General features: G+C 43.1%; 2 protein-coding genes across 9 annotated transcripts; one reads left to right on the top strand and one right to left on the bottom strand.

Annotated features, from left to right (window-relative positions):
• The first annotated feature begins 13,435 nt into the window (after positions 1 to 13,435).
• Positions 13,436 to 55,633, top strand: LOC124116678 (sulfide:quinone oxidoreductase, mitochondrial-like). Of its 8 annotated transcripts, none has more exons than XM_048395119.1 (12): positions 13,438 to 13,795; positions 27,516 to 27,686; positions 28,526 to 28,579; positions 36,064 to 36,261; positions 38,820 to 38,923; positions 41,492 to 41,600; positions 41,709 to 41,892; positions 43,987 to 44,054; positions 46,915 to 47,093; positions 49,969 to 51,051; positions 51,087 to 51,436; positions 51,468 to 55,633. In XM_048395119.1, the coding sequence occupies exons 1-10, from the start codon at positions 13,589 to 13,591 to the stop codon at positions 50,027 to 50,029; spliced, it is 1,335 nt and encodes a 444-aa protein (XP_048251076.1). In that variant the 5' UTR covers positions 13,438 to 13,588; the 3' UTR covers positions 50,030 to 51,051; positions 51,087 to 51,436; positions 51,468 to 55,633. The 8 variants fall into 8 exon arrangements, with proteins under 8 accessions (XP_048251081.1, XP_048251076.1, XP_048251077.1 ...); XM_048395120.1 differs by having other exon boundaries at positions 49,969 to 51,116; positions 51,152 to 51,436; XM_048395123.1 differs by having other exon boundaries at positions 49,969 to 51,436; positions 51,468 to 51,518; positions 51,642 to 55,633.
• A 240-nt stretch (positions 55,634 to 55,873) lies between these two features.
• Positions 55,874 to 62,599, bottom strand: LOC125379143. Its single transcript, XM_048395116.1, has 2 exons — positions 61,684 to 62,599; positions 55,874 to 56,061 (listed from the first exon to the last, which is right to left on the bottom strand). Exons 1-2 carry the CDS (start codon positions 62,039 to 62,041, stop codon positions 56,021 to 56,023), a joined length of 399 nt encoding a protein of 132 aa, XP_048251073.1. The 5' UTR covers positions 62,042 to 62,599; the 3' UTR covers positions 55,874 to 56,020.
• Positions 62,600 to 68,996: the final 6,397 nt, after the last annotated feature.

The raw sequence follows: 68,996 nt of genomic DNA, 5'->3' as shown, positions 1-68,996 counted from the left end.
CAGAAAAACAAAACAAAAACTCAAGCGAGTGAGTTTGTTCCAAAACAGATTTCTCACAACATAACCCAGCATCTCTAGTCTATCTATTGTGCTATTGGTATTGTCTATACATCTTGAATAGTTTTCACTCTGAAGATAAGAATCATCACCATAAGCAACAGATAAATGCCCTTCCTCGTGCAGATGACTTACTCCATTAGTAGCTGGCGCATCAGGTGAATCGCCTGTGGTAATCAGGTCACAACTCAACCCTTGACTGCCCTCGCTCAACGTGGTCGTGTCAACCATGCTAAAATTAGCTGCATGATACTCTGCTGCGTCGGCAGAAACTTCAGGCCCATAATAAATTTGATTTTCAATATCAGACACTTAACTAAGTACAAAGGTTAGCCTGTCCCCCTTTGTTTATGCATATCATGCATGAGCTGAAGAATGTCAACATTAAAGTGTTTTGATTTTCCTTAGGTCCACTCTGGGAAACCTTCACTGTCGTACCTTATCCTTAATTCAATGTGTAAGTTGCCCAAGTATCTTATTCAGAGCAGTTTCCTTTGAAACTGGTGTCTCCATTTTAAGTTTTGTTTTCAGGGACATTAACATTTCCTCCCTGACACACGCTTTTGGGTTTTACAAAGACTGTCCAAACAGTTCATGGTTTAATTTGTCCAAAATGATGTCGCCATTAGACTCCGGAGATGGGATAATGGCACTCAGAGAAAAAAGTTAATTCACAAGGGTTAATGTGTGAAAACAACAAAACAGAAAGTTCGGAACAAACTTAAAAATATGTACAAGAAATACACTTTTCACAAAAAGAAACGCATACGTAGTATGTAGTTCAATGAACCTGACTACAGAAAAATTTCGGTATATAAATTGGATATGTGTTACTGGAAAATGTTGGTGGCCTGATATTCGACAAAAGGTGCATCAAAACGCAGCCATTGTCTATTTGCAATGTCTTAAACGGCATTGTTTTCACACTTGTTCAAAAATAGCATGGAGGAAAACAGTAAAATGCACGTGCAAGTGATGGCATTCTTAACTCGTGGTAGTGGCTATAAAAAGGCAAGCATAAGCCAATAATTTGTCATTCAATTGTCAACATTTTTCAAGTTTAAAAATGCCAAGATTCAGCGCTGCCAATCGGAACATTGCCATAGGACGTATCAAAAGAGGGGAATCGTAGTCTGCTGTTGCATGCCACTTCAACGCCCAACACAGCGCCATTTGCAGCCTTTGTGACCAATACACACAGTTCAATTTCACTGCAGAACGTCCAAGAACCGGCCGACCATGAGTTACCACCCCTGCACCAGATCGCTACATTCGACTGTTCCATCTATGTCATGGCAATGTCACAGCTACGAGACTGAATGAGGCATCCCCAGTCTGAGGAGGATATAGGACCAGACTGCCAGGAACCATCTTGGCGAGGCTGGAATACGACCCAGAAGACCAGTTATATTTTGCAACAGATCCATCGACAGCGACGCTTGCATTGGTGCCATACCTTACAGCCTTAGAATTTGGGAAACTGGAGTGTGGTTTAGCAAAGAATCATGATTTCTTCTTCACCGGGGAAATGGAAGACAACATGTTTATCGTCGTCAAAATGAGCGTTTTGCCCAACATTGTGTACATGAATTCGACAATTTTGGTGGCGGTAGTGTCATGGTGTGGGGGGCCATATCCTACACCACGAGATCTGACTTGGTTGTGGTTCAGGGAAATGTGACAGCAAATCGCTACATGAATCAAATTCTTCAACCTCACCTTCTTCCAATCATTGACCACCAGAGGGAGTTGTTTCAACAGGACAACGTTCCACAGCACACAGCTCTTGCTCAACGCCATACCCTGGGCGTCAAGATCTCCAGATCTTAACCCGATCAAACACCTCTGGGATGAACTCAGTCGACGTGTGTGTCAACGTCAGAACACGCCACAGACTCTCCAACAACTGGCCAACGTGTTACATGCCGAATGACGCAGAATTCGTACACTTATCAAGTCAGTGCCAAGGAGATGCAGAGTCGTGATTGCTGCCTGGGGCGGTCACACGAGATAGTGAGTTCAGCGCAACCTTTTGGCCTTATGTGACATGACAATGAACAGTTTTTAATGCCTTTAAACAACTACAACAAGTGACTATCGAGCTCCAAAATTTCATATTTGTATTTATGATATCAAATTAAATGTATCAACTTTATTAGGTACAATAAATTTACTAAGAAATCTAGCTGTGCGTTTCTTTTTTGGAAGAGTGTAGGTGAAAGCAAAATTCACAGTACTTCCAAGTAACACCTAAATATCATACATCTCGTGCATCTGCCGTGAAACTGCTTGACCTCTTTTTCATATCTCTTCCCTTTTGAAGAGTGTCACAAAATTTTCTCTTCGTCTGTTTTGTCTTTGCTCTGGCCAGTCACTTCTGCAAATCTTCTCCTTGAGCGATGATAAGTTAAAGCTTTATCTTGAACTTTCATATCCTGGCCAAGGTCATGCAATATGTTTCCTTTATCGTCTGTTTGGAAACATCCACATAAAATCGGACAGTATGACGTCTGAAAATCATGCCACGAGTAGGTAGTCCAGGTGACAGTGAAGATCTCTTTGAAGGCTTTGATTGGAGGCATTCACATCTTAGGTGTAATGTATTCTGGCTTGGAACCCGTCTTTATCGACAGTTGTCGAACTTCTTCAATAGAGAGGAGACTAGAGTTGTACGTTTTGAGACATATTAGCCCCCTTATTCCCTCAAAGAAGATATCTTCATGGATTCGTCCATTCGCTCTACCCTACTCTCTTTCAAACTGCCCCAGGGTTTGTTGTTATCTCTTGACATGAAGGATTTCAGAACAGTAGTATGTGAAAAGACACAAAATGATATCATCCCCGCTGATGCACAGTGCCACAGCAACTTTTGGGAAATTTGCCTTTGCCAAACCTCTGCTCAAGCAGTGTGCTCAGTTCAGTCACTCTGTACATGTCATACTTCTGATTGGGTACTTGAAGTATAAGGTAGACATGGTTTTCGAATCCTTCACCATTTAATCCAGGCCACAGGCGACTAACTGATAATAAATGTTATCACAAGGGCATCAATACAGCACAGACTACCCAGGTGATAGATCTTGTAAAAATTTCTAGTAAGCAGTATGCTTGACCCATTTCTACCGCCCCATTTCTCTGGTATCTGGCAATTGATTCTTCTTCTCTATACACTGCCTCGATAGATACAGCATAGACTGGATAATTGCACACTGTGGTTCTCCTACAAGTACAGATACTGATATTGAGCTCACTGTCGACATCAACTGTGATATTTGTCAGACTTAGATGTTCTAAATACTGAGCTAGATACATGCTGACAGCCTTTTTGCCTTCTTGTGGATGCAACTGCCTGACTCTTGGTGGTTCTCTTTTCTCTTGTGGAAACCTTTAGAGTATCAGATATGTATTATACCTCTCTTCACAGATAACCGTAATGACGTTTAATGGAAACAGGTGCCACATCTTTGCAAAAACAGCACACTGTTTTCTATTGTACACCCGAAGGAAGGAATCATATGTAGCAATATATGTAAGCTTTGCATGCAGCAAGTCTTCCCATTTTGGGCTTCTTGAAAAGCAGTCAGGATTCAGAAAAGTCGCAAATAACATTTGAATGAGCAATGCTACATCCAAGAACAACTCTCTTGTCCAGAGAAAGCTTTTAAAATGTAAGAATCATAGCATGGCCTAGTCGTCTAAGGCTCCGCGATTCGCTGTGCAGAGTTGCGTCCCTTGGGCACGCCAGAAACCTATGATTGTGGGTTCGAATCCCGGTTCGCCCCGATAATGTTTCTAGGTTTGTCAGCACCATACCTGTGCTCGTGGGTTTCACCGAAGTGGTAAACGTCTTAGACCTGCATCACTTCGGGCTTTCCTCCCACATTAAGCTGACACGCCGCATATAACTGGAATACTGTTAAAAGCGGCGTAAAACCCAAATCACTCGCTCCTTAAATGAGGGACCACATGCTAATAATTTTAACAGAGTCAAAAGCCTTTGCAAAATCTACAAATAAAGCATATAACTTTTACTGATAGATATCTCTGTGTTATCGAATGGAGGATAAAAGCATTTAGATTGTATTAAACAGCCCAATATTTAAATCAATATAATGAGAAGGGTTATGCTTCTATAATTATGAACATCGCTGGTTGCACCACGTTTGTGAAGAGGAACAAGAATACCAACTGTCCAAAAAGAATATTGAAAATAGGTTCTAAATATGATATTAAAAGATAACTGTGTAATGTTTAAAAAACTCTACTACCACATTATTAGTTCCAGATGCCTCATTATCTTTAAGGTGAGAGATGCTGTCAATAATTTATATATCTTTTTTCTTACAGATATCAGTGTACTGATTTCTTACTCTATTATAGGGTCTATTAGAATCCTTGATTCGCATGCGCTAAGGCGATAATAACTTCCCGAACACGCTCCAGCTCCAGTCCCTTGCAACAATTGCCTTTTTGTACCCATTAGACTAGTCACAGATATGGGTGTTAATTCAAGCATTGCTATCGTTCACCGAGATTTCTAAATGTCATCTTCTAAACTTGAATATTTATCTTGTTTTACAAATACTGTTTTAACTAATGTACCGAAATACGGATCTATAATGTCAAATGTGTTTCAACATTGCCCAAACCGTCTATCATAGGCTATCTCGCCGTCGCGCATGTATTATTTATGGAAATGTATATCTGGTGCCTTAGAGGTTTGGTGAATTTTACACGTCCATATTTTAAACAGATATTTTTAACTTTCATGAGAAGAAAGCTATTGTTTCATACTCTATATACTGTCTCTGGCTGTGTACATTTGTATATGCTTTAACCTGTTTATATCATAGCTGTACCTAAGGTTAGACATAAATGAACTACCTGGACTGCCAAAACTACAGCTTAAAACAACAAAAATGGCCCAGTACACACATTTAATCCCATGCCACTTCTACTCAATGAATTTAATTATTTTCTCATCCTAACCTTGTTTTGTTTTAACTAAGTAATACATACACATACACTCTTTTCTGTTCCAACTTCTAAATGCCTGTCATAGACTTATCCTGTTTGATCAGATGTCACTGTTATTTAATGGGTGAGTTTCCGCTGCTTCTCTTCTTATCCTTTCTCTTCAGCTGTTCGTGTAAAAGTTCACTGATACAAAATACCCTTTACCGGTTTTTGTACAATCTGCAACCGCCTCACATCACACAGTGTGAATGAATAAAGGCTGAATGTACAGTAGCAAGGTATTCAATTAATTATGTTGTTATTTGTGCACTTTGCAAACATCTGTCCTCACAAAAGGAAACAGAAAATGAATGATCAACGTGTTCATCATCATCACGTTAAGTGAGGACAAACATGGGAAATATATTACAGGTTTTTTTAAAGTTGGGATTTAACCATCATGTCCACGTGAAAACAATACATTCTTCATAATTCGTGTCCTCACATGGGCTTTCCCCCCACAGTGAATATATAAATAATTAATTTTAGTGTTTAATATAAATTTGGACAAACTATAATACTATGAATATTAGTATTTGGCATTTGTGAAGGTAACTATAATGTCAGCAGCTGGAACTTGTCACAGATAAAAACACGGATTCTAGCCAAGTCTGGTCGTCTTTGACATAGCATGCATGAACTGGTTGAGGAAGAAAGGATAAAAAAGACATCTAAATGGTGTTCAAAAGTACTCACTGCTACCTTCCTCTTATAATATCTGTTAGCTTCGGTGTCCCCAAGCACCAATACACAGTATGGACACTGGCAGTTGTAAAAGTAACAAACACAACTAAATGAGATCCTGGCTACATGGTCACATCTGATGATTTTTAAGATCACAAATCATATCAGTCAGTCAACACCACAGTCTATATTCATTTCGAATATCCTGTTAGAACTGTGGTATATGTAAGTAAAATACATTCTGAAAAGATATCCAGAGTCCCCCACCATGTTTCCTCCTACTAATTCTTACCAAAAAAAACAAAAGTTGAAAATATAAAGTCACACCATTTTCGTCCTGGGACACCTATTTGCCCATTAACTCGAACATATTTTAATTTTGGTTATTAATTTATCATGTTCACAGTGAATTATTGATCTGTTGTGAGAAATGTTTATTACCATTAGCCTAAAAGCGAAACTACAGACACATGCATTTCTCTGATTGTAATAGTGCCTCCTACAACATCCTTGACTACATTCTTCACCACACTATTTACAACATATTTAGCAGGGTAAATTTCACCTTTACCATGGGAATTATTTGCAATGAATTTGATCAAGAAAACTCAATGTTGGACTAAACTTCAGTGGTTTATGATTGTGCATCTTTCATGATCATGATGGTAAGAAGGATTTTCTTAATAAAGTTGGCACTGGTCTCTGTGAATAGCTATCTCAATACTGTTGTGCAGTTTCCTTTCTTCCAGTGATTGATGTTGGTATGGAGAATTTTGGTTTCCTGCCAGCAAATATGGTAGTTAGGATGGTCGAAATAATGCATGTTTTGTACATTAATCCAACCTTTCGTAAATATATGAACATGTATATATACTAGTATTAACACAATATGAATAATCTAATGTAGAGACCCTGAAAAGTCGATGTAAAGAATAAAGTGGTTGTTATTCATACACAAGTGTGACGTATTCATCATCTGTCATGTGTCGTTTCGACTATAGACGTTGGAACCGGAGAGTTGTCTGGGGAGAGAACTGAACACATTTCCTTTGAAGTTTCTAATAGACTCCAGAGCCCTTATTTATTTACTTCATATCAGATGCAGCGATGCTAACAAATTCATTAATATACCCTTAAGCCTGAAAAGAGAATCAGAAAAGATGATAAACTGTTCACATGCATTCTGTCGAATGTTTACTAAAGCCTTGGCCACAACAGTGAAGTTATAACTATTGCCTGGTATTCTATAGATATTTATTTTGACCCAACGACAGTGGCACTTGCTACTTTGCCTCGTGCCTTGGATCCATCCATAAGAATTGAACACTAAGTATATATCATTTATCTCCTATTGATGAACTTGCTGATTTGTGTCATACTTCATCAAACGTTCAGTAAAAGGTCTACTTCTGGTCTGATTAACGGCAAGGGGGTGTAGACAAACGCCAGCTTCTAGATATGCAGCTTTTATATGATATTTGATGTGGCAAAACGTAAAATAATGGTTGAAAATTAATCCAAAGAACTTGGCTTCTGTTACAACCTTATTGATAAGGCCATCTAAAAATATGTCTGGTCATTTATGGGGTTTATAATTTCGACAGATATTTATAAAATTGGTCTTGGCCCTATATTTTATCAAGTCACAACTGTAATGGTCTTTCAATAGTATACATATTGTTATCACGATTAGCCTGGGATTTGGTATGGAGATCAGATATTACCTACAGCTGCAAAACCAGATATCGTTTTAATCTAAAACTACGAGCCTGATTTTTATAAAGTAGAAGGCAATGCAACAATGGAATTTTTTGCGCAGGTAACTTCTTTTTTTCCTCAAAAGTTTGAAGCATAATGTATCTTTTTCAAGAATTTTCGGGGACAGTTTTTTTTCACAAGCTGCATCATTTTACTGTCGTAAACATCGATAAAACATGCTGGTTATACATACAACAGACTTTTTAATGATGGGCTCTAAACGAACCAAATGGTCAATGGCAATTCTATTTTTGCGGAAACCACATTGCAATATTAATGATTAGATCATTAGATTCTTAAAAACAAATTTATTGATCATTGACCATGCCTTCCATGGATTTACAAACGCAGCTAGTTAACGGGTCGAAAGACCACGTTTCGGTACAGGAGCAATACTGGCATTATGCCATGAAGGAGGAAAGGGTAATGTTCTCTAAACATTTAGAAGCGTTTCGAGACATGGATTGTTCATCCATTAATCTATCAAACTAAAAGTAGGTTGAGCCTTGGTACTGTTGATTTTTTTTCATATTTAAATAATGAACTGTAGGATGATGGTGAAAGTATTTCTCTCCCTTCTTCCTAAACCTATTAGCATGTTTGCAGTTGTCATAAACTATGTGTTGGTTGGGAGAGGACTTAATCAGCTGCAACATTCAGTCTGTCAGAGAACAAGTGAATAGGGTAAGAGACATTGATAAAAATGTCAGATTTGAATTTGTCAGAACCAAAGTGTTTCCATAGAGGGTTATGCCAATCTAGATAACCCATGACAATACGGGGACTAGGAAGAAGGTCAAGCACACCCTGAAGAACAGACTGAAACAGAAGGATTCGCATAATCTCATGACAAGGAAATTATCCTTATTTCTCAGGTATATTTCTTGTAAAATTAAAAACGCGTGTAGGGATAACATAAGTTCTTTATTACAATTAAGAGCGACGTTTCGGTGTACGTTCTAACACCGTTGTCAAGCAAGTGATATACAGAATATGGCTGAACAGTAAACTAGTATATACAGGTAGGAGGCAATGTTTATACAGTAGAGTAGATATCAGATGTATTTATACTGGAGTGGAGTAGCCTGTTATGTACACACAAGGGTAGTGATGACAATCATCGGTGATGTCAGTGACATAAACAAAGAATGAAGCCAGTAATAAAAACAACAGGATTACGGCTGATTGGGGTCTTTGATGAGTTGGTGGTGCGCCGGGGGTATGTAATAGCCTTGGTCACGGTTGATATATGTTGTTTATATTACTGATCATTGATAGTTTTTCTACGCCCTCTGCAATTCCATTGTATTAAATTAACAGAGCTGCTCTTAGGGGTTCAACTGACGATCGTGAGCGTGTGGAAGCGCCATTCACATGCACTGTGTGTGAAGGCGTGATTTTCATGTCAAGTGGCTCCAAAGCAGGAGCAGAAACTACAGATGAAAATGTTTGACTGGTCGTAGGTTTTGAACTAACTTCTTTGCTTCGAAGTATGAGATATTATTTATGAATTTGATTTTTAAGGATTTTGGTTTCATGTTTAAAGATTGGACAAGATCTAGATAATGCCAAATGATCACCACTGCAGTCGACGCACTTGATGTCATTAGTGCATTCGGAGCTCTCATGAACCCCACCGTAGCGAGAGCATATATAGTTATGCCAGTGGAAGACCTCGCATCATGTCCAAAGTTGTGGAATTCTTATATCACTGGAGTGGATTTGGTACATATAGTTAACTCTGATGTTTAAGTAACCGCCTTTATTGGATTTGGAAAAGTCTTGTCATTCCAAAAGTAATAACGTATGTGATTGTTTTCATAATGTTTCACTTTTTCCTGGTAAAACGCGTTACAGAGGATATTATGGCCGCCACAAAGTGGAAGGGGGATATAGGAATGGGTTCCGTCGGTCACATTTCGTTTTCGGAGCAGATCTTGAAAACCGTACCATATTTCTTCACCAAACTTGGCACATAGATAGGTCAAGTGGTGAACTGGTGCCTTTCGATAGTTTGGGATTTAAAAAAAATAATATTTTTCGCGTTTCCATGGCACCGACTTTGGCCTAGACTGAAAATGGTGGTAGTCCTCGTTTCCGGAGCAGATCTTGAAAACCGTACCATATTTCTTCACCAATCTCGCAGTATTGAATACATTTACTTTCTTGTTGGAAAGTTCTGCATCGCTTGTGTGTATGTTCCCCCAAAAGTGTCATGGACACGGTTGACGCATTCACTCACTAACTTCATGCAGAAACACAACTCATTACAAATACAACAATGTAATTGATCTTAAACCTACTCTACTGTATAAATACTGCCTCCTATCCTGTATATATTCTTGTCAACCATACTTTGTATCCACACTACAAACCAACCTCAATCTAAATAAGGTTCCTTCTCTAGATAAAATACTAAACCCTCAAAATAAACTAGAAAACTTCAAGGCCCTAGGCGTATTCCTAATCAAAACAGGCCTAATCAAGCTCATCTAAAAACTAATTAATCTACCAATCCAAAATCCAATAAACATACATACACCCACCTCACCCGGCTCCCTTAGTTCCCTCCTCCACCCACCTCGGTATTTATTCCAAATTTTAAAATTTCAAAAAATCGATATAAGCAACCCCTAAAAGCCCCCTCTTGTGTTGCACACACCACTTTCACCCTTCTCGGAATACACTAAATGGTCTGGCCAGGCCCGTGTGCGAAATACGCTGCAGTCGGAAAGCGCACGTTAAATCTTCTATATCAGTCAGTCAGTCACTTTGTACTTCACTTGCTTGATAACGGTGTTAGAACCTACACCGAAACCATCGCTCCTAATTGTAATAAAGAAGATGTTCGTCCATACTCATCCTTACTCATTACAAATACAGTTACATATTCTAAACTGCAGATAGCAAAACAACACCAGTAATAACTTTTTTTAGTGCTGCAATTAGGTCATTTACAAAAAGGTCCAGTGAACTCAGTTCACAGGAGCTAAAGCATTGCACACAACCGCACATGTCATATTGGCGGGAAATGCTTGTTACTTCTTGGTCTTTCAACTCAGCTTCATTTTTTTCTTCCCTTAATTGTTAATTGTTTTCGATGAACCAGAGGCCATGGTATGATAATAATTTTGGGCAACCCTGCTCCCCACCTACTATCGAGTGTCAACAAGGACGATGTTGCAGTGGAAGCAAGACTGCAACACCAGAGCTAAAAGGATGTTATACTCCTGAAATAGAAAGATGAATACCTAAGACATCTAAAAGAAGAAATGTTAGATTGGTTCGGCCCATGACATTTTTCTTAATAAAACCAAGAATCCAGAGGTCAATATCACCAGATGAGCCACTGTCGTCTGACACAGGACTCAAGCGGCAAAATGATTAATTTCAAAACTAGAAGTCCATGCACAGAGCACAGCGTGACCAGCTGATTGATAGAATCAGGCCCATTCTAAAGTGATGATGTGTTGGGATAAAAGGGATACTGTCCCTGGCTCCAGTGCCTTCAACCACCAGACTCCCGTTCTCCATCGACACAGGGGCGCAACCCACGGCAAACGGGTTGCCAAATGTGGTCGCCTCTCTACCCATTAGAACAAAGTTAACTGTTCACCACAAACATCTTATGCAAAAACGTCTGACTCCAGAACGTAACACCAAAACAGATTCTATAGTGTGCAGGTGTCTCATGTCTCATTCCTGATTTTGACACTTTGAGGAAGGTCGATTATCTCTATTTATCTTGGCCATTATTTCTATCAATCTTATTGATTCTGCTTTTCATACTTGTGATTTGCTTGATTTCAATCATTGTTTCTGTATAAACTAGTGATGCGGGGTCTGCATCTCGCGGAGCGTCTACGGGCTATTGGATACTGGAAACTGGCAGAAGTCAGCGTGCAGAGGTCAATACGTTCACAGTTTTACAGTCTTTGATTAGCAGACTATGGAACGGGTAGCAACCAACCCAACATGTTGACGAAAGACACTGTTCAGGGCGCCCGATGTCAACGACATGAGTACAGGATCAATTGATCTTAAAAATAGCTTTACGAAACGAGCTCAAATGAGTCAAGTTGCTGCAAACTTTCATCAGGCTACGGGTCAGACTATTAGGAATCGTCTACATGCATCTCATGCTCGACAGCCACGTGTTGTGCCACCCCTTACAAATCGTGATATTGCCAACAGACGTCAGTGGTGTACTCAACGTTGAAATTTTGGTCATTGCCACCGGTCCCGTGTCATGTTTTCAGATTCACTTCCTTGAGAGGCGTGATCGTGTCTGGCGACGTCAAAATGAACTTAGTCAATGACCTCATAACAGATTTGGCGGTGGATCGGTTATGGTGTGGGGTGGCATCACTATGACTGAGCGAACCCCACTCCATACTGTGCAAGGACTGGTCACTCTACAGTACTATCCGGACAACATACTGCCACCCATTGTTGTCCGGTTTGCGTGGCGAGTTGGTCGACGTTTTGTCTTTCCGGACCACTACGCCTGTCCTCACCGTGCACGAATCTTCAATGGTCACCTCCAGCAGCACAACATCGAAAGAATGCCATGGCAAGCAATGAGTCCTGACCTTTCCGCCAGTGAACATATCTGGGACATGACAGTGAGCCGTGTGCGTCAACGTCATAAGCCGCTGACCACGTTGGCTGAACTTGGCTAAGCACTGCAAAAGGAGTGGAACAGACTCCCTCAAATCGCCATTGGAGATTCCTACACAGTATGCCTCGTTGAGAGAATGAATGTTTAACTGATCGTGACGGTATTACGCACTACTTCAGCCACATTTGGAAATCAGGAAAATCAGACTCGTTGACTTGGTTGATTGCGTGTGATCGTACCCCTAAGGCGTGGTTGTTGCTCGCAATATCGATCACTGGATTGTCTGGTCCAGACTCGATTATTTACAGGCCGCTGTCATTAATCTGGAATATATTACCCACGTTATAGGGGCGGTCGGGTAGCCTAGTGGTTAAAGCGTTGGCTCGTCACGCCGAAGACCCACGTTCGATTCCCGACATGGGTACAATGTGTGAAGCCCATTTCTGGTGTCCCCCGCCGTGATATTGCTGGAATATTGCTAAAAGCGGCGTAAAACCATACTCACTCACTCACTCACCCACGTTATCCAACAAACAAACATCATCGTCAGGTAACATATATATGGAGATCATGCACTCGGTAAGTATAGGTCGTATCCCTTCACATCATTATCTGAATCACATTTCCCCCTGTCGTGTATTGATAGATTATTGCTAAAAGCAGCGTAAAACCATACTGATTCACTTCAACTATGCATAGTGTCTCGATTACGATTATATGTATGCAAGTGCTTTTGTTATGCGAGTGTCTTATAATTAATTATAATTAATTGTCTTATAATTAATTCATTTCTTACCTGTTCTGTCCTTACCAATATTGCTGATGATGAGATGTAAAACAAATTTCCTTGGGGTTAATAAGGGATTATCGTATTTTAATTTAAACTTTATTTTAAAGATAACCACCGAAATTCTTAAACTTCCGAAACTATAGCTTCCCTTGACACGTTTTACGACCAATGGCTGTACGTGTTTTGATTCAAGTAGCATGCTTACATTAAATATTCGATGTTACTATCCAGAATTTAGGTACTATATTGACCTTAATGGGGTTGCGTCATTCCAACGAATGTGAGAGAAGCAGATGGCGAAATCTACGCCTGGTTGTGTGTCCTGTTCTCACCGAGTTCACGAAGGGCACAGGTTTTGAAACGCACATGTAAATACACAGCTTCCGTATTCCACGAATATATTTGTAAACAAGCCGCGGACGTGATCGCATCGACCAACTGATACTGCGCGTACCTGACTCGTACCCTACTAACTTCCTGATTGGACGAAATGTGACTACTCGTCCAATCGGGAGCGACTTAACTACAGGTGGGGTATCCGCGTGTCTCCCACGTTTCATTCAGGGTAACCTTCAATGCAGATAAGTAGTTTGGAAACCTAAACTAAGTTGACACTGGAATCTGAAGTTGTTGGACTCATATAGTCACCTGGCCGTAACGGAATGTCTACTGTTGTACCGTTGACACGTCTTACCTCGGCCGCTATACGACAGAGCAGCGGCCGTGGATTCAGCACTTCTAGGACTTCTCACAGCAAAAAACATTATCAGCTGTTGGTTGTTGGAGGCGGGTCAGGTGGGTGCGCTACCGCCGCCAAGTTTGCCAGAAAACTGGGAAAAGGACATGTCGCAGTCGTTGATCCCAGCGAGGTAAGTCTAGCTTACAGCTTGCGAGTCGAGGGAAGGATGTTTGCGGAAAACCCTTGTAGCGGTGGCCTGTATACATTTGACTGTCGAGTCTGGACCATCCGCACCATGCACTCATAACCACCGTTCATAGTATGAGTGCCACGGGTAAAGATCCATGCAATCGGCGCACTTTGATCAACGCTAAGTCTCTAAAATATATAATCTTGATAAGAACAAACAACTACATGTAAACTGAAAAGAAGGCCTGTGGAAAATCTTGAAATTCTTCGTTATATTACAGTCAGGGCTGGGCAGAAGGGAAACTAACATGGTTTAGGGAGGAGAGAGTCTATCGGGGCACAATGACATTCATTTGCGAGTACTTAGAATGTGAACGAACTGCTCAACAATGACAGGTCATGCACGCTAAATATAGAATCAGCTATTGTCAATGGTATATGTGATGCATAGGAGCTCGTAGCTGTACGGGAGAAACATATACCGTATTCGACGTAATAAGCGCCCAGGGCGCTCTCAAAATTAGAAATAGGGGGCTCTTATTAGAATGTTATTTTGTTGAAAAAAACAGAGTTGAAAGATAAATTTCATGGTTTATGCTGACAGCCTGAAATGTTTATGTACGACAAATATATTTTTCCAGAATTAAATGCCAATAATTATGGGTGCATATAACACACGAGTGCGTATTATACGCGAATAAATAAGTACATTGATCAGTCGGAAGGGGAGCTAATTGGGATTGTTCACTAGCCAATATCTTAGCAAATGTCGACGTGGGCGCTTAATAGAGTGGGGCGCTTATTACGTCGAATACGGTAATCAAAATGTGCTATCAAAGTTGATATTGTCATTGTATTACAGCTATGCAAGGCTCTGTGGGCCATGATGGATGCACTCACTTGCTCATATTAATAACTGCTCAATTATACAGACCCAATCACTTGATTACACAGACCAAATCACTTGATTATACAGAGACCCAATCACTTGATTATACAGACTCAATCACTTGATTATACAGACCCAATCACTTGATTATACCAACCCAATCACTTTATTACACAGACCAAATCACTTGATTATACAGAGACCCAAGCACTTGATTATACAGAGACCCAAGCACTTGATTATCAGACTCAATCACTTGATTACACAGACTCAATCACTTGATTATACAGAGACCCAATCACTTGATTATACAGAGACCCAATCACTTGATTAAACAGACCCAATCACTTGATTAAACAGACTCAATCACTTGATTATACAGACCCAAGCACTTGATTATACAGACTCAATCACTTGATTATACAGACCCAATCACTTGATTATACCAACCCAATCACTTGATTACACAGACCAAATCACTTGATTATACAAAGACCCAATCACTTGATTATACAGACTCAATCACTTGATTATACAGAAACTCAATCACTTGATTATACAGCCTCAATCACTTGATTATACAGACTCAATCACTTGATTATACAGAGACCCAATCACTTGATTATACAGAGACTCAATCACTTGATTAAACAGACCCAATCACTTGATTATACAGACCCAATCACTTGATTATACAGACTCAATCACTTGATTATACAGAGACTCAATCACTTGATTAAACAGACCCAATCACTTGATTATACAGACTCAATCACTTGATTACACAGACTCAATCACTTGATTACACAGACTCAATCACTTGATTATACAGACTCAATCACTTTATTATACCAACCCAATCACTTGATTACACAGACCAAATCACGTTATTATACAGAGACCCCATCACTTGATTATACAGACTCAATCACTTGATTATACAGAAACCCAATCACTTGATTATACAGACTCAATCACTTGATTATACAGACCCAATCACTTGATTATACAGAGACTCAATCACTTGATCAAACACACCCAATCACTTGATTATACACACCCAATCACTTGATTATACAGAGACCCAATCACTTGATTATACAGACCCAATCACTTGATTATACAGACCCAATCACTTGATTATACAGAGACTCAATCACTTGATTAAACAGACCCAATCACTTGATTATACAGACCCAATCACTTGATTATACAGAATCAATCACTTGATTATACAGACTCAATCACTTGATTATACAGACTCAATCACTTGATTATACAGACTCAATCACTTGATTATACAGAGACCCAATCACTTGATTATACCAACCCAATCACTTGATTATACAGACTCAATCACTTGATTATACAGACTCAATCACTTGATTAAACAGACCCATCACTTGATTATACAGACCCAATCACTTGATTATACAGACTCAATCACTTGATTATACAGACCCAATCACTTGATTCTACAGACTCAATCACTTGATTCTACAGACTCAATCACTTGATTAAACAGACCCAATCACTTGATTATACAGACTCAATCACTTGATTATACAGACTCAATCACTTGATTATACAGACTCAATCACTTGATTATACCAACTCAATCACTTGATTATACAGACTCAATCACTTGATTATACAGACTCAATCACTTGATTATACCAACTCAATCACTTGATTATACAGACTCAATCACTTGATTATACAGACCCAATCACTTGATTATACAGACTCAATCACTTGATTATACAGACTCAATCACTTGATTATACCAACTCAATCACTTGATTATACCGACCCTCCCATCAGATAGTTTCGACCTACTTGTGTGATTATAACAGACCCTCCCATCAGATTGTTTAGACCTACTTGTGTGATTATATAGACCCACTCATCAGATTGTTTAGACCTACTTGTGTGATTATAACAGACCCACTCATCAGATTGTTTAGACCTACTTGTGTGATTATATAGACTCACTCATCAGATTGTTTAGACCTACTTGTGTGATTATATAGTCCCACTCATCAGATTGTTTAGACCTACTTGTGTGATTATATAGACTCACTCATCAGATTGTTTAGACCTACTTGTGTGATTATATAGACTCACTCATCAGATTGTTTAGACCTACTTGTGTGATTATATAGACTCACTCATCAGATTGTTTAGACCTACTTGTGTGATTATATAGACCCACTCATCAGATTGTTTAGATCTACTTGTGTGATTATAATAGACTCACTCATCAGATTGTTTACACCTACTTGTGTGATTATACAGACCCACTCATCAGATTGTTTAGACCTACTTGTGTGATTATATAGACTCACTCATCAGATTGTTTAGACCTACTTGTGTGATTATATAGACTCACTCATCAGATTGTTTAGACCTACTTGTGTGATTATATAGACTCACTCATCAGATTGTTTAGACCTACTTGTGTGATTATATAGACTCACTCATCAGATTGTTTAGACCTACTTGTGTGATTATATAGACCCACTCATCAGATTGTTTAGACCTACTTGTGTGATTATAACAGACCCACTCATCAGATTGTTTAGACCTACTTGTGTGATTATATAGACCCACTCATCAGATTGTTTAGATCTACTTGTGTGATTATATAGACCCACTCATCAGATTGTTTACACCTACTTGTGTGATTATATAGTCCCACTCATCAGATTGTTTACACCTACTTGTGTGATTATATAGTCCCACTCATCAGATTGTTTACACCTACTTGTGTGATTATATAGACCCACTCATCAGATTGTTTAGACCTACTTGTGTGATTATATAGACTCACTCATCAGATTGTTTAGACCTACTTGTGTAATTATATAGACTCACTCATCAGATTGTTTAGACCTACTTGTGTGATTATATAGACTCACTCATCAGATTGTTTAGACCTACTTGTGTGATTATATAGACCCACTCATCAGATTGTTTAGATCTACTTGTGTGATTATAATAGACTCACTCATCAGATTGTTTACACCTACTTGTGTGATTATACAGACCCACTCATCAGATTGTTTAGACCTACTTGTGTGATTATATAGACTCACTCATCAGATTGTTTAGACCTACTTGTGTGATTATATAGACTCACTCATCAGATTGTTTAGACCTACTTGTGTGATTATATAGACTCACTCATCAGATTGTTTAGACCTACTTGTGTGATTATATAGACTCACTCATCAGATTGTTTAGACCTACTTGTGTGATTATATAGACCCACTCATCAGATTGTTTAGACCTACTTGTGTGATTATAACAGACCCACTCATCAGATTGTTTAGACCTACTTGTGTGATTATATAGACCCACTCATCAGATTGTTTAGATCTACTTGTGTGATTATATAGACCCACTCATCAGATTGTTTACACCTACTTGTGTGATTATATAGTCCCACTCATCAGATTGTTTACACCTACTTGTGTGATTATATAGTCCCACTCATCAGATTGTTTACACCTACTTGTGTGATTATATAGACCCACTCATCAGATTGTTTACACCTACTTGTGTGATTATATAGTCCCACTCATCAGATTGTTTACACCTACTTGTGTGATTATATAGACCCACTCATCAGATTGTTTACACCTACTTGTGTGATTATATAGACCCACTCATCAGATTGTTTACACCTACTTGTGTGATGATATAAGGGTAACGCTATTTCTCAGGGCATTATCATTTGCAGAAGCCTGAGGTCTTCCATTAACAGCCCGACGAAGGAGGGCAGTTGAAAAGACCGAGGGCTTCTGCAAATGATAATGCCCTGAAAAATAGCGTTACTGTTATTATTGCTAAAATGGATGGAATTTGTTATCAAATAAAAAGAAACAACAGATCGGTTTTGAAACATTTACTGCAATCAACACGAATGCCACTGACCCACTTTTACAATATGGAAACGTCATAGAACAAACGAGATGACGTCACTATTCAATGTGGTCAGGTGATGTCACCTATCCCTATCAACGGGTGTGATAATGGCCCGTCGTCAAGCAAGCTACAGTGGCCCGCTGATTTCTGATAACATGTGGGCGGTTTAATGATAATTCTATCCATCTTAGCTATAATAATGTTTAAAGTCCCATTGGCTGGATTTCAGCCATATCTTGACTAGATTATTTATAAAGTAATATGATATAAAAACCTGTGGACTACGGGCAGTACAATGACTAGAGTATCACAGATTTGATTTACTGCTATTATTACAAGTCGTAGAGCAATACAAATGTAAAACTATTAGTTGACAGTACAATGTAAAACTGGGCTCTGTAGATCGCTAGCAAGCATTGCAAAGGTAGATCACCATACTAGGGGCAGTTCGAACTTATGATACATCTTCTAGCTGCACGGCTCACCATCAGGATTTACACCATCCCTTCAGCTGTTGGTGATTGTAGGAATTCCAGCCGACAAATAAAAGACCAACTCGCATGATTATATAGACCGTCATGTCTGATTATATAGACCTACTTGTCTGATTATGTAGACCTACTTGTCTGATTATGTAGACCTACTTGTCTGATTATGTAGACCTACTTCTTGTCTGATCATGTAGACTTACTTCTTGTCTGATTATGTAGACCCACTTGTCTGATTATATAGACCTACTTGTCTGATTATGTAGACCTACTTCTTGTCTGATCATGTAGACCTACTTCTTGTCTGATTATGTAGACCTACTTGTCTGATTATGTAGACCTACTTGTCTGATCACGTAGACCTACTTTTTGTCTGATTATATAGACCTACTTGTCTGATTATATAGACCTACTTGTCTGATTATGTAGACCTACTCCTTGTCTGATCATGTAGACCTACTTGTCTGATTAGGTAGACCTACTTCTTGTCTGATTATGTAGACCTACTTGTGTGATTATGTAGACCTACTTCTTGTCTGATCATGTTGACCTACTTCTTGTCTGATCATGTTGACCTACTTCTTGTCTGATTATGTAGACCTACTTCTTGTCTGATCATGTTGACCTACTTGTCTGATAATGTAGACCTACTTCTTGTCTGATTATGTAGACCTACTTGTCTGATTGTATAGACCTACTTGTCTGATTATGTAGACCTACTCCTTGTCTGATTATGTAGACCTACTTCTTGTCTGATCATGTAGACGTACTTCTTGTCTGATCATGTTGACCTACTTGTCTGATTATGTAGACCTACTTGTCTGATAATGTAGACCTACTTCTTGTCTGATTATGTAGACCTACTTCTTGTCTGATTATGTAGACCTACTTGTCTGATTATATAGACCTACTTGTCTGATTATGTAGACCTACTTGTCTGATTATGTAGACCTACTTGTCTGATCACGTAGACCTACTTTTTGTCTGATTATGTAGACCTACTTGTCTGATTATATAGACCTACTTGTCTGATTATGTAGACCTACTCCTTGTCTGATCATGTAGACCTACTTGTCTGATTAGGTAGACCTACTTCTTGTCTGATTATGTAGACCTACTTGTGTGATCATGTAGACCTACTTCTTGTCTGATCATGTAGACCTACTTCTTGTCTGATCATGTAGACCTACTTCTTGTCTGATTATGTAGACCTACTTCTTGTCTGATTATGTAGACCTACTTCTTGTCTGATCATGTTGACCTACTTGTCTGATTATGTAGACCTACTTCTTGTCTGATCATGTAGACCTACTTGTCTGATAATGTAGACCTTCTTCTTGTCTGATTATGTAGACCTACTTGTCTGATTATATAGACCTACTTGTCTGATTATATAGACCTACTTGTCTGATTATATAGACCTACTTGTCTGATTATGTAGACCTACTTCTTGTCTGATCATGTAGACCTACTTCTTGTCTGATCATGTAGACCTACTTGTCTGATTATATGGACCTACTTCTTGTCTGATTATGTTGACCTACTTGTCTGACTATATAGACCTACTTGTCTGATTATATAGACCTACTTCTTGTCTGATCATGTAGACCTACTTCTTGTCTGATCATGTAGACCTACTTGTCTGATTATATGGACCTACTTCTTGTCTGATTATGTAGACCTGCTTGTCTGATTTTATAAACCTCCAGTGACGTCATGCTATTGTTCTCCAGTCATGTTAAATCTCATTAACAGGGATGTTGTAATATACCTAGGATTTTATTCGATTTTCCAGGCATATTTGCTATATGATATGTTATAATATCCTGGGGATTTTCTTAATACAATTTCTCTTTACATTGTAACATATGAATGTTTCTTGCTAAAAATTAATTTTGCATTTGAACACAATATGATGAAAAAAAAATTAAATGACAAATGTTTATACTTTATATTCCTGAGGATCGAACATGCAACCTTCGTATCTGTAGCCCAGTGAGTGTACCACTAAGCGAGAGGGAGGGAGGGAATCTGTTGGGGGAAGGGTGTTGGGAAGGAAGGAGAGTTTTGGGAGGGAGGGTGTTAGAAGGGTGTTGGGAGGAAGGGATGGTGTTGGGAAGGAAGGAGAGTGTTGGGAGGGAGGCTGTTAGGAGGGTGGGAGGGTGTTAGAAGGGTGGGAGGGTGTTGGGAAGGAAGGAGAGTGTTGGGAGGGAGGGTGTTAGGAGGGTGGGAGGGTGTTGGGAAGGAAGGAGAGTGTTGGGAGGGAGGCTGTTAGGAGGGTGGGAGGGTGTTGGGGGGTAGGGAGGGTGTTAGGAGGGTTGGAGGGTGTTGGGAAGGAGGAAGAGCGTTGGGAGGGTGTTAGGAAGGAGGGAAGGTGTCGGGAAGGAAGGAGGGTGTTAGGAGGGTGGGAGGGTGTTGGGAAGGAAGGAGAGTGTTGGGAGGGAGGGTGTTAGGAGGGAGGGAGGGTGTTAGAAGGGTGGGAGGGTGTTGGGAAGGAAGGAGAGTGTTGGGAGGGAGGCTGTTAGAAGGGTGGGAGGGTGTTGGGTGGGAGGGAGGGTGTTGGGAAGGAAGGAGAGTGTTGGGAGGGAGGGTGTTAGGAGGGAGGGAGGGTGTTAGAAGGGTGGGAGGGTGTTGGGAAGGAAGGAGAGTGTTGGGAGGGAGGCTGTTAGGAGGGTGTTGGGAGGGAGGCTGTTAGGAGGGTGGGAGGGAGGGAGGGTGTTGGGAAGGAAGGAGAGTGTTGGGAGGGAGGCTGTTAGGAGGGTGGGAGGGAGGGAGGGTGTTGGGAAGGAAGGAGAGTGTTGGGAGGGAGGGTGTTAGGAGGTTGGGAGAGTGTTGGGAGGGAGGGAGGGTGTTGGGAAGGAAGGAGAGTGTGGAAGGGAGGGAGGGTGTTGGGAAGGAAGGAGAGTGTTGGGAGGGAGGCTGTTAGGAGGTTGGGAAGGGTGTTGGGAGGGTGGGAGTGTGTTGGGAAGGAAGGAGAGGGTTGGGAGGGAGGGTGGGAGGGTGTTGGGAGGGAGGGAGGGTGTTGGGAAGGAAGGAGAGTGTTGGGAGAGAGGGTGAGAGGGTGGTGGGAGGGAGGGAGGGTGTTGGGAAGGAGGGAGGGTGTTGGGAAGGAAGGAGAGTGTTGGGAGGGAGGCTGTTAGGAGGGTGGGAGAGTGTTGGGAATGAGGGTTTTAGGAGGGTGGGAGGGTGTTGGGAAGGAAGGGGAGTGTTGGGAGGGAGGCTGTTAGGAGGGTGTTGGGAGGTAGGGAGGGTGTTAGAAGGGTTGGAGGGTGTTGGGAAGGAGGAAGAGTGTTGGGAGGGTGTTAGAAGGGTGGGAGGGTGTTGGGAAGGAAGGAGAGTGTTGGGAGGGAGGCTGTTAGGAGGGTGGGAGGGTGTTGGGAAGGAGGAAGAGTGTTGGGAGGGTGTTAGAAGGGGTGGGAGGTAGGGAGGGTGTTAGGAGGGTTGGAGGGTGTTGGGAAGGAGGAAGAGTGTTGGGAGGGTGTTAGAAGGGTGGGAGGGTGTTGGGAAGGAAGGAGAGTGTTGGGAGGGAGGCTGTTAGGAGGGTGGGAGGGTGTTGGGAAGGAGGAAGAGTGTTGGGAGGGTGTTAGAAGGGATGGGAGGGTGTTGGGAGGTAGGGAGGGTGTTGGGAGGGTTGGAGGGTGTTGGGAAGGAGGAAGAGTGTTGGGAGGGTGTTAGAAGGGTGGGAGGGTGTTGGGAAGGAAGGAGAGTGTTGGGAGGGAGGCTGTTAGGAGGGTGGGAGGGTGTTGGGAGGGAGGGAGGCTGTTGGGAAGGAAGGAGAGTGTTGGGAGGGAGGGTGTTAGGAGGGTGGGAGGTTGTTTGGAGGTAGGAAGGGTGTTGGCAAGGAGGGAGAGTGTTGGGAGGGAGGGAGGGAGAGGGAGGGTGTTGGGAGGGAGGGAGAGTGTTGGGAGGGAGGGTGTTGGGAAGGAGGGAGGGTGTTAAGAGGGTGGGAGGGAGGAAGCGGTTGGGAGGGAGGGTGTTAGGAGGGTGGGAGGGAGGAAGGGTGTTGGGAGGGAGGGTTTTAGGAGGGTGGGAGAGTGTTGGGAAGAAAGGAGAGTGTTGGGAGGGAGGGTGTTAGGAGGGTGGGAGGGAGGGAGGGTGTTGGAAAGGAAGGAGAGTGTTGGGAGGGAGGGTGTTAGGAGGGTTGGTGGGTTTTGGGAGGGAGGGAGGGTGTTGGAAAGGAAGGAGAGTGTTGGGAGGGAGGGTGTTAGGAGGGTGGGTGGGTTTTGGGAGGTAGGGAGGGTGTTAGGAGGGTGGGAGGGTGTTGGCAAGGAGGGAGAGTGTTGGGAGGGAGGGAGGGTGTTGGGAGGGAGTGAGAGTGTTGGGAGGGAGACAATCAAGTGATTGATATTATGAGGATTGATCCGCGCAATTGGGATCGATGACATGGTTCAACCAAGTCAGCAAGCCTGACCACCCGATCCCGTTAGTCGCCTTTTATGACAAGCATAGGGAGGGTGTTGGGAGGGAGGGTTGGAGGTTGTTTGGAGGAAGGGAGAGTGTTGGGAGGGAGCGTGTTGGGAGGGAGTGTGGGAGGTTGTTAGGAGAGTGTTGGGAGGGAGGGAGGGTGTTGGGAGGAAGGTAGAGTGTTGGGAGGGAGGGTATTGGGGAGGGAGGGAGAGTGTTGGGAGGGAGGTGTAAGGAGGGTGGGAGGGTAAGGGGAGAGAGGGTGGGTTGATGTTAGAAAGAAGGAAATGTGTTGCGAGGAAGGGAGGGTGTTGGGAAGGAGGGAGGGTGTTAGGAGGGAGGGAGCAGGAGTGGAAATTTAACAAAAAAATTCACTTGCCATCGGACAAGTTTAAAGACAGTTTTCACTTGCCCTGATTTCATTTTCACTTGCCCAAATAATTTCAAAATAAAACTTCAAATCATCAATAGATCTATGTGTTTATCTCTTTCAACACCGTAGGCCGGTTTTCCGGCCAAGAAGCATCGAGTATTCAGACACCGTTGGCCGGTTTTCCGGCCAAGCCGTAGTCACGTCAAAATAGTATATATTTTTATGGACCTACCTGTAATATCATTCATTTATTAAATCTATCACATTTAACAATGTCTGAAATACGTATTCCATTTCAATTTATCATTTTTTAATGATAAATTAAAAAATTATTCACTATTTCCCGCGATGTTATTGAAAATAAAATTCTCGGACACACATTTCGACAACGGGTCTACATCGAACATGTCAAAGAGCAAAATAAAGACGTTTTAAACAAATCTTTAAATTTATTATACAAAGTAATAAATAAAATCAACAAAAATATATCTAAAAGAATCAAACTTACATCTAAGTTATTATTTCCATCTTTTCGTGTGATTGCGTGTAATGTAAGTCAAATGACATCTCGGCTTTCGTCGCCTTGAATTCTCGGCTTGGACACGATGTTTAATGAAAAAATATATGCATGAAAAATCTTTGTCACAGCTCGTAACCTAGCACACGTGCTCAAAATTGACCAATCACGAAACTTGTAGCAGATTTCGGCAAGAAAGTGTCATTAGAAACCAATTTTAATCCAATGAAATCGCAACAGCGCGATTACGAAATTTCTCTCAGCTAATTTATTGTACCATTTTACCAGTAGTTAGACATGTAGACAGTGATAGTAATTTCCAATATTACTTTACTCCGGACAAGTTAAAGTAAGTGATTTTGTTGCCCGACCTCGTATTTCTACTTGCCCTGGGAGTCGGGAAATGGCAAATTTCCACCCCTGGGGAGGAAGGGTGTTAGTAGGGATGGAGAATTTTGGGAGGGAGGGAGGGTGTTGGGAGGGAGAGAGGGCGTTAGGAAGAAGGGAGAGTGTTGGGAGGGAGGGAGGGTGTTAGGAGGAAGGGAGAGTGTTGGGAGGGAGGATGGGAGGGAGGGTGTGAGAGTGTTGGGAGGGAGGGTGGGAGGGAGAGTTTTGTGAGGTAGGGAGGGTGTTGGGAGGGAGGGTATTGGGGAGGGAGGGAGGGTGTAAGGAGGGAGGGATAGTGTTGGGAGGGAGGTGTAAGGAGGGTGTGAGAGTGTTGGGAGGGCGGTTGGGAGGGAGAGTGTTGGGAGGAAGGGAGAGTGTTGGATGATGGTTTTACCATGCATTATGAATTTGGTTATGAATTTTGTTACAGTTTCCCAAGGCTGTCTTACAATGAATGACCATTTTAGGCCTTTTCTTTGCAATCACTTGATTTACAGTGTTAAAAAAAACCCAGTTTATTTGAGTAATAACTCTTCAGACCACCACTGTCATGAGGGTTCTGTCATGGTAATAAACAACAAGCAGTATGTTACCAGGGTGTGATTTCCCACAAGACCGCATACGTGCAGGTTAACATCGGCTTGTGCAGCACTGAGGGCAGTTGGTAAAATATGACACAAACATGCTTATTAATATTTTTACCATGTACACAAAAAAAAAATTACTTTACTTTTGCATGATGTTCATGTTTACATCATATTAATGTACACTACTGATTGCCAAATCTTCCCTATATAAACGTCAGCCAATCAAATCCCTTTTTGTCATTAATTTACATACACATTAATGCCCGTAAGAAAAAAAGGAAAAAGACAACCAATCAAATCACTGGGTTTACACTCAAGGCTGAAAAAGGGAGTGGATCACGGTCGGGTTTTCGAGGGCTACAGAACAAAATGGCATGTCTTGACAGTTTATGTTCCTGTGCTGATTTCTTGATACGTTTCACCATAAATGCACAAATTAGACAACAGATTATACAGTTTTCAAGATTTTGGAAAGAAAACAGGTGAGACTGCCTCCCCTTTTTAATTGCAAAAAGGTGAAATCGGACACAGTGTCTGTGGTGATATCGAAGTTGACAAAAATCTGGTGATAATACTAAAATGCAAGCAGACAATTTAGATATGTAGCAAAGATCTCACTGACTGGTGGGAGTCAATTGTAATACATCATGGGCGGCCATTTGGTAAAAAAAATACAAAGTTGAAATAAAGGACCCAGGTATGCAGTAATAGTCAAATGTTAGGAATAAAGTATTACATGTTACCAATAAAGGTTAGAATACAAAACAAACAGATGCTGTTTAAAAAGATACAAAGTCAAAATAAAGGTCAAAAGTACGCAATGATAGCACACCAGATGGTGTTGCAATTTGTAAAATATTCCGATTTTAATCTACTTGTTCAGCTGTGTATATGATAACTGCATGCCCAGGTGCACTATGTATTACGTCATTACACAAAGATGTAAAATGTTCTCTTTCCTGTCTGTGGAAGTGGTTTAGATGTAACTGCAAATATTAAACCGATTTGAAAAAGAGACACCATATACATGACATCAGATGGTGGGTGCACGAGGAATGACATAATACATTGTACACCTCGTCCTTTTGTGCGCACTAACATTCTTTAGTACACATTGTTCTTTCTTTACATGGTGCCTTTTGTTTGCGAGTTGTTCATTGGTATCGTGTTGTATTTTGAGTTCATGATTTGTATGTTAATAATGACCTTTATTTGTAACATTCATTCTTTATTCGTACCACCCCTGTAGTCACTTCCTGGTTGGAGTCAGTAGTAATACACATCTATGGATCACGTATGGGTACAGAATGGGGACCATCCAAGTAGTCACTTCCTGGTTGGAATCAGTAGTAATACACACCCATGGATCATGTACAGGGTACAGAATGGGGACCATCCCTGTAGTCACTTCCTGGTTGGAGTCAGTAGTAATACACACCCATGGATCATGTACAGGGTACAGAATGGGGACCATCCCTGTAGTCACTTCCTGGTTGGAGTCAGTAGTAATACACACCCATGGATCATGTACAGGGTACAGAATGGGGACCATCCCTGTAGTCACTTCCTGGTTGGAGTCAGTAGTAATACACACCCATGGATCATGTACAGGGTACAGAATGGGGACCATCCCTGTAGTCACTCCCTGGTTGGAGTCAGTAGTAATACACACCCATGGATCATGTACAGGGTACAGAATGGGGACCATCCCTGTAGTCACTTCCTGGTTGGAGTCAGTAGTAATACACATCTATGGATCACGTACAGGGTACAGAATGTGGACCACCCCTGTAGTCACTTCAGGGTTGGAGTGGACCAGGGTCAGTTGGCCCACAATACAGTTTTGTTGTGGATGAGGAACATAAAGCAAAGCGACTGGATAGAAACCATGGTGTTTCGGTTTATGATAGGCTTATGTGTAAGCCCATTTGCCTCGGCTTGGCAGGTGAGCTACGCAACATCTTGTCTACTTTTATCCACAGTTGTATTTGTTGCAGCAAGCCCCTTGGAACAACTCGTCACTGTCTTATTTGAATGTATCATTCCAGTGAGCTATACTATCATGGAGCTATGTTTAACAGTCCCCCAAGTGTACTTTGACTTTGGCAGGAAGTGTTGGTGTCAACTGTTCTCTTGTGTGTGGCAGATGCACTACTACCAGCCCATGTGGACGCTGGTGGGAGCGGGGATCAAGACTCTGCAGGCCTCAGGGCGACCCATGCAGTCTGTCCTGCCCCGCGGCTGTGACTGGATCAAGGATCGAGCTGTGTCATTTGACCCAGACCGCTGCACAGTGACCACAGGAAGCGGGGAACAGGTACTTCACTTCACCTCCTGTTGTCATGGTTATGTAATGCAAACTTTAGTCCATGATTTATTTATTATACTGTAAAGACAATCATTGTCAAGCGAGATTTGTTTCACAGCGGTATAAGGATCTCTAACGAAACATTGTCTTTACTGTACCGTATATGACCGCAGATAAGCCGACCATTGAAATACGAAAGAAAATGATATGACCTGCAGATAAGCCGAACCAGGAAGTGAAAGGCAAAAAACATGTAAAGATTGTGGAGCTTATGAAGAACGATAAACTTTGAACATTCAATTGAAAACTTATTATCGGAAGTTGTAACATGCATAACATTTTTAAAAAAATGACAACATTGGTGTATAATAATAACTTTATTGATAATTTATAACAATAATGGCTCTAGTTGTGGCAACTTCCAAACTTTCGGGAAGTTGTAATCTATCGGACTGTCATTCAGGCGATGTTCCTGACAGATCACGATCTGAAAAATACTATCATGAAAGTGTATCCCGTGGATAAGTCGACCCCCTTCTACAGAATCTTATTTCTGGACCTCAAAATTCGGCTTATCTGCGGACATATACGGTATACGAAAAAAGTTGTTATCCATAATTTTTGTGTGTAAAGTTGTCATCCACCATCTTCTAAGAAATGCCTATCAAACAATTCTTTAATACTGCTTTACTGATGAAGTTGAAACTTAGCATGCAAGTTTCTTTTTTATCTTAACTGAAATTAGTTTCTTAATTCACCAAGTTTCTATAATTCACTGTTTATGATGGTGGCTCTGTATTTGCCTTGTTCCTCATAATGAAGTATTGTGATATTGATGGTGTTTCCAGATAGGCTATGACTTCCTGGTAGTTGCGATGGGCATGCAACTCAACTATAGTCAGGTAAGTGTCCATCAAATGAGGGTCCAGGGATCAACAGAAGGCCCTGGGATCAATAAAGGGCCTGGGGATCAACTGTAGGGCCTTCTGATCAACAGTAGGGCCAAGGGATTAACAGTAGGGCCCGGGATCAACAGTAGGGCCAGGAGATCAACAGTAGGGCCAGGTCTCAACAGAAGGTCCAGGGGATCAACAAAAGGGCCCAGGTCTCAACAGTAAGACCCAGGGATGAACAGTAGAGCCCTTGGATCAACAGAAGGGCCAGGGGATCAATGCAGGGCCCAGGGATCAACAGTAGGACCCAGGGATCAACAGTAGAGCCCTTGGATCAACAGATGGGCCTGGGGATCAACATTAGGGTCCAGGGATCAACATTAGGGCCCGGGGATCAACAGTAGGACCCAGGGATCAACAGTAGGACCCAGGGATCAACAGAAGGGCCAGGGGATCAATGCAGGGCCCAGGGATCAATGAAGGGCCCAGGTCTTAACAGTAGGACCCAGGGATGAACAGTAGAGCCCTTGGATCAACAGATGGTCCGGGGATCAACAGTAGAGCCCGGGGATTAACAATAGAGCCCTTGGATCAACAGATGGTCCGGGGATCAACAGTAGAGCCCGGGGATTAACAATAGAGCCCTTGGATCAACAGAAGGACCCAGGGATGAACAGTAGAGCCCTTGGATCAACAGATGGTCCGGGGATCAACAGTAGAGCCCGGGGATTAACAATAGAGCCCTTGGATCAACAGATGGTCCGGGGATCAACAGTAGAGCCCGGGGATTAACAATAGAGCCCTTGGATCAACAGTAGGGCCCAGGGATGAACAGTAGAGCCCTTGGATCAACAGATGGTCCGGGGATCAACAGTAGAGCCCGGGGATTAACAATAGAGCCCTTGGATCAACAGTAGGGCCCGGGGATCAACAGTAGGGCCCAGGTCTAAACGGTAGGACCCAGGGATCAACACTAGGGCCCGGGGATTAACAGTAGAGCCCTGGGATCAAGAGAAGGGGCATGGGATCAACAGTGAGGGCCCAGGGTAGCCAGTAGGGCCCAGGGATCAACAGAAGAGCCTGGGGATCAACAGTAGGGTCCGGGGATCAACAGTAGGGCCCAGGTCTCAACAGTAGGACCCAGGGATGAACAGTAGAGCCCTTGGATCAACAGATGGGCCTGGGGATCAACAGTATGGTCCGGGGATCAACATTAGGGCCCGGGGATCAACAGTAGGAGTTGTAGCCCTGTCAGTGTTGTAGCCCAGTCAGTGTTGTAGCAAAGTCGCCCTGTCAATGTTGTAGCCCTGTCAATGTTGTAGCCCTGTCAGTGTTGTAGCCAAGTCAGTGTTGTAGCCTAGTCAGTGTTGTAACCCTGTCAGTGTTGTAACCCAGTCAGTGTTGTAACCCAGTCAGTGTTGTAGCCAAGTCAATGTTGTAGCCCTGTCAGTGTTGTAACCCTGTCAGTGTTGTAGCCCTGTCAGTGTTGTAACCCAGTCAGTGTTGTAACCCAGTCAGTGTTGTAGCCAAGTCAATGTTGTAGCCCAGTCAGTGTTGTAACCCTGTCAGTGTTGTAGCCCTGTCAGTGTTGTAGCCCTGTCAGTGTTGTAGCCCAGTCAGTGTTGTAACCCAGTCAGTGTTGTAGCCCAGTCAGTGTTGTAGCCCTGTCAGTGTTGTAGCCCTGTCAGTGTTGTAGCCCTGTCAGTGTTGTAGCCCTGTCAGTGTTGTAGCCCAGTCAGTGTTGTAGCCCAGTCAGTGTTGTAACCCAGTCAGTGTTGTAGCCCTGTCAGTGTTGTAGCCCTGTCAGTGTTGTAACCCAGTCAGTGTTGTAACCCAGTCAGTGTTATAGCCCTGTCAGTGTTGTAACCCTGTCAGTGTTGTAGCCCTGTCAGTGTTGTAACCCTGTCAGTGTTGTAGCCCTGTCAGTGTTGTAACCCAGTCAGTGTTGTAGCAAAGTCGCCCAGTCAATGTTGTAGCCCTGTCAGTGTTGTAGCCCAGTCAGTGTTGTAGCCCAGTCAGTGTTGTAGCCCAGTCAGTGTTGTAACCCAGTCAGTGTTGTAGCCCAGTCAGTGTTGTAGCCCAGTCAGTGTTGTAACCCAGTCAGTGTTGTAGCCAAGTCAATGTTGTAGCCCTGTCAGTGTTGTAACCCTGTCAGTGTTGTAGCCCTGTCAGTGTTGTAACCCAGTCAGTGTTGTAGCCCAGTCAGTGTTGTAGCCAAGTCAATGTTGTAGACAAGTCGGCTAGTCAGTGTTGTAGCCCATTCGCCCAGTCAGTGTTGTAGCCCAGTCAGTGTTGTAGCCCTGTCAGTGTTGTAACCCAGTCAGTGTTGTAGCCCAGTCAGTGTTGTAGCCAAGTCAATGTTGTAGCCAAGTCGCCCAGTCAGTGTTGTAGCCCAGTCGCCCAGTCAGTGTTGTAACCCAGTCGCCCAGTCAGTGTTGTAGCCAAGTCGCCCAGTCAGTGTTGTAGCCAAGTCGCCCAGTCAGTGTTGTAGCCCAGTCGCCCAGTCAGTGTTGTAGCCAAGTCGCCCAGTCAGTGTTGTAGCCCAGTCGCCCAGTCAGTGTTGTAGCCAAGTCGCCCAGTCAGTGTTGTAGCCCAGTCGCCCAGTCAGTGTTGTAGCCAAGTCGCCCAGTCAGTGTTGTAGCCAAGTCACCCAGTCAGTGTTGTAGCCCTGTCAGTGTTTGAAGCCAAGTAGCCCAGTCAGTGTTGTAGCCCAGTCAGTGTTGTAGCCCTGTCAGTGTTGTAGCCCTGTCAGTTTTGTAGCCCTGTCAGTGTTGTAGCCCTGTCAGTGTTGTAGCCCAGTCAGTGTTGTAGCCCAGTCAGTGTTGTAACCCAGTCAGTGTTGTAGCCCAGTCAGTGTTGTAGCCCTGTCAGTGTTGTAGCCCAGTCAGTGTTGTAGCCCTGTCAGTGTTGTAGCCCAGTCAGTGTTGTAACCCAGTCAGTGTTGTAGCCCAGTCAGTGTTGTAGCCCTGTCAATGTTGTAGCCCAGTCAGTGTTGTAGCCCAGTCAGTGTTGTAGCCCAGTCAGTGTTGTAACCCAGTCAGTGTTGTAGCCTAGTCAATGTTGTAACCCAGTCAGTGTTGTAACCCAGTCAGTGTTGTAGCCAAGTCAGTGTTGTAGCCCAGTCAGGGTTGTAACCCAGTCAGTGTTGTAGCCCAGTCAGTGTTGTAACCCTGTCAGTGTTGTAGCCCTGTCAGTGTTGTAGCCCAGTCAGTGTTGTAACCCAGTCAATGTTGTAACCCTGTCAGTGTTGTAGCCCAGTCAGTGTTGTAGCCCAGTCAATGTTGTAACCCTGTCAGTGTTGTAACCCAGTCAGTGTTGTAGCCCTGTCAGTGTTGTAGCCCAGTCAGTGTTGTAACCCAGTCAGTGTTGTAGCCTAGTCAATGTTGTATCCCAGTCAGTGTTGTAGCCCAGTCAATGTTGTAACCCAGTCAGTGTTGTAGCCTAGTCAATGTTGTAACCCAGTCAGTGTTGTAGCCAAGTCAGTGTTGTAACCCAGTCAGTGTTTTAGCCCAGTCAGTGTTGTAGCCCAGACAGTGTTGTAACCCAGTCAGTGTTGTAACCCAGTCAGTGTTTTAGCCCTGTCAGTGTTGTAGCCCTGTCAGTGTTGTAACCCTGTCAGTGTTGTAACCCAGTCAGTGGTGTAACCAAGTCAGTGTTGTAACCCTGTCAGTGTTGTAGCCCAGTCAGTGTTGTAGCCGTGTCAGTGTTGTAACCCAGTCAGTGTTGTAACCCAGTCAGTGTTGTAGCCCTGTCAGTGTTGTAGCCCAGTCAGTGTTGTAACCCAGTCAGTGTTGTAGCCCAGTCAATGTTGTAACCCAGTCAGTGTTGTAGCCCAGTCAATGTTGTAACCCAGTCAGTGTTGTAGCCTAGTCAATGTTGTAACCCAGTCAGTGTTGTAACCCAGTCAGTGTTGTAGCCCAGTCAGTGTTGTAGCCCAGTCAGTGTTGTAACCCTGTCAGTGTTGTAGCCCTGTCAGTGTTGTAACCCAGTCAGTGTTGTAGCCCTGTCAGTGTTGTAGCCTAGTCAATGTTGTAACCCAGTCAGTGTTGTAGCCCTGTCAATGTTGTAACCCAGTCAGTGTTGTAACCCAGTCAGTGTTGTAGCCCAGTCAGTGTTGTAGCCCAGTCAGTGTTGTAACCCTGTCAGTGTTGTAGCCCTGTCAGTGTTGTAACCCAGTCAGTGTTGTAGCCCTGTCAGTGTTGTAGCCTAGTCAATGTTGTAACCCAGTCAGTGTTGTAGCCCAGTCAATGTTGTAACCCAGTCAGTGTTGTAGCCTAGTCAATGTTGTAACCCAGTCAGTGTTGTAGCCAAGTCAGTGTTGTAACCCAGTCAGTGTTTTAGCCCAGTCAGTGTTGTAGCCCAGACAGTGTTGTAACCCAGTCAGTGTTTTAGCCCTGTCAGTGTTGTAGCCCTGTCAGTGTTGTAACCCTGTCAGTGTTGTAACCCAGTCAGTGGTGTAACCAAGTCAGTGTTGTAACCCTGTCAGTGTTGTAGCCCAGTCAGTGTTGTAGCCCTGTCAGTGTTGTAACCCAGTCAGTGTTGTAACCCAGTCAGTGTTGTAGCCCTGTCAGTGTTGTAGCCCAGTCAGTGTTGTAACCCAGTCAGTGTTGTAGCCCAGTCAGTGTTGTAACCCAGTCAGTGTTGTAGCCCTGTCAGTGTTGTAGCCCAGTCAGTGTTGTAACCCTGTCATAGTTGTAGCCCAGTCAGTGTTGTAACCCAGTCAGTGTTGTAGCCCAGTCAGTGTTGTAGCCCTGTCAGTGTTGTAACCCAGTCAGTGTTGTAACCCAGTCAGTGTTGTAACCCAGTCAGTGTTGTAGCCCAGTCAGTGTTGTAGCCCTGTCAGTGTTGTAACCCAGTCAGTGTTGTAGCCCAGTCAGTGTTGTAGCCCAGTCAGTGTTGTAACCCAGTCAGTGTTGTAACCCAGTCAGTGTTGTAGCCCAGTCAGTGTTGTAACCCAGTCAGTGTTGTAGCCCTGTCAGTGTTGTAGCCCAGTCAGTGTTGTAACCCAGTCAGTGTTGTAACCCAGTCAGTGTTGTAACCCAGTCAGTGTTGTAACCCTGTCAGTGTTGTAGCCCAGTCAGTGTTGTAACCCTGTCAGTGTTGTACCCAGTCAGTGTTATAGCCCAGTCAGTGTTGTAGCCCAGTCAGTGTTGTAGCCCTGTCAGTGTTGTAGCCCAGTCAGTGTTGTAACCCAGTCAGTGTTGTAACCCAGTCAGTGTTGTAGCCCAGTCAGTGTTGTAACCCAGTCAGTGTTGTAACCCTGTCAGTGTTGTAGCCCAGTCAGTGTTGTACCCAGTCAGTGTTGTAGCCCTGTCAATGTTGTAACCCAGTCAGTGTTGTAACCCAGTCAGTGTTGTACCCAGTCAGTGTTATAGCCCAGTCAGTGTTGTAACCCAGTCAGTGTTGTAGCCCTGTCAGTGTTGTAGCCTAGTCAATGTTGTAACCCAGTCAGTGTTGTAGCCCTGTCAATGTTGTAACCCAGTCAGTGTTGTAACCCAGTCAGTGTTGTAGCCCAGTCAGTGTTGTAGCCCAGTCAGTGTTGTAACCCTGTCAGTGTTGTAGCCCTGTCAGTGTTGTAACCCAGTCAGTGTTGTAGCCCTGTCAGTGTTGTAGCCTAGTCAATGTTGTAACCCAGTCAGTGTTGTAGCCCAGTCAATGTTGTAACCCAGTCAGTGTTGTAGCCTAGTCAATGTTGTAACCCAGTCAGTGTTGTAGCCAAGTCAGTGTTGTAACCCAGTCAGTGTTTTAGCCCAGTCAGTGTTGTAGCCCAGACAGTGTTGTAACCCAGTCAGTGTTTTAGCCCTGTCAGTGTTGTAGCCCTGTCAGTGTTGTAACCCTGTCAGTGTTGTAACCCAGTCAGTGGTGTAACCAAGTCAGTGTTGTAACCCTGTCAGTGTTGTAGCCCAGTCAGTGTTGTAGCCCTGTCAGTGTTGTAACCCAGTCAGTGTTGTAACCCAGTCAGTGTTGTAGCCCTGTCAGTGTTGTAGCCCAGTCAGTGTTGTAACCCAGTCAGTGTTGTAGCCCAGTCAGTGTTGTAACCCAGTCAGTGTTGTAGCCCTGTCAGTGTTGTAGCCCAGTCAGTGTTGTAACCCTGTCATAGTTGTAGCCCAGTCAGTGTTGTAACCCAGTCAGTGTTGTAGCCCAGTCAGTGTTGTAGCCCTGTCAGTGTTGTAACCCAGTCAGTGTTGTAACCCAGTCAGTGTTGTAACCCAGTCAGTGTTGTAGCCCAGTCAGTGTTGTAGCCCTGTCAGTGTTGTAACCCAGTCAGTGTTGTAGCCCAGTCAGTGTTGTAGCCCAGTCAGTGTTGTAACCCAGTCAGTGTTGTAACCCAGTCAGTGTTGTAGCCCAGTCAGTGTTGTAACCCAGTCAGTGTTGTAGCCCTGTCAGTGTTGTAGCCCAGTCAGTGTTGTAACCCAGTCAGTGTTGTAACCCAGTCAGTGTTGTAACCCAGTCAGTGTTGTAACCCTGTCAGTGTTGTAGCCCAGTCAGTGTTGTAACCCTGTCAGTGTTGTACCCAGTCAGTGTTATAGCCCAGTCAGTGTTGTAGCCCAGTCAGTGTTGTAGCCCTGTCAGTGTTGTAGCCCAGTCAGTGTTGTAACCCAGTCAGTGTTGTAACCCAGTCAGTGTTGTAGCCCAGTCAGTGTTGTAACCCAGTCAGTGTTGTAACCCTGTCAGTGTTGTAGCCCAGTCAGTGTTGTACCCAGTCAGTGTTGTAGCCCTGTCAATGTTGTAACCCAGTCAGTGTTGTAACCCAGTCAGTGTTGTACCCAGTCAGTGTTATAGCCCAGTCAGTGTTGTAGCCCAGTCAGTGTTGTAGCCCTGTCAGTGTTGTAGCCCTGTCAGTGTTGTAGCCCTGTCAGTGTTGTAACCCAGTCAATGTTGTAGCCCAGTCAGTGTTGTAGCCCAGTCAGTGTTGTAGTCCAGTCAGTGTTGTAGCCCAGTCAATGTTGTAGCCCAGTCAGTGTTGTAACCCAGTCAGTGTTGTAACCCTGTCAGTGTTGTACCCAGTCAGTGTTGTAACCCTGTCAGTGTTGTACCCAGTCAATGTTGTAGCCCAGTCAGTGTTGTAGCCCAGACAGTGTTGTAACCCAGTCAATGTTTTAGCCCAGTCGCCCTGTCAGTGTTGTAACCCAGTCAGTGTTGTAACCCAGTCAGTGTTGTAGCCCTGTCAATGTTGTAACCCAGTCAGTGTTGTAACCCAGTCAGTGTTGTAGCCCAGTCAGTGTTGTAACCCAGTCAGTGTTGTAGCCCTGTCAATGTTGTAACCCAGTCAGTGTTGTAGCCCTGTCAGTGTTGTAGTCCAGTCAGTGTTGTAGCCCTGTCAATGTTGTAGCCCAGTTGCCCAGTCAATGTTGTAGCCCAGTCAGTGTTGTAGCCCAGTCAGTGTTGTAACCCAGTCAATGTTGTAGCCCAGTCAGTGTTGTAGCCCAGTCAGTGTTGTAGCCGAGTCAGTGTTGTACCCAGTCAGTGTTATAGCCCAGTCAGTGTTGCAGATTAAAGGGTTACCTGAAGCGTTTACGGTGGATCGATCAGTGTGCTCCAACTACTGGTCAGAGACGGTGACGCAGACATTCCCGGCCCTGGAGGCGCTGCAGCAGGGCAACGCCATCTTCACCTTCCCCAACACCCCCATCAAGTGTGCAGGGGCACCCCAGAAGATCATGTATCTAGCAGACCACTACCTCAGGAAGGTAACACACAAACAACCACACTAATATTCTTTTTCTTTTAAAGATTTTTTTATTTCAAAGTATGTACATTCACTAAATAACCAAACCCCACAAAGTTGAAATTTGTTCTGAGTGGTTTTATTTTAGTTGAAATACAGCTGTTGTAGAATACTCATACATTGCAATATTCAGATTTCATTACATGTTTTTTTTAATGAGCTTGTCATCAATCTATCACAAAACATGTTTTCTTTATTTTATGATGCCAGCACGTAATATCTCAGAGTCTATGTATGACATTAGCAGTTGTTGAATTCAGTATTTGTCTTACCTCTACTGGTAATCAGCAAGTCACATGCAACAACACACCAAATCCTTTGCAGCAGTTGTCTGGAATGTTTCATTGTTTTCCGTAAGCAGGGTTCCAAATTCCTTGACTTAAAGTGCGGATGGCATGGTTACAATATTAATTCCTGGTGCCTTTAGGGTACATTTAGAAATCACATTGTTTAAACAAGAGTAGATCTGCCACATGAGGTTTGCTTTTATGTGAAGCAAGTGGGAATGTACACATCTATCTCATAGGTACACATGGTAAATGATGGACACGCTTTGTGAACAAAACTACAAATAATCTATTCTTGTTTTATCACCAAGTAATCTAGTGGTTGGCACACTTGATTCTAAAAGGCACCTAAACCCTATTATCAGGGCCCTGTGGCACACTTGAAAACCAATGTGCCAAATTAGGAGATAACCTGCTGTGATTTAAATAAGAGTGAGTGAGTGAGTATGGTTTTACGCTGCTTTTAGCAATATTCCAGCAATATCACGGCCGGGGAAACCGTAAAATTGGCTTCACAGATTGTGTGCATGTGGGGAATCAAACCCGGGTCTTCGGCGTATTGAGCCAACGCTTTTACCACTAAGGCTACCCCACCACCCCTTTGAAATTAGAAAGTAGTATACCAGATTTATATATACTAGCTCTGAAGTTAAATTTTAAATCAAACACATTGGCATGTGTATGATTGTGCAACCGAAGATCATAAGTCTGTATAATGTGATTATATAGCCCTATTTGACTTTGGTTAATCAGAATCAGGTATTTACTGTCATGGCAGAATGTCTTGTAAGGGGAGACAGCTTTCTGTTGTATTTAATGTATTCATCCAGTGTTGCCGCCACATGGACTGTTGAGCTTGTGAGTGAGAGTGCTGTATTGCAGATACAGTCAAACACAGTTTGCTCCTTTAAGAGCTTGGTCCCTGCATATTCCTTGTTTAGTTTTGGTTGTGTGGAACCTTATGGGCGGCTATTCAGTCAAAAAATAAAGTTTAAAAAAAGGACAAAAATACGCAATTAAGGTCAAATATTATGAATAAAGAACTAAATGTTACCACTAAAGGTCAAAATACAATATTAATAGTCAAATGTTAAGAAATTCGTCATAAGAAAAGAAAGAACAATGTGTACGAAAGAACGTTTTCAATTAAGAACGTCAGTGAGCACGAAAGCACGTTTTCAATAAAGAACGTCAGTGAGCACGAAAGCACGTTTTCAATAAAGAAGGTCAGTCAGCACGAAAGGACGTTGACAATAAAGAACGCATGATGGCGCTGCAATTTGTAAAACATTCCGAGTTTAATCGGCTTGTTCCGCCGTGTATATGATAACTGCATGCCGAGGTGCACAATGTATTATGTCATTCCTCGTGCACTCACCGTCTGACGTCACACATATATATATATACAGGTATTTATAATGTATAATGAACACATTGTGTATAATCATGTTGCGTAAAGCTTTGTCACCACTTAAGGGCCTTTTCATAAATACAGTATACTGTGTAATCCAACATCTGCCTAACATTAGTAGATGTATTTTGTATACAACCTTCAAAAAACACTCACTTAACGCTAAACTAGGATTCATCTACAGTGATCCAATAACTGTTCATGCTTGGTGCAACACGAGGGTGCTTTGATGCCGAGTTTTGTTTCAGACGCACATTTTCATCTGAAAAGTGAATGTTGTGCGAGAGTTTGTTTTATTTAACAGCTTTTCGGGAAACTGTGTGTGAACAAAATGCTGCCTAATATCTGAACCAAATATATATATATAATATATATACCAAATGGATTTGTATGCATATGTATAACTTACACATTCGTATTGAAAACGTCCTTTTGTGCTCACTGACGTTCTTTATTGAAAACGTTCTTTCGTACATATTCGTTCTTTCTTTTCTTATGACGTCTTTTCGTAACATTTGACTATTAATATTGTATTTTGACCTTTAGTAGTAACATTAAGTTCTTTATTCGTAATATTTGACCTTAATTGCGTATTTTTGTCCTTTTTTTTAACTTTGTATTTTTTGACCGAATGGCCGCCCATAAAACTTTGCATTACTTGGAATATTTAGGTTGGTCCCCCCCACCCACCCTCCCACACACACACACACACACACACACACACATCTATCCATCTTCCCACCCATCCCTATTTTCAAATTAAATGTGATTGAACCACACCCTGATTAATGTTAATATGACTTCATACTGATGTTGTTGCAGGCAGGCAAGAGGGACAACACAAACATCATCTTTAACACCTCCCTCGGGGTCATATTTGGGGTGAAGAAATATGCAGAAAGACTGTTGGATATAGTGAAAGACAGGTACAAGTTACAAACAGTGGGATATCTTGGCATGGTTACAGTTCTCAGCTCTGGTGTGTCATGTCATTGATTGATGTCATGTGGATGGCATGAATCATTGCTCATGATATCAATCACAGGATTGTCTGGTCAATACTTGATTATTTTACCTTATCCTGACTCAAACTAATTGCTTATCTCTCCCTGTTTATGGAAAGGTAGTGGTAACTTCCCAAAATGTGTTCCTAGAAGGCAGAAAAAACAGCTCACCCAAACACACCCCTTGAGCCGGAACCATTCCATGCCGACTAAGTAGTTTGGAAAGTTTCCTGAGCTCTGTTATCTGAGCCATCCTATCAAAATTAACCTTTTCCATAAATAGTTTGGCTCAGATTACATTCTTCTAACTCTATTGAACATATGTAACGATTATTTATTTTACTGTATTCCTGCGCAAGATGATTTACATGTCAGATGTCAATATTTCATTGACTGTAAAACTGTAAACAACTCAGCTATTCTGCAATTAGGTCAGACTGACTTTATGCGAACCGTGCAGTGCCTTTTTACAGATTGGCTTGCATGACTACTTGCACGTAATGTTGCAACGGCATAATCAGATGCCTGAAGTTATACATCAATGTGACCGAATCACTAACTTCAGTAGACCTCAAATGAGTAATTCACACCGAGGCATGAACAGGAGTGCTTATATGACACCCACGGGCTGGAATCCATCGTCTCTTCACCAGAACACCATGTCGGCATAGCGATGATCAACCCTGAAGGACAAGTCATCCGTGACTTTTGATAACTGGGAATTGGTGAAAATACTACTGCTTTTACTGGCCGGCAAAAAACATTGGCAGGGAAACCAACCCTAAACTGGCCAAACTGGCCAAACCTCCTAATACATCCACACACCAAGCAAGATCTTTAAAGACCAAGTTCTACTGCCTTTAGCCACGGCAGCCAGGATGTCAGAAATACATGTGATTTCATCGCCAAGAATCAGCTACGAGGTTAACAGTTTCACATCCCTCCACTCTCATCCTTCCTGGGATCAGAGGACACTGAGGATTTTCATTTATGCCCAATTCGTGCATTACGTATCTACCTACAAAGGACAGGAGCCAGTTGACAATGGCAGAGAAGACTGTTCATTCTGTACTCCTGGAATATTTCAGCAGAAGTCTCCAGAACTACCACTATTTACTTCTGGATGAGAGCAGTCATCCTCAGAGCCTACACAGGCAGCAGGACTGGATCCACCATCAATATCCAAGCCTTACAAGGTGAGAACCATAGCGTCTACCCTAGTGCTTCGGGGAAACTGCTCCATCCCAACGATTATGGGAGGGGGTTTTGGGAGATCAGACTCTGACTTTGGTAATCATTGTCTCAGAGATTTCTCCACTCAAGATGTTTCTGGCATTCATCAATTTGGAACAATAGTAGATACACAACAACTGACAGTGCCTACTAGAAGAGTACTTGTAGAAAGGTCTATCACGCAGACTTGCTGACCGAGAGTCCATGTTCCTCTGTTTTACTACGTAAGTCAGAGCACGAGTGAAAAGGATTGGGTTGAGTTTATGACCCTTTTTTAACACCAGTATCGTTTAAAGTAAACAAAAAAAATATTTCTCTTAGGGAACTTAACTTAATTCACGAAATGTATAAGATTTACTCCTCTCTTTCACAAGAAGGAGGTGGTACCCCGCATGGATTTAAAGGAGAATTAGGAGTATCATGTTTCCAAGGATCTGAATGGGGCACACAGCTGGAACACAACACCTACAGGGATCCAAGCAATTAGTATGAGTCAGGATGAGGTAAAATATCATTTATGATTATCCTCACTCATACTCTATAGCGCCCACACAGCCATCCCCTCTTCCCCAATATTTCGGTTATAAGGTGAGAGAATGAGGGAGTGACAAGTTACCGGCTTGGTCACGTGGTTCGGGTGTGTTTCGCAGCTGCACTCAAGGGGTACATTCAGGTGAGCTGTTTTTGCTGTTCTCTTGGAACACAGTTCAGGAAAGAAAGATAAGCAATTAGTATGAGTCAGGATAAGTATAAATGATATGTTTTACTTTACCTTATGCTACACCTATAGCACTGTGTAGCGTCAGGTAGGTATAAAAACATTACATTTAATCCGAAATGCTCATGTTTTACCTTACCTGACACTTCTCAGTGCTATAGGTGTAGTGTTAGGTAATTTAAAAAACATTGCATTTAATCAGAAATGCTCATATTTACTCTTACAAAATACATATTTACAGGCTGCCCGTCATCTTATAGCTGGAATATTACTGTTTGCTGCGTTAATGTTTGTTGATTTAACTTCACCTTTTTGACGCAAAGTTTGTTATGCTGTGGAAGTGAATTTAATAATATTTGATCAGGTGAGCTAACACATTTCTTTTAAATAGTGAAAGAGATCTTTACATGTTACAAACAAACTTGATATAAGACTTTGTTCAGAAGGCAACAATTGGTCACAATATTTGTATACAGTGTTTGTAGTACTCCAGTGCTTATTGTCAATCACTTGAAGTGTTCTGTCTCACACCCCTCCAGGAACATCCAGGTGAACTACAGGCGGAACCTGGTGGAGGTGCGGCCAGACAAGAAGGAGGCGGTGTTTGTGGACCTGGACAGTCCAGAAGGAAAAACAGAAACATTCCAGGTACATCACATGTCATTCATTCATTTACAATAAACAAAACTACTGTCAATACTTACACTGTAATATTTTAGAATTCAGTTTAAATGACATTTGTGGATATACTTTCAGTACAGCTTCTTGCATGTGACTCCTCCCATGTCTGCCCCTGACCCCCTCCGACAGAGCAGCCTCGTCAACACAGATGGGTACCTGGATGTCAGCAAGGAAACACTGCAGCATGTACAGTACCCAAACATATTCGGCATTGGTGACTGCACAAGTGTGCCAACCTCCAAGACAGCGGCAGCAGCAGGTCAGCTAAATTGGTTCAGGACAAACTTCCGGTTGTTGATAGACACTAGGGAAATTGATAGAACCCATGTGGGTTGTCCTGTAGTAGTAGTTAGGACATGAGTCACAGTATTCATACAATGTGATGTCAGTTTCCTAGTTAGGACGTCTGGCCCAGTAATCATACAATGTGATGTCAGTTTCCTAGTTGGGACGTCTGGCATAGTAATCATACAATGTGATGTCATGTTCCTAGTTGGGATGTCTGGCATAGTAATGATATAATGTGATGTCAGTTTCCTAGTTAGGACGTCTGGCCCAGTAATCATACAATGTGATGTTAGTTTCCTAGTTAGGATGTCTGGCATAGTAATCATATAATGTGATGTCAGTTTCCCTGTTGGGACGTCTGGCCCAGTAATCATACAATGTGATGTCATGTTCCTAGTTGGGATGTCTGGCATAGTAATGATATAATGTGATGTCAGTTTCCTAGTTGGGATGTGTGGCATAGTAATCATATAATGTGATGTCAGTTTCCTAGTTGGGACGTCTGGCCCAGTAATCATACAATGTGATGTCAGTTTCCTAGTTAGGACGTCTGGCCCAGTAATCATACAATGTGATGTCAGTTTCCTAGTTAGGACGTCTGGCCCAGTAATCATACAATGTGCTGTTAGTTTCCTAGTTAGGATGTCTGGCATAGTAATCATATAATGTGATGTCAGTTTCCCTGTTGGGACGTCTAGCCCAGTAATCATACAATGTGATGTCATTTTCCTAGTTGGGACATGTTGCACAGTAATCATATAATGTGATGTCAGTTTCCTAGTTGGGACATGTGGCACAGTAATCATACAATGTGATGTCAGTTTCCTAGTTGGGACGTGTGGCCCAGTAATCATACAATGTGATGTCAGTTTCCTAGTTAGGACGTCTGGCCCAGTAATCATACAATGTGATGTCAGTTTCCTAGTTAGGATGTCTGGCCCAGTAATCATACAATGTGATGTCAGTTTCCTAGTTGGGACGTGTGGCACAGTAATCATACAATGTGATGTCAGTTTCCTAGTTAGGACGTCTGGCCCAGTAATCATACAATGTGATGTCAGTTTCCTAGTTGGGACATGTGGCACAGTAATCATACAATGTGATGTCATGTTCCTAGTTAGGACGTCTGGCCCAGTAATCATACAATGTGATGTTAGTTTCCTAGTTACGATGTCTGGCATAGTAATCATATAATGTGATGTCAGTTTCCCTGTTGGGACGTCTAGCCCAGTAATCATACAATGTGATGTCATTTTCCTAGTTGGGACATGTTGCACAGTAATCATATAATGTGATGTCAGTTTCCTAGTTGGGACGTGTGGCACAGTAATCATACAATGTGATGTCAGTTTCCTAGTTGGGACGTGTGGCCCAGTAATCATACAATGTGATGTCAGTTTCCTAGTTAGGACGTCTGGCCCAGTAATCATACAATGTGATGTCAGTTTCCTAGTTAGGATGTCTGGCCCAGTAATCATACAATGTGATGTCAGTTTCCTAGTTGGGACGTGTGGCACAGTAATCATACAATGTGATGTCAGTTTCCTAGTTGGGATGTCTGGCATAGTATTCATGCAATGTGATGTCAGTTTCCTAGTTGGGACATCTGGCACAGTAATCATACAATGTGATGTCAGTTTCCTAGTTAGGACGTCTGGCCCAGTAATCATACAATGTGATGTCAGTTTCCTAGTTAGGACGTGTGGCACAGTAATCATACAATGTGATGTCAGTTTCCTAGTTGGGATGTGTGGCACAGTAATCATACAAATTGATGTCAGTTTCCTAGTTGGGATGTGTGGCACACGAATCATACAATGTGATGTGAGTTTCCTAGTTGGGACGTGTGGCATAGTAATCATACAATGTGATGTCAGTTTCCTAGTTGGGATGTCTGGCATAGTATTCATGCAATGTGATGTTAGTTTCCTAGTTGGGACATCTGGCACAGTAATCATACAATGTGATGTCAGTTTACTAGTTGGGACGTCTGACAATTCTCTCGATTTTAAAGCAGAAAATATAAGCAGATGTTATAGGAGAGGTTTGGTTATTTTTGTTTCAGCTGCTCAGAGCGGCATTCTCCAAAAAAATCTGCAGGCTGTTATGTCTGGCGGTAAAACCCAGAGTCAGGTCAGTATCAGATGTACAGCCACCAACTCCCTGTCACATGTACCGCCCACTCCCTGACAGATGTACCACCCACTTCCTGACAGATGTACCACCCACTTCCTGACAGATGTACTGCCCACTTCCTGTCAGATGTACCGCCCACTCCCTGTGACATGTACCGCCCACTCCCTGTCAGATGTACCGCCCACTCCCTGTCAGATGTACCGCCCACTCCCTGTCACATGTACCACCCACTCCCTGACAGATGTACCACCCACTCCCTGTCAGATGTACCACCCACTTCCTGTCAGATGTATCACCAACACCCTGACAGATGTACCGCCCACTCCCTGTCAGATGTACCACCCACTTCCTGACAGATGTACCACCCACTCCCTTACAGATGTACCACCCACTCCCTGACAGATGTACCACCCACTCCCTTACATATGTACCACCCACTTCCTGACAGATGTACCATCCACTCCCTGTCAGATGTACCACCCACTTCCTGTCAGATGTACCACCCACTCCCTGACAGATGTACCACCCACTTCCTGACGGATGTACCACCCACTGCCTGTCAGATGTATCACCCACTCCCTGACAGATGTACCGCCCACTCCCTGTCGAATGTACCACCCACTCCCTGACAGATGTACCACCCACTTCCTGACAGATGTACCATCTACTCCCTGACAGATGTACCACCCACTTCCTGACAGATGTACCACCCACTTCCTGACAGATGTACCATCTACTCCCTGACAGATGTACCACCCACTCCCTGACGGATGTACCACCCACTCCCTGTCGAATGTACCACCCACTCCCTGACAGATGTACCACCCACTTCCTGACAGATGTACCACCCACTTCCTGACAGATGTACCATCTACTCCCTGACAGATGTACCACCCACTCCCTGACGGATGTACCACCCACTCCCTGTCACATGTACCGCCCACTCCCTGACAGATGTACCGCCCACTCCCTGACAGATGTACCGCCCACTCCCTGTCACATGTACCGCCCACTCCCTGTCGAATGTACCACCCACTCCCTGACAGATGTACCACCCACTCCCTGACAGATGTACCATCTACTCCCTGACAGATGTACCACCCACTCCCTGACAGATGTACCACCCACTCCCTGTCACATGTACCACCCACTCCCTGACAGATGTACCATCTACTCCCTGACAGATGTACCACCCACTCCCTGACAGATGTACCACCCACTCCCTGACAGATGTACCACCCACTCCCTGTCAGATGTACCACCCACTTCCTGTCAGATGTATCACCAACACCCTGTCACATGTACCGCCCACTCCCTGACAGATGTACCACCCACTCCCTGTCAGATGTACCACCCACTTCCTGTCAGATGTACCGCCCACTCCCTGTCAGATGAACCACCGACACCCTGACAGATGTACCATCTACTCACTGACAGATGTACCATCTACTCCCTGACAGATGTACCATCTACCCTCTGACAGATGTACCACCCACTTCCTGACAGATGTACCCCCCACTCCCTGACAGATGTACCGCCAACACTCTGTCACATGTACCACCCACTCCCTGACGGATGTACCGCCAACACCCTGTCACATTTTCCGCCCACTTCCTGACAGATGTACCGCCAACTCCCTGTCAGATGTATCACCAACACCCTGTCACATGTACCGCCCACTCCCTGACAGATGTACCGCCCACTCCCTGTCACATGAACCGCCCACTCCCTGTCAGATGTACCACCCACTCCCTGTCAGATGTACCACCCACTTCCTGACAGATGTACTGCCCACTTCCTGACAGATGTACCGCCAACTCCCTGTCAGATGTACCGTCCACTCCCTGTCAGATGTATCACAAACACCCTGTCAGATGTACCGTCCACTCCCTGTCAGATGTACCACCCACTTCCTGACAGATGTACCACCCACTTCCTGACAGATGTACCGCCCACTCCCTGTCAGATGTACCGCCCACTCCCTGTCACATGTACCACCCACTTCCTGACAGATGTACCGCCAACTCCCTGTCAGATGTATCACCAACACCCTGTCACATGTATCGCCCACTTCCTGACAGATGTACCGCCCACTCCCTGTCAGATGTACCGCCCACTCCCTGTCACATGTACCGCCCACTTCCTGACAGATTTACTGCCCACTTCCTGACAGATGTACCGCCAACACCCTGTCACATGTACCGCCCACTTTCTGACAGATGTACCGCCCAATCCCTGTCAGATGTACCATCTACTCCCTGTCACATGTACCACCCACTCCCTGTCAGATGTACCGCCCACTCCCTGTCAGATGTACCGCCCACTTCCTGACAGATTTACTGCCCACTTCATGACAGATGTACCGCCAACACCCTGTCACATGTATCATCAACACCCTGTCACATGTACCATATACTCCCTGACAGATGTACCATCTACTCCCTGACAGATGTACTGCCCACTCCCTGACAGATGTACCATCTACTCCCTGACAGATGTACCATCTACTCCCTGACAGATGTACCATCTACTCCCTGACATATGTATCATCTACTCCCTGACAGATGTACCATCTACTCCTTGACAAATGTACCATCTACTCCCTGACAGATGTACCGCCAACACCCTGTCACATGTATCATCAACACCCTGTCACATGTACCATATACTCCCTGACAGATGTACCGTCCACTCCCAGACAGAGTTATATCCTTATGATTTGGTAAATGAAATATCGTGCTGAGGGGGCTTCCGACAATAATCACTGACTCAATAACTTTCCAATAAGACACATTGTAAGATGCCTAAAGATTGTTTCATTTTGCGTCAACATTCCAGCCTGGAGCATGTGTTTCAGTATGATGGCTACACTTCCTGTCCTCTCGTCACTGGCAACAACAAATGTATCCTGGCAGAGTTTGACTTTGCTGGCCAGCCGCTGGAGACGTTCCCCATCGACCAGGGCAAGGAGAGGAGAACCATGTACCACTTGAAGAGAGATGTGATGCCTGAGTTATACTGGAATGTTATGCTCAAGTAAGTCCTGGAGAGACAGGGCTTCTTTAAGGGGCTTCATAGGTCCTTGTGTGTCTCTCTGTAAGTCCTGGAGAGACGGGGCTTCTTTAAGGGGATTCATAGGTCCTTGTGTGTCTCTCTGTAAGTCCTGGAGAGACGGGGTTCCTTTAAGAGGCTTCATAGGTCCTTGTGTGTCTCTCTGTAAGTCCTGGAGAGACGGGGCTTCTTTAAGGGGATTCATAGGTCCTTGTGTGTCTCTCTGTAAGTCCTTGAGAGACGGGGTTTCTTAAAGGGTCTTCATAGGTCCTCATGTGTCTCTCTGTAAGTCCTTGAGAGACGGGGCTTCTATAAGGGGATTCATAGGTCCTTGTGTGTCTCTCTGTAAGTCCTGGAGAGACAGGGCTTCTTTAAGGGGCTTCATAGGTCCTTGTGTGTCTCTCTGTAAGTCCTGGAGAGACGGGGCTTCTTTAAGGGGCTTCATAGATCCTTGTGTGTATCTCTGTAAGTCCTGAGAGACGGGGCTTCTTTAAGGGGCTTCATAGGTCCTTGTGTGTCTCTCTGTAAGTCCTGGAGAGACGGGGCTTCTTTAAGGGGCTTCATAGGTCCTTGTGTGTCTCTCTGTAAGTCCTGAGAGACTGGGCTTCTATAAGGGGCTTCATAGGTCCTCATGTGTCTCTCTGTAAGTCCTGGAGAGACGGGGCTTCTTCTTTAAGGGGCTTCATAGGTCCTTGTGTGTCTCTCTGTAAGTCCTGGAGAGACGGGGTTTCTTTAAGGGGATTCATAGGTCCTTGTGTGTCTCTCTGTAAGTCCTGGAGAGACAGGGTTTCTTTAAGGGGCTTCATAGGTCCTTGTGTGTCTCTCTGTAAGTCCTGGAGAGACAGGGCTTCATGGGTCCTTTCTTTATACTTTATATAAAACAGGAATGTGTGATGGAGTGTTGTGTGTTGCAGGGGAAACTGGAGTGTGTGATGGGGTGTTGTGTTACAGGGGCTACTGGAATGTGTGATGGGGTGTTGCAGGGCTACTGGAATATGTGATGGGGTGATGTGCGTTGCAGGGCTACTGGAATGTGTGATGGGGCGTTGTGTGTTGCAGGGGCTACTGGAATATGTGATTGGGTGTTGTGTGTTACAGGGGCAACTGGAATGTGTGATGGGGTGTTGTGTGTTGCAGGGGCAACTGGAATGTGTGATGGGGTGTTGTGTGTTGCAGGGGCAACTGGAATGTGTGATGGGGTGATGTGTGTTGCAGGGGCAAGTGGAATGTGTGATGGGGCGTTGTGTGTTGCAGGGGCAACTGGAATGTGTGATGGGGTGTTGTGTTACAGGGGCTACTGGAATGTGTGATGGGGTGATGTGTGTTGCAGGGGCTACTGGAATGTGTGATGGGGCGTTGTGTGTTACAGGGGCTACTGGAATGTGTGATGGGGTGTTGTGTGTTACAGGGGCTACTGGAATGTGTGATGGGGTGTTGTGTGTTACAGGGGCTACTGGAATGTGTGATGGGGTGATGTGTGTTGCAGAGGCTACTGGAATGTGTGATGGGGCATTGTGTGTTGCAGGGCTACTGGAATGTGTGATGGGGTGTTGTGTGTTACAGGGGCTACTGGAATGTGTGATGGGGTGATGTGTGTTGCAGGGGCTACTGGAATGTGTGATGGGGCGTTGTGTGTTACAGGGGCTACTGGAATGTGTGATGGGGTGTTGTGTGTTGCAGGGGCTACTGGAATGTGTGATGGGGTGATGTGTGTTGCAGGGGCTACTGGAATATGTGATGGGGCGTTGTGTGTTGCAGGGGCTACTGGAATGTGTGATGGGGTGTTGTGTGTTGCAGGGGCAACTGGAATATGTGATGGGGTGTTGTGTGTTGCAGGGGCAACTGGAATGTGTGATGGGGTGTTGTGTGTTGCAGGGGCAACTGGAATATGTGATGGGGCATTGTGTGTTGCAGGGGCTACTTGAATATGTGATGGGGTGTTGTGTGTTGCAGGGGCTACTGGAATATGTGATGGGGTGTTGTGTGTTGCAGGGGCTACTGGAATGTGTGATGGGGTGTTGTGTGTTGCAGGGGCTACTGGAATGTGTGATGGGGTGATGTGTGTTGCAGGGGCTACTGGAATGTGTGATGGGGTGTTGCAGGGCTACTGGAATATGTGATGGGGTGATGTGCGTTGCAGGGCTACTGGAATGTGTGATGGGGCGTTGTGTGTTGCAGGGGCAACTGGAATATGTGATGGGGTGTTGCAGGGGCTACTGGAATGTGTGATGGGGTGTTGCAGGGCAACTGGAATATGTGATGGGGTGATGTGCGTTGCAGGGCTACTGGAATGTGTGATGGGGTGATGTGTGTTGCAGGGGCTACTGGAACGTGTGATGGGGTGATGTGTGTTGCAGGGGAAACTGGAGTGTGTGATGGGGTGTTGTGTGTTGCAGGGGCTACTGGAATGTGTGATGGGGTGATGTGTGTTGCAGGGCTACTGGAATGTGTGATGGGGTGTTGTGTGTTACAGGGGTTACTGGAATGTGTGATGGGGTGTTGTGTGTTGCAGGGTCTACTGGAATATGTGATGGGGTGATGTGTGTTGCAGGGTTACTGGAATATGTGATGGTGCGTTGTGTGTTGCAGGGGCTACTGGAATGTGTGATGGGGCGTTGTGTGTTGCAGGGGCTACTGGAATATGTGATGGGGTGTTGTGTTACAGGGGCTACTGGAATGTGTGATGGGGTGTTGTGTGTTGCAGGGGCTACTGGAATGTGTGATGGGGTGATGTGTGTTGCAGGGGCTACTGGAATGTGTGATGGGGCGTTGTGTGTTATAGGGGCTACTGGAATGTGTGATGGGGCGTTGTGTGTTGCAGGGGCTACTGGAATATGTGATGGGGTGTTGTGTGTTGCAGGGGCTACTGGAATGGTCCAGCCTTGACTCGGAAGCTGTTGCACCTGGGGATGTCTAAGTAGAGGAAGAGAGCTTGCCAACGGTTCCCAGACAAACACGGGATGCAGAAGCTCTGCGTGGTGGAACATGTGGCTGGAGTGTGTGGGGTGGCAGCTGTAGCTGTCTGGATCAACTTCAGCAAACATCTGTGATACATACACTTTCATATTTGATGCACAGATGAATAGATGGTTTTACTTTTAAGACGAGTGTGATTATCAAATTTGAGAATACTTGTAAGTCATCAATACATCATATATTGTTTATGTTAAGCAGTGATAGTGGTTTCAGAAAGGCTTATTTTAGAAAGTGCATACTGCATCTGTCATTGTTGTGAGGGGTCATGACCCACAGCCTTCTGATTTCATTCCTACAATACTCCCGAGTTTCCTGACGAACTGTCCCCTGTTCACGGATCTAATCAGGAAGGTCTATGATGTGAACCAGGATATGCCGAACTAGAACACGTTGTCCTGCAGCACTCACCGAGGGCACTTATACAACTTAGTCATCTTCCCTAGGCAAGGGAGTTAACTGACTGTAAAAGTCATTGCCGAACTAGGCTGAAATTATGGAGTTATATTCTGGCTGGACTAACGAGTCTATGCATAGTCCAATCAAAATCACGACCGATAGCAGGATTTGCAAAGCATGTGTACCAACAACTCAGCGTCCACAGATAGTTTCCAAATCTTTTCATGTTATTAATCAAGGTGCTCACGTGATTTGATGCACCTTGCGAAGTAAGACCTGTTTTAATACAATATAGATTTTGATTATCAATCAAGGGGTCTTGACTGGGTGTCGCCTTTTTGTTTGAACCAAAGGCATACCTTAATCTCATCCAGGTGATATCTCCAACGAGGCATACCTTGATCCCTTACAAGTGATATCTCCTAGGAGGCATACTTTGATCTCATCCAAGTGATATCTTCAAGGAGGCATACCTTGATCTCATCCAAGTGATATCTCCTAGGAGGCATACCTTGATCTCATCCAAGTGATATCTCCTAGGAGGTAAAAGGTACTGACTGCACCTGCACAGGTATATGATGTACTGTGAGTACACCTGCTGCACAGGTTTACGATGTACTGACTACACCTGCACAGGTTTATGATGTACTGTGTGTACACCTGCTGCACAGGTTTACGATGTACTGACTACACCTGCACAGGTATATGATGTACTGTCAGTACACCTGCTGCACAGGTAAGAGGTACTGACTTCACCTGCACAGGTATACGATGTACTGACTACACCTGCACAGGTATACGATGTACTGACTACACCTGCTTCACAGGTATACAATGTACTGACAACACCTGCACAGGTTTACAATGTACTGACAACACCTGCACAGGTTTACAATGTACTGACTACACCTGCACAGGTTTACAATGTACTGACTACACCTGCACAGGTTTACGATGTACTGAGTACACCGGCTGCACAGGTAAGAGGTACTGACTACACCTGCAGGGGTTTACGATGTACTGACTACACCTGCACAGGTATATGATGTACTGTGAGTACACCTGCTGCACAGGTAAGAGGTACTGACTACACCTGCAGGGGTTTACGATGTACTGACTACACCTGCAGGGGTTTACGAAGTAATGACTACACCGTCACAGGTTTACGATGTACTGACTACACCTGCACAGGTTTACAATGTACTGACTACACCTGCAGGGGTTTACGATGTACTGACTACACCTGCAGGGGTTTACGATGTACTGACTACACCTGCACAGGTTTACAATGTACTGACTACACCTGCTCAGGTTTACGATGTACACTGAGTAACGCTTGCACAGTACTGAGTACACTTACAGAGAGGTATTTGGTGTACTGTGAGTACACCTGCAAAGGTGTAAGATCTACTGCATGTACACCTTCCAGCTATTACATTCCCTGACAGTCCGTTGTTGTGAAACCTGTGCCTCCGCCAGTGTTGTAGGGGGGTGATGTGTATATATAAACAGTTGTGTTTCCTCATATTTCTCCTTGTGTTGGACTGTGTGTGAAACTATTGTAGGAACAGTTTCCAATGTACAGTTCATCCTTGTCACAAGGTATTTACCATTTTTTCTTGTGTATAGTGTGCATCCTCGGGGGTTTCGAGATTTGGGGGAAAAAATTGCTATTTGATATATTATATCAAAAACTACATCTGATAACTGGATAGCGATTGCTGTAAATAATGGCAAGTTGGTGTGATCTGCCCATCAGTTGACACATGATTTTGCCCAAAATAATGTGAATAGTGAACAATTTTTTTTAATAAAATTTATTAAATAGATAAAAAATAGACCAGATATGCAATGAACACATTTTATAACCAGAATATAATAACAGAATTAACATGCTATTTCTGCTCTTATGTGCTCACGGCAATGTCTGGCATTTGGAAAAATATTCAAAATCTATTGTCTGTGTATTACCAGTATGCGAACCCCTCTCTATACAGCTGTAGTGTTTGGGGGAAATAGTTGCACACTGTACACGAGGACATTCTCTTCTTCCTGGTTTCTGGAGTTCTACTTCGTCCACTTGAATTATTCCAAACATTTTCATTCCCAACAGCTTGTTAGAACCGTGATGTGAAGTAAAATATAATATTGTACACAGTAGACATTATCATCAATTAAACTAACAACTGGAATCTATGTCTGCAGTGGTCACTGTAAGGGTTGTGTTTTATGTTTTAGTTTTTAACAAGGACCACATCTCGCTCCCCTGGGTACAGGCGATCTTTGTTAGGTAGTGCTCCACATGTGTGTGCTTATGTACCTACATTTGTGCAGGAATGTATGCTTACTGTCAATGGCATGTCAGATTTTTTCAACATACCGGTACTGGGAGGATACACCAGTACTGAGGGTAGCCTTCCATTTGTCAGACAGCTTATACCAGGATTAGTCAAGGTTGGTTAGTCAAGCAATAGTTCCCTGTTTACCTTTCATTAAAGTGGAACAGACCAGAAAACACACATTTTCAGGAATTTACAGGATAGGTTTATCACTCACTTGTAATCATTAAATCATACCAGAAATCACACAAGTTTGAAGTATTCAACAGAAGTCACATATTTTGAATTATTTAACATGATATAATATTATCACATTATTAGAACGACACTATATACAAAAAATACACTAAACACGTGTAATATCACACTTTTTGAAGTATTTACCAGAAATTGCATAAATTTGAATTCTATACAGTATATTAGTTCATTACATTATTGCAAAAACACTATAAACACAACACACACTGATCACGGTTCAGTACTATGTCTGCCTTCATCCCAGCTTCAGCAAATGTCCTACAGCATCCAAGAATTCAAGAGGTGTCTTCTGCCCACTGACCAGCTTCCCTTTGATTCTCTGTAGACCTTCCTGGGAGGGGGAGCAGCACCAAAGTCTATCTGTCAGCTTGACACCTTCCAGCTTCTCATTGCCCTGAATCCAGTCCTCAAATCTGTAGAGGTTGGGATGTTGATGTGGAACAGTGCGCTTGAAAACCCTCCAGGTTGTTGTTTGTCCCCGGTCCTACTGTGTGGTGATGATTCCATAGGGGGAGTCTGGTCGTCAGTCCATGTTATTGTGGAATTCTTGGGACCTTGCCACCCCAGGTGTCACATCCATCGCCTCCAGCACGGAAGAGGAAGAAGGGGACTTCCAGCTGCTCTTTGTATCCAACTCTGCAGCATGGGATCTTCCTGGTACTGGACAGTTAAGCCAAGGTCTTGAGTCTTCCTCCATATAGCCTGGGTGTACTGGAAGAAACACCCCTTGATGTCTGCTGCGTGGAATTCACTTTGGATTGCTATATGGCCGCGCCGCCATCTCAAAGTCTGTCTGTACGGTAGCTGGTGAGAAGGGTTGGTTGAGAGTCTGCTGTACCTCTGTTTTCAGCAAAGTGAAAGTCTGGAGTATTTCGACTGTTTTCGGTTGGGCAGCAGGGCGAAGACAAGAGGTCACATGGTGTATCTACTGTGGGTATGTACAGCTTGTTCCACAGTGAGGACAGCAGGAAAACATACCATCCATGTAGACCGTACCTGCTTCAGCAAAACACTTCAGTTTCTCATCATTGAAAACATCAGGATCTTGTCTTCTTCACCATCTGCACAGAGGAGGAATCTTCTGCTAACCCTGGTTGCGGTCCACAGCCCCTCAAGATGAACATCAGCTCTGGTCTGTGGCAGGACAAGGATTGTTGTACCGCAACGTTGACAGAGGAAACTCTTTAAACTGGGGAAGGAATATGTAGAACCTCTGGCGGCCTACTTTGTAGATAGCCTGGACAGGTGCTGATTCTTCCCTTCTACTGACAAACTTGACAGGAGTCCAATCTCTAACTTGATGGCAATGGTCTGAGACATCTTTAAGGAAGTCCCCAACAGTGGAACACTTCCCTTGGCACGACCTGTTGATACATCTCTAGTGTGTGTTGTGGCCTCTGGTTCGATTCTTGGAGTAGGTGAACCCATAAAGGAATAGGGGAATGGGTTCCCTCTCTCAGAGTCAATGTACTCGGCATATATACCAGCAATGGTGGCGATACCTTACTGACTTAGACTGCCAGTGATACAGTATGGTACCTTCTGTACATGGGAGATTATACTCAGGTTTTGGAGAGGTTTAATGTGTTCATATCCTACCTAACATTGTATTTCATGAAAATAATGCAAAACAAGGTTTAAAGGGTTTTTTCATCTTCTGAGTTTTCAATATTCTACATAATTGAAAAAAAACTACTCTAATACTGCTAAAACACATGCAACCCGACACGGATACAACACAACTTATAAATGCAATAATAATCAAGTTAATTTGTATCACTTATAGATTTGGAGTAGGTAAGACCAGGTAGTTAAACTGGTCCCACTTGTCTGACAATTTTGAGTGAACCATACTAGGCCACTTCTTTACTTCAAACACAATGCCGAAACTGCTTGAATTTTCCCATTTTGCCACCCTTACAGCACTTTGTTAGGACTGGGAGATGATTTACGTTTGCTGTTGACATTAGATTAGATTTCACTGCTTTCCTGCCCTTGGTTTCACACTTGTTTGAGGCATTTGTAAAACTGGCTACTACCATAGCAACTTTCCTGTGATGGATTGTTCATATTTGCTTTGTTAGACATGCCACAGTATGTTTGTAAAGTGTCTGCCTTCTTGTCAGCTTTGCATTGTGCAACTATATATAAGGAAAACGTTTAAGCACAGGTATGCTTATCCTTGATTCATTATCGTAACACAATCTTCCTTTGACATTTACCAAAAATGACATTTGATGGTTTCACTAAAATCCTTGCTAAATTATGGGACAGTAAAATAACTGAAGCCTAATGACATGAGATACAAGCATGTGTGAACAGTCACAGCCTGTGGTATGTGCAACCGTTTTGAACTGCTTTGATTATTTTATTTTGTTCAATATTGTTTTTAAAATTTAACCTTTAGCTGTGTATGATTGAGTGTCTTTGAATAATTTTGTAGTATAAAAGACAGCTAGATCCCAACCCTGTATCCCTAGGGCTAATTTGTGAGATAAATATGTGCCAACATGGATACCCTGCACATCTGTTCAGCATTAAAGAAGATAAAATCCACAGATTCTTGTTTTACTATGTATTCAACGATTGGTTTGGTATGGTATTTGATGTTTGGGTCAACTTGGACCATTAAAGGTATGTTTGTGCCCATCATATCAAATGCCTTTAAGCAAAAGCAACGTGAGCTGTGAAAATGTGATGACTAACCAGTCGGCTTCATGATCATTATTATTTAACACTGCAAGCAAACATTATTCCATTTCTGTAAAGTAAGTACTCTTCTCTTCCGAAACCTCGTCAAGCCAGATATAAACAACAAACACACAATGTGGCTTCCCCTGTGGCAGATGCCGAGGCATTTACTGTTAAAAAAGAAGGACATTTCAATGCAAACACCAGTAGCGTCACTAGCCTTGATCCACATGATCTCAGAACCCACGCCAGTCACTGTGACGACATTTGTCTTGCAGCAAGACCGCCAACACCTGACAACAGAAAATGTTCATAACCATAATGCACAGGACATAAACATAAAATAAACAGACCGCACTATAACGGCGACACCACAGGAGAGATTAAACTACCCGGGCTTTACAATTCCTATATATACCCCCTCACGGTTGCGCCCTCTACCGTGAATAACCTCCCTTTATATCTGGCTTTACCTTCAAGAGAAATCAAGAGAAATCAATTTCAGTCTAATTCACTCTGTTCAACCCAAAGAGATTTCATTTCTCTTCCAAAACCTCGTCAAGCCAGATATAAACAACAAACACACATGTGGCTTCCCCTGTGGCACGCACACCGAGGCATTTACTCTGCATGAGAAACAAAGAAAGGGATTACAGGAAAACAACCTATATTACAAATCCAATGATTTGGACACACTTAATCTGGCTTTAACACTTTCTCTGATATACCCGTATTTGGCATTCTCGCTCTTCCAGCGCCCGTGTCTCTTAAAAAGACGGCCAGGTAACCCCATTGTTTGCTGCCGCTGTAGCACCACCTGACCTCAAACTGTGGAGGCCATACCTTGACACATCACTGACAAAAGGTGACAAAGTTACACGAAATATTTCACGGAGTCTTGTATAAGTCAGTGGCTTGTTTTCTTTCCTCAGAACATATTTACCATTAACAGTACTTAGTGCTCTGAACACATTCCTCAGAATCCTCGGCAATCTCTGCCATCTTTTAATAACGCTGCAAGTGCATAACAGTGAATCGGATACACCTATGACTACCCATGCACCATCTCGATACACGTCCGTCTTGGACTGTTCAATAAATATAGACATATAATGTTCACAAAACATATCTGAACGTGCAATAATTCAACTGATCGAAGAAAAGCAAAAGCAACTAAAATCATTGCAGCAACTCTGCTGTCTTTTAAACATTTCTCACATTCTAGAGACGATACCATAAACTAAGTTGCGATATTGTTATCGGTTCCATTTTGTTTACTGGTTTAGCTAATCTCCGCTTACAAGCCTCCAATACATTTCGTACCAGTGTATTATCTGTGGGACTGCGTAACCATACATGAGCATATCGAATGCTGTAAAAAGCTGTTTTGACAGGAGAAATACTTTCACAACTTTGTATTAAAGATAACAAATAAAGTGCGCAGTGCATAGGAGCAATTGGCAATAAAATCGGCAAACCATGAGAATCTGCCCAATCAGAAAATCTCGTGAATCCTAAGTTGTATGATCTCACTGTAGTGGCTGATCTAGCCTCATTTAATAATATGCTCAAACCTTGTACATTCGGTTTTAAACTTTCTGGGAGGGTAGATATAACATCATGATATACACTGTCTAACATCTGAAACAGAAGAAAGCATTTCAATAACTGAAATCGATTTTCAACGCTAACATTGAAAATTTTAAATCTGTTTCACCAAACTGACCTCCCCCAATACGACTGGGAACATAAGCTTCTTTGCAAGACGACAAATAAACAAAGTCTCTTACTTCTTTGAAAAATGTACCTTGCATAGCAAATGCCAGAAACTTGCCGAGTACCACTGAGGTACAACCAACGTACCCTTTGCTCTGTATTTGCGCATATGGCACAACACACGAGAGACCAGATACACTGGTGGTACTATCCAGTTCACCTCATTACTCCAATCTGAAGTAAAAGTATCCACATTCTCAGAATTAGGGTTCCAGTACCTAGAATCGAAACGATTGATCTTGTAGTAAGAAGCAAAACGATCTATTGAATGTGGTCCACATGTTTCATCGAGTACATGAAAAACAGTCTGCAACTGCCCAGTCATCTCTATCAGTGAGCTTGCTCAGAACATCTGCTTGATCATTTTGTTCTCGGGGAATCCAGTCTACTATCAAACGTATACAGGATCTCAAACACAACTGCCAGATAATCAATGCAAGATTTTGTAAATGTGTCTTCATGCTACCCTTTTTAATAATAACACATACATTGGTATTATCCGTAAACCACTTGACTGAGTGAGAACCAAGAAAAGACAGAAAACTTGTAAGTACCATAGATACAGCCTTCAACTCCCGCCATGTTGAACTTTGATTCATTTCGCTTTCGGACCACTGACCATGTGCCAACCTTCCACCAAATTGTACACAGTAGCCACCGTAACCTACACCACTTGCATTGCTATAAACAACCCTGGTAGGGGAACTGTCAGAACACAACGATCGTGACTTGAAATGTTGAATATTGTCCCGCCAGAACACTAACTGTTCCTTACTTTGAGCTGACAAAACAATCCAGCCATTCCACGAGTTAGCCGTCAGACAATCTATACTGAGTGAGTGAGTCATAAGTTGACTAATTGAACCAATAACTGACTTTTCAACTTTAGGCACAAATCCAGAACTTATGAGGTCATCCTTAACCCTATCTGATACAACAGCACAAGTTTACATAGAATCTTCAACAATAATTCCATCGTCAAATAACATAACGTTCTTGTAACAGAGGTAACGCCACCATTTTACCAATTGTCGGGTTACCTTTGTTAAGACATAGGGCGCAGATGACAAACAAAATGGTAAAACCACAAACTTGTAATACCTCCTGCTCCATGGCCAAACCCATGAAAAGCCGAGAAAAGTTGTATGAGGAGTGTTATAGTGCAAACCATTTCAATACTTTTACTTAAATAGTGCAAACCATTTCAATACTTTTATATTCTGTCACGTTATTATCAACATGTACCCTTTCGACTTATTCCAAACCATCAACAATAAACATGGCTGCTGTCGTCTAAACTTCACCCCTGAGTTTTGTCTTCCGTCATCACCCTGAGCTACCATCCGAGGGCCGAAACGTACGCCCTTGGACAGATGATGGAGAATTATCCGGGTAGCGTGAGTTTGCTGTGACTCACGCACGATCCCCCTACCCTAACTCGCAGCAAAGCAAATGGTGGTTCAGAGTTGATGGGAGACAAAAGCAGCGTCAAGCCAGCCGCCATCTTGACGGGAAAACGAAGAAGATGACAGACAGCACCCCAGCCAACCCGATCGTCAGCAACAGACAGCAGCCCAGCCTACCCCATCGTCAGCAACGAACAGCAGCCCAGCCTATCCGAACGTCAGCAACATCGACATCCAGTCAATATTGTGACAATATTTTTGAACCTTCGTTCCAACTTTCAACATGTACTGTGCTAAAACGTATTCTCACGGACATTCTTGTTCATATAAGGTATGTTATGTAATCAAGTCATTATTGTTTCGTTGTCTTAAAATTTTGTCATGTTTATCTATAATGAGTATGTATTGCAATCTATGTATTGTTATCAGAGGTACATCCTTATCAGATTGAGTTTTTGAAATCGGCTAGGCTCTTACTCTATTCATGTCCTACACCCTACGCTTGTACGCATTTAGTGCAGATCCACGATATCTGCGGGTTCCCAGTCGTCCTATACAAATCAGACTCCCGGTTTCAAGGATTTTTCTTTTAATTTGTGGCCCTGTAACCATTACCATAGACACTAGCTTTCAAAAAGTTATCCAATACCCTACAATTTCCTGCTTATATCTTGATTTATTCCTTTTTGAGTATGTAAGCACTGAAATTATTAGTACTCTTTGTGAAAACTGATAAAATCGATGTAGTAGCAGCGTTTGTAGAAGTATAATAAGTCAGGGAGCCTCGTTGCTTACCAAGCTTATTCAGTGGAGATTGTGTATACAGTCTATATCCTACTTCTTCGTTTTGCCAACGTGATTTTGTGCTTAATTATGATACCGGCGAAAATTATGTATATTCGTGCGATCAACCGTAAATGGTCTCTGGTAAAACAAAATACGATTCGTTCAAATATCTTCGAGACAATTTCACATGATTGAATCTTTCATTACATTCCAGTTTAGACTTTTGAAGTTGGTTAGGTTTTGCATACACATTCTACTTTTTAGCGCAGATCACACTTCACATCTGCTAGCCTTGTCGAGTCTAGGCTCACAATATAAGACTCCCAATTTCAAAGATCTTACTGTTATCATGAAAATATTACTTTCATATGCAAACGACAACGCTTTACGCACATTATGTTTTTGTCCTCACGTCATCAGTCTACTTTACTTCAACAATGTTTATTGTCTGTTTCAGTGTGATACCTGTGATCTAGCAGTCTGGTATTCCGACTGCAAGGGCGACCGCGGGCAGGATGTGCCGCTCGGTGGAAACTCTTCCAGTGTTCCTTGTGTATGAGCCGGAATCTCCGCTCACATGTATTTTGTGTGTACGAGCCGGCACCTCCGCTCAACTTGTTAATGTTATGTATAGTTGTTTCACCGATATTGACAATGTTGTTATTCACTTATTTACTTTTACACGCCTGTATATCTTATTCAATGTCATTTCATTCATCTCAGTCAAGTGTAGTGCATGAAGCAACTACTTGTCAACCTGTCGATGTCATTTGCATTGATCTGTACTTGTACTTGTACTTCATATTGTCATTATTTTTAAAAAGCTTTTGAGGACAAAAGCTCCACGACGTTCAGGGGTATTGTTATAGCGCAAACCATTTCAATACTTTTACTTAAATAGTGCAAACCATTTCAATACTTTTATTTTACATTTCATTTATCTAAATACCTAACTGGTTCAATATGTTTCCAAGTGCACCGAAATTCTATGCCCTTTGTCTGTTTAATATATTCAGCAAACATTCGGCGTATCCCCTCTTATAATAAGCCCCTCCGGGCAGGACCCTTAATCTCCAGCGCTATCTATAAATTTTAATTAACACCTCCTAACGTCGCCGGATCTTACGGATATACATACATACACGTGGGACAATGACCTTGCCACACGTTATGTAATACCTCGCTCTACAAAACCCGACTGACATGGTCAGTCAGGGAGACAGCCTGGAGACAGCCAGAAGATCGACTAGTGTAAGTGACAGAACGGTTCTCCCACCCAGGAAGATTGGCCACTCGGTCCCGGTGTGCGTTCTGTCACGTTATTATCAACATGTACCCTTTCGACTTATTCCAAACCATCAACAATAAACATGGCTGCTGTCGTCTAAACTTCACCCCTGAGTTTTGTCTTCCGTCATCACCCTGAGCTACCATCCGAGGGCCGAAACGTACGCCCTTGGACAGGAGTATGCATTTCAATATGATGGTACGCGGAATGTATATCGTATTTAACTAACCAATCACCAGCTTTGATATACATAAGAGTGGTTTTCCAGTCTTCGTATTTGACTGAAAGTTTAAACACATGCTTGTTCACCACAGACAAATCAAGAATTAATCTTTTCTTTCCAGAAGATGCAATAGACACCGACAACGGATTAACAACACGAGGCCTCTCCTCACATTCCTCCACTAAATTTTTCCGCACAAGATCTGTAATAGCTTCACAAACATCAGAATGCCGCAACGCCGACATGTTTTTTAATTCCATATGTGTCTGAGTAGAATAAAATGGTATCTTGTATCCACTTACAATAACATCAATCACAAATTGAGTAGAACCAGTGTCACGCCAAAACTGTATGCAGCGTCTGAGACGACCCCTCACTAAGATTTCAGCATTTGCACGCTCATATTCATAATAATCGTTTGTAAGTTCAACTTTACCTTGTTTACTCTGAGACTGTGGTCTTGCTTCCCGGTCGACGTGTCGGCGTGACTGTTGAGTTGACATACGGGCAGTCTCGTCTCCAGTAGCTGAGTTCTCCGCACGCAAAACACGTGCCGTTTCTAAGTCTCGGGCGAAAAGGACGTCCTTGAGATGGTCCCGCTGGATAAGCCCCGCCCCCAACTGTAGCCTGCGTGACAGTCGCTGTCGGTCTAGACAACTTAAATGGGGTATATCTTGACGATTTTGATTTCTTTTTGTCAATTTTCTTGATAGCTCTGGAAATACGCCGATCATCGCCAGAATCATCATCAAGATCATTACAGTCATATTGGCGAACAGTCTCCCAGCCTCCATCTGATGAGTCGGCAAGCTTAATCAGCTTATTCCTACGCTCAATGCACGAAACCTCCGCGCAAAGTAAATCTTGCAAATAGTCCAATTTTAAGTAAGAAATAGCAAATTTCATTTGTTTCAGATTTTCAAGGGTCTCTGAATTGAAATTATACTGGAGCCGGTGCCCTTCCCGTTTACATACGAAATCTTTTTCAGTTTTGAGTTAATTTAATTTCTGCCGCTGTTCGAGCCACGTTATCTTGTAAATTAACAAGCTTGTCTTCAACAGACCTGTCAACTTCTTCTCGACATGTAGATAACTGTTGTAGAATATTATCAAGTTTCTTGTTTATATTTTCAGATAGCTCCATAACAAAATGGCGATAGAACACGAGGCAAAGTTAATAACGATATAAACAGACCGCACTATAACGGCGACACCACAGGAGAGATTAAACTACCCGGACTTTACAATCCCTATATATACCCCGTCACGGTTGTGCCCTCTACCGTGAATAACCTCCCTTTATATCTGGCTTTACCTTCAAGAGAAATCAATTTCAGTCTAATTCACTCTGTTCAACCCAATGAGATTTTAATTTCCTTGATAAAGCAGATCTGACAACAACAAAAAGTGTTAAAATGGCTTAAAAGTCAATGCACAATGTATGAATATATTGGTCTTTATCATTTTTTCTGAAGCAGGCACCAAGTCCCATAAAAGGGGGCCCCAAAAGTGTAATTTGTAACTTTGCACTGCTTATCTTAGTGTGATATGATTGTGACCTAGGCATTCAATTTAAATATGTTTCACTGTCTTGGCGGTACAAACAGGGGAGACCTCTTTATCAATATCAATGGCACTGTGGGAAGCATTTAACCCCCATATTTTGTAAGCCATATTTCACAAGATGTTCTATCTATTTCCATGCAGCCCAGTGTGGATTGTCCACATATCATGGGTATAATATACTAAAAGATGCATCCAGCTTTAATGTTTCATTTACATTGTCTCTTCCTGAACCGTTGATAGTGGATTCAATTGCTGCCATTGATCAGTCGGTTACTATAACTGTCTCATGATCATATTCCTTGACCCTCTTAGAGCTTGAAGACTCAGCTGTAAGGTCAGCTGCAAATACTGCGAGGAGGTCATTCAGCCTAAATACACTTGAGATGGAAAAGTCTGAGATCCAACCCAAGCATGGTGAGCTATGTCCGAATCCTTTGAGGCATCAGTAAACGTGTGTGTGTGAATTTGACATTATGCTCAGTCCGAAAATCCTGAGATACGGTTTCATGGGGATTGCCGAAAAGTCGGGCCGGGCCAATGTTATTATTGGCTAATTACTCCATTATCGACGACCATACCTACATATTATTAATGCACCAGACACGCGTAACATTAATGAACAATCACAAACCAGAAACGTGCAGCATTATTAAGTTGTTGCGAGTAAATCGCTTGTGTTTACATGTAAAATAGCAGTTGTTAAACGAAATAGGATTTGAAACGCATCAAATACTTCAAACTATCGTGATACAAATTTCCATCTGTCGGCATAGCTTTTACATCTATAGAATAGTACTATATCTAAGTTATACCACTTTGTTATGTCCCTGTCCATGTACTTAAAACAGACACGTTGGTTAGAGTGAAGCTCTTCTCCCCATAGATTCAACAGTCTCACTGTCCATGTATTTAAAGCAGACACGTTGGTTAGAGTGAAGCTCTTCTCCCCATAGATTCAACAGTCTCACTGTCCATGTATTTAAAGCAGACACGTTGGTTAGAGTGAAGCTCTTCTCCCCATAGATTCAACAGTCTCACTGTCCATGTATTTAAAGCAGACACGTTGGTTAGAGTGAAGCTCTTCTCACCATAGACTCAACAGTCTCACTGTCCATGTATTTAAAGCAGACACGTTGGTTAGAGTGAAGCTCTTCTCACCATAGACTCAACAGTCTCACTGTCCATGTATTTAAAGCAGACACGTTGGTTAGAGTGAAGCTCTTCTCCCCATAGACTCAACAGTCTCACTGTCCATGTATTTAAAGCAGACACGTTGGTTAGAGTGAAGCTCTTCTCCCCATAGACTCAACAGTCTCACTGTCCATGTATTTAAAGCAGACACGTTGGTTAGAGTGAAGCTCTTCTCCCCATAGACTCAACAGTCTCACTGTCCATGTACTTAAAGCAGACACGTTGGTAAGAGTGAAGCTCTTCTCCCCATAGACTCAACAGTCTCACTGTCCATGTACTTAAAGCAGACACGTTGGTTAGAGTGAAGCTCTTCTCACCATAGACTCAACAGTCTCACTGTCCATGTACTTAAAGCAGACACGTTGGTTAGAGTGAAGCTCTTCTCCCCATAGACTCAACAGTCTCAGTGTCCATGTATTTAAAGCAGACACGTTGGTTAGAGTGAAGCTATTCTCCCCATAGACTCAACAGTCTCACTGTCCATGTATTTAAAGCAGACACGTTGGTTAGAGTGAAGCTCTTCTCACCATAGACTCAACAGTCTCAGTGTCCATGTATTTAAAGCAGACACGTTGGTTAGAGTGAAGCTCTTCTCACCATAGACTCAACAGTCTCACTGTCCATGTATTTAAAGCAGACACGTTGGTTAGAGTGAAGCTATTCTCCCCATAGACTCAACAGTCTCACTGTCCATGTATTTAAAGCAGACACGTTGGTTAGAGTGAAGCTCTTCTACCCATAGACTCAACAGTCTCACAGTCCACGTATTTAAAGCAGACACGTTGGTTAGAGTGAAGCTCTTCTACCCATAGACTCAACAGTCTCACTGTCCATGTATTTAAAGCAGACACGTTGGTTAGAGTGAAGCTCTTCTCCCCATAGACTCAACAGTCTCACTGTCCATGTATTTAAAGCAGACACGTTGGTTAGAGTGAAGCTCTTCTCCCCATAGACTCAACAGTCTCACTGTCCATGTATTTAAAGCAGACACGTTGGTTAGAGTGAAGCTCTTCTACCCATAGACTCAACAGTCTCACTGTCCATGTACTTAAAGCAGACACGTTGGTTAGAGTGAAGCTCTTCTCCCCATAGACTCAACAGTCTCACTGTCCATGTATTTAAAGCAGACACGTTGGTTAGAGTGAAGCTCTTCTCCCCATACATAGACTCAACAGTCTCACTGTCCATGTATTTAAAGCAGACACGTTGGTTAGAGTGAAGCTCTTCTCCCCATAGACTCAACAGTCTCACTGTCCATGTATTTAAAGCAGACACGTTGGTAGAGTGAAGCTCTTCTCACCATAGATTCAACAGTCTCACTGTCCATGTATTTAAAGCAGACACGTTGGTTAGAGTGAAGCTCTTCTCACCATAGATTCAACAGTCTCACTGTCCATGTATTTAAAGCAGACACGTTGGTTAGAGTGAAGCTCTTCTCACCATAGACTCAACAGTCTCAGTGTCCATGTATTTAAAGCAGACACGTTGGTTAGAGTGAAGCTCTTCTCCCCATAGACTCAACAGTCTCACTGTCCATGTATTTAAAGCAGACACGTTGGTTAGAGTGAAGCTCTTCTCACCATAGACTCAACAGTCTCACTGTCCATGTATTTAAAGCAGACACGTTGGTTAGAGTGAAGCTCTTCTCCCCATAGACTCAACAGTCTCACTGTCCATGTATTTAAAGCAGACACGTTGGTTAGAGTAAAGCTCTTCTCACCATAGACTCAACAGTCTCACTGTCCATGTATTTAAAGCAGACACGTTGGTTAGAGTGAAGCTCTTCTCCCCATAGACTCAACAGTCTCACTGTCCATGTATTTAAAGCAGACACGTTGGTTAGAGTGAAGCTCTTCTCACCATAGACTCAACAGTCTCACTGTCCATGTATTTAAAGCAGACACGTTGGTTAGAGTAAAGCTCTTCTCCCCATAGACTCAACAGTCTCACTGTCCATGTATTTAAAGCAGACACGTTGGTTAGAGTGAAGCTCTTCTACCCATAGACTCAACAGTCTCACTGTCCATGTACTTAAAGCAGACACGTTGGTTAGAGTGAAGCTCTTCTCCCCATAGACTCAACAGTCTCACTGTCCATGTATTTAAAGCAGACACGTTGGTTAGAGTTAAGCTCTTCTCCCCATAGACTCAACAGTCTCACTGTCCATGTATTTAAAGCAGACACGTTGGTTAGAGTGAAGCTCTTCTCACCATAGACTCAACAGTCTCACTGTCCATGTATTTAAAGCAGACACGTTGGTTAGAGCGAAGCTCTTCTCACCATAGATTCAACAGTCTCACTGTCCATGTATTTAAAGCAGACACGTTGGTTAGAGTGAAGCTCTTCTCACCATAGACTCAACAGTCTCACTGTCCATGTATTTAAAGCAGACACGTTGGTTAGAGTGAAGCTCTTCTCCCCATAGACTCAACAGTCTCACTGTCCATGTATTTAAAGCAGACACGTTGGTTAGAGTGAAGCTCTTCTCACCATAGACTCAACAGTCTCACTGTCCATGTATTTAAAGCAGACACGTTGGTTAGAGTGAAGCTCTTCTCCCCATAGACTCAACAGTCTCACTGTCCATGTATTTAAAGCAGACACGTTGGTTAGAGTAAAGCTCTTCTCACCATAGACTCAACAGTCTCACTGTCCATGTATTTAAAGCAGACACGTTGGTTAGAGTGAAGCTCTTCTCCCCATAGACTCAACAGTCTCACTGTCCATGTACTTAAAGCAGACACGTTGGTTAGAGTGAAGCTCTTCTCCCCATAGACTCAACAGTCTCACTGTCCATGTATTTAAAGCAGACACGTTGGTTAGAGTGAAGCTCTTCTCCCCATAGACTCAACAGTCTCACTGTCCATGTATTTAAAGCAGACACGTTGGTTAGAGTGAAGCTCTTCTCCCCATAGACTCAACAGTCTCACTGTCCATGTATTTAAAGCAGACACGTTGGTTAGAGTGAAGCTCTTCTCACCATAGATTCAACAGTCTCACTGTCCATGTATTTAAAGCAGACACGTTGGTTAGAGTGAAGCTCTTCTCACCATAGACTCAACAGTCTCACTGTCCATGTATTTAAAGCAGACACGTTGGTTAGAGTGAAGCTCTTCTCCCCATAGACTCAACAGTCTCACTGTCCATGTATTTAAAGCAGACACGTTGGTTAGAGTGAAGCTCTTCTCCCCATAGACTCAACAGTCTCACTGTCCATGTATTTAAAGCAGACACGTTGGTTAGAGTGAAGCTCTTCTCCCCATAGACTCAACAGTCTCACTGTCCATGTATTTAAAGCAGACACGTTGGTTAGAGTGAAGCTCTTCTCCCCATAGACTCAACAGTCTCACTGTCCATGTATTTAAAGCAGACACGTTGGTTAGAGTGAAGCTCTTCTACCCATAGACTCAACAGTCTCACTGTCCATGTATTTAAAGCAGACACGTTGGTTAGAGTGAAGCTCTTCTCCCCATAGACTCAACAGTCTCACTGTCCATGTATTTAAAGCAGACACGTTGGTTAGAGTGAAGCTCTTCTACCCATAGACTCAACAGTCTCACTGTCCATGTATTTAAAGCAGACACGTTGGTTAGAGTAAAGCTCTTCTCCTCAAACTCTCATTAGTCTCACGCGTGTTCGGTCCGACTTGGCACGAGTTGTCAAAATCAACGTAAACCTCACATGTGTATCATCAAATGTGTTTACATCTATAGACCGGTAGAATTCTGCTGGTCCTAAAAAGCAACTTAATGGATCCGGTGGTCAGATACGTTGACTTGGTTCATAGCGTGTCAGTGTACTCCGACGGCGTACTTCGTTGCTCATAATGTCAGTCACTGGATTGTTAGGCCCAGACTCAAATATTTACTGGCCGCGTTATATAGCTGGAACTATTGCAGAGTGCGGCGTTAAACGAACACGCACACACACGCAATATCATTGAGGATGTATGAGTCCCCACCCCACCCCTCCATATTGTTATGGCAATGCATTTCAACAGATTGTTTACATATGTTCACAACATGAGATATGTGAGAAGCCTGTGTTAGTCTCTGGCCAAAATAAAAACACATGAATTTTAACTCGCGTACTATTTGTACAAACATCATTAAAAACTGCTTCATCTACATTCAATGGTAAATCACTGAAAAAGTCACTTAACTTAATTTTTAAAAGTACATGACTGATAATACTACCTTATGGGTTACCATTTTCAATCAAATGTTTACCAGAAAGGGCCTGACCCCCAATGCAAACTTATATAGATCTTTTAGACAGAAATGAGTCTGAGTCTCTCTCCCCCCCCCCCCCCCCCCCCCCCCAGATTTTGAAGTGTGTAAGGGCTTCCCCGTCTCCAGATCATATCACGTGCTTTATCAATATGGAGGAAACGCACATTTGCTTGAATAATGTTTTATATGTATCTGTACATGAACATCCTTTCCTTCCGTAATTTTGCATAGATTGGAACTTAGTGAAATTGGTCTATATGAAGCAGGCATAGTTGGATCTTTCCCTGGTGATTGACACTTGGAGACACACACACACACACACACACACACACACACACACACCATGGTCCCGCTACATCTTGTACTCATCGCATGTTTGCTTTAGCACCGAGATGACACGTGGTCCTACTTTGACACGAACTGATTGAAGCTACATCTTGATGGACACAGGCAGCCGAGGCATGTCGTATGTCCATAAAACAGAGGTAGTGACTTCTTGTTTGTTACCTCGCAATAAACCCTTCGCATGCTAATTTGATAGACAATTTCATTTACATGCCGTGTTTTGACTCAAGCTGGGACACAACCCCTGACACTTTGTCACTAATCAAATTAGACTTCAATTTTTAAGTCTCATTCTCAGATCAACATGCGAAAAAACAAATGGTATTGGAATTTGTGCTCATTTCACTCGGAGTAATGACTTAGGTCTTGTGTATTTTATACCATTATAGTATAACATTTAGCAAATTCAGAAACA

Source organism: Haliotis rufescens, unplaced genomic scaffold, assembly GCF_023055435.1.
Source record: "Haliotis rufescens isolate VD_foot unplaced genomic scaffold, xgHalRufe1.0.p SCAF_14, whole genome shotgun sequence".
Classification (NCBI taxonomy): Eukaryota; Metazoa; Mollusca; class Gastropoda; order Lepetellida; family Haliotidae; genus Haliotis; species Haliotis rufescens.
Note: the sequence above shows the minus strand (reverse complement) of the source record. Positions and strands in the feature narration are given on the sequence as shown.

What these genes read in the sequence shown, in the direction of transcription:
- LOC124116678 (XM_048395119.1), top strand. Translation starts at nt 13,589, where the DNA reads ATGTCTACTGTTGTACCGTTGACACGTCTTACCTCGGCCGCTATACGA. An exon ending in CAGTCGTTGATCCCAGCGAG is followed by an intron (nt 13,796 to 27,515) that starts GTAAGTCTAGCT and finishes TGTGTGTGGCAG; the next exon opens with ATGCACTACTACCAGCCCAT. An exon ending in GAAAAACAGAAACATTCCAG is followed by an intron (nt 41,601 to 41,708) that starts GTACATCACATG and finishes ATATACTTTCAG; the next exon opens with TACAGCTTCTTGCATGTGAC.
- LOC125379143 (XM_048395116.1), bottom strand. Translation starts at nt 62,041, where the DNA reads ATGGAGGCTGGGAGACTGTTCGCCAATATGACTGTAATGATCTTGATG. An exon ending in ACAGTCTCAGAGTAAACAAG is followed by an intron (nt 56,062 to 61,683) that starts GTAAAGTTGAAC and finishes TTCTGTTGTCAG; the next exon opens with GTGTTGGCGGTCTTGCTGCA.